The 72,089-nt window shown below is 36.4% G+C and overlaps 6 protein-coding genes and 2 long non-coding RNA genes across 9 annotated transcripts in view; 6 read left to right on the forward strand and 2 right to left on the reverse strand.

Annotated features, from left to right (window-relative positions):
* Nucleotides 1-15,571: 15,571 nt before the first annotated feature.
* Nucleotides 15,572-16,462, forward strand: LOC113351578. The gene has a single exon (XM_026595551.1). It carries the CDS (start codon nucleotides 15,572-15,574, stop codon nucleotides 16,460-16,462), a length of 891 nt encoding a protein of 296 aa, XP_026451336.1.
* A 9,216-nt stretch (nucleotides 16,463-25,678) lies between these two features.
* LOC113326214 lies at nucleotides 25,679-26,756 on the reverse strand. Its single transcript, XR_003348349.1, has 3 exons — nucleotides 26,492-26,756; nucleotides 26,046-26,100; nucleotides 25,679-25,938 (listed from the first exon to the last, which is right to left on the reverse strand). It is a non-coding gene; the product is annotated as an uncharacterized LOC113326214 (long non-coding RNA).
* A 1,350-nt stretch (nucleotides 26,757-28,106) lies between these two features.
* Nucleotides 28,107-30,763, forward strand: LOC113279661 (pentatricopeptide repeat-containing protein At3g29230-like). Of its 2 annotated transcripts, none has more exons than XM_026528342.1 (2): nucleotides 28,107-29,861; nucleotides 30,291-30,763. In XM_026528342.1, exon 1 carries the CDS (start codon nucleotides 28,228-28,230, stop codon nucleotides 29,746-29,748), a length of 1,521 nt encoding a protein of 506 aa, XP_026384127.1. In that variant the 5' UTR covers nucleotides 28,107-28,227; the 3' UTR covers nucleotides 29,749-29,861; nucleotides 30,291-30,763. The 2 variants fall into 2 exon arrangements, with proteins under 2 accessions (XP_026384127.1, XP_026384122.1); XM_026528337.1 differs by lacking the exon at nucleotides 30,291-30,763 and adding an exon at nucleotides 29,952-30,225.
* Nucleotides 30,764-30,932: 169 nt separating this feature from the next.
* Nucleotides 30,933-32,492, forward strand: LOC113279672 (1-aminocyclopropane-1-carboxylate oxidase homolog 1-like). The gene is made up of 3 exons (XM_026528347.1): nucleotides 30,933-31,613; nucleotides 31,685-32,009; nucleotides 32,125-32,492. The coding sequence occupies exons 1-3, from the start codon at nucleotides 31,042-31,044 to the stop codon at nucleotides 32,377-32,379; spliced, it is 1,152 nt and encodes a 383-aa protein (XP_026384132.1). The 5' UTR covers nucleotides 30,933-31,041; the 3' UTR covers nucleotides 32,380-32,492.
* Nucleotides 32,493-32,563: 71 nt separating this feature from the next.
* Nucleotides 32,564-33,716, forward strand: LOC113326218. The gene is made up of 2 exons (XR_003348350.1): nucleotides 32,564-33,034; nucleotides 33,420-33,716. It is a non-coding gene; the product is annotated as an uncharacterized LOC113326218 (long non-coding RNA).
* A 4,802-nt stretch (nucleotides 33,717-38,518) lies between these two features.
* On the reverse strand, nucleotides 38,519-39,040 carry LOC113351704. The gene has a single exon (XM_026595667.1). It carries the CDS (start codon nucleotides 39,038-39,040, stop codon nucleotides 38,519-38,521), a length of 522 nt encoding a protein of 173 aa, XP_026451452.1.
* A 4,865-nt stretch (nucleotides 39,041-43,905) lies between these two features.
* On the forward strand, nucleotides 43,906-46,104 carry LOC113351852 (putative transcription elongation factor SPT5 homolog 1). The gene has a single exon (XM_026595785.1). It carries the CDS (start codon nucleotides 43,906-43,908, stop codon nucleotides 46,102-46,104), a length of 2,199 nt encoding a protein of 732 aa, XP_026451570.1.
* A 23,663-nt stretch (nucleotides 46,105-69,767) lies between these two features.
* The window catches only part of LOC113279678 (tyrosine--tRNA ligase, cytoplasmic-like), a 2,338-nt gene continuing 16 nt past the window's right edge, over nucleotides 69,768-72,089 (forward strand). Inside the window, exons 1-3 of the mRNA XM_026528355.1 lie at nucleotides 69,768-70,332; nucleotides 70,953-71,156; nucleotides 71,596-72,089. The exon at nucleotides 71,596-72,089 is cut by the window's right edge and continues 16 nt beyond it. Of these exons, the coding sequence (XP_026384140.1) occupies nucleotides 69,829-70,332; nucleotides 70,953-71,156; nucleotides 71,596-71,739 (852 nt within the window). The 5' untranslated portion in view covers nucleotides 69,768-69,828 and the 3' untranslated portion in view covers nucleotides 71,740-72,089. The remainder of the gene's footprint in view (nucleotides 70,333-70,952; nucleotides 71,157-71,595) is intronic.

Consider the following 72,089-nt stretch of genomic DNA (forward strand, 5'->3'; position numbering starts at 1 on the left):
TGACTAACATATTATCTTGATGTGCCAAACTTAGCTTACTGCCTCCAGTTCCGATTTATATTTGCACTTGTTAGAGCACTGCTCGGTCAAACTCGCAAGTGTTGCTATCTCAAGCTTGTTTGTCAATGTTAGTGATCAAAATTATAAGTCTTGATTTCTAGTCGACTTATAGTGATGTCTCGGACTATGATAGATTGTGTAGTTGAGCATTAGACTTCACGACGTTCATCATTAGAAGACGAAGAACTACTAAGAAGAGATTGTGGAACTTCATCAACAAAATGTATGTGGATACTAAAACTCATCTATCACTTGGAAAGTCTATTTCTACTCTATCTCCTATATTGAGACAAAAGTCGTAGTACTATATAGTATTCGATTATACACATTTGAGATTTCGAGCTGAGTTCAACTCGCTTACATATTTCTCGAAATATGTGTTGGTAAGCTTTTGCTTCAACCAAGTTCATCTTATATTCTTGACGAAAGTCAAAAGATGATCATGTGAAAATCGCCGAGTAACATCTTACATTGTTTGTGTGATACAATCATTTGGTATAGACTTGGAATGTTTCATAATAATTATTTCAATAACTTGAAAATTTCTTTGATGCTAATAGTTCGTGAAAACAACTATTGTCATCCTCTAAGAATGTTTCAATGATTGAAATAAAGTTTTGAACACTTAACCATTATTGGATTATGAACATAGTATGCGTGCTTGCATATATGTGATCCATGACCGCAACTAAAGTATGCATACCTGTATGCGTACCTGTTAGTTGTAAAATTTTGAGAGCCTAAGTACACATACCCGTACGCGTACTGGCGAAGGGTTTGGGTCTGGGAATTTCTGTTGTGTTTGGAAGTATGCGTACTCGTTTGCATACTGGAGAACCCAAGCTCAGTCCGGCTACTTTAAGTATGTGTACCCGTTTGCATACTTGAGTGGTTAAAGTTCTAAAATCGGTTTTTTCATGAACTAATAATACTTTTAACAATAAGGAATCCTAATTTCAAAAAATTTATCAATAATCTTTGTCTAGAAAAACATCGATTGATAAGGAAAATTGATGGACTTCATTGCGAGATTTATATCAAAAAATCTGAGCTTCGAGAACGTTCTGAAGAGGTTGTTGATCTCCAGAAAAAGTTGGATGAACAAATCCGGATCAACTCTGATCTTGCTGCAGAAATTGCAAAACTAAAAGATTTGAAACCTGTAAAGACATCTTCATTGGATTTGAATAACTCCTCTAATTCTTCATTGAAGAATTTCCGTATGTCAGGTGATAAGCGAGGTTTCGGCTTTGTGAAACCTGAAGGTGCTCAGAATTCTTCGAACAAAGATAAAGATGTTGGTACATGTTTGTTTTGTGGTTCTCATGATCACTTACAACATGTATGTTTATCTTTTAGAAAAAGATTAAAAGTTGCACATGATCTTCACAAGAATGTTGTACAACTTTTGTCTGCTCTTAAAAGACATTCAATACTAACAAGAAAGCCTAATTTGGTTAGTAGTGCTAGTATGAGATCTTTTTCTCTAAAATTAATATCACCCTTTCAGTGGTTTCTTGATAGTGGATGTGGTAGGCATATGACTGGAGATCTATCGTGGTTTGTCTACACAAGCGACTTTGATGGTGGTCCAGTAACATTCGGTGATGGGATCTGCTACTACATAAGCAAGAAGGGGACGATCAAATTACCTGGTGTTCCTGAAATTCATGATGTAGTATACGTTAAAGGTACGACTGCTAATCTACTTTCTGTTAGTCAAATCTGTGACAAAGGCCATAAGGTTGTCTTCAATGCTAATGGATGTAACATTGTAGACAAATCTGGAAAAGTGATTTTTCAAGGATCACATGGAAAAAATAACTGTTATTTGTTGGATACTCAATTCAGTAATTATTGCAATTTGACTAAGGTGGAATCTACACATCTTTGGCATGAGCGTTTTGGTCACATCAATTATCGACTTCTAACTAAGATCATTAACAAAGAACTTATTAGAGGTGTTCCCAAAATCAATGCTAAGATTTAAGGTGTATGTGGTGCCTGTCAAAAGGGTAAACAAATGAAAGTTTCACATAAATCATCTCGAGATCTTCTCACTAAAGGTCCACTTGATTTAATTCATATGGATCTCTTCGGCCCAATACAACAACCTACAGTGGCTGGAAAGAAGTATGCTTTGGTTATGGTAGATGATTACACCAGATTCACTTGGGTGGCTTTTTTGGCTCACAAGAATGAAACCCTCAGTGAATTCAAGATTATTTTAAATAGAGTCCAGAATGAACAGGGTCGCAAACTAAAGAAAATTAGAAGTGATCGTGGCACTGAATTCAAGGACACCAAGGTGTTTGAATACTGTGATTTTTTGGGGATTATTCAACAATACTCTCTACCCATTACTCCACAAGCTAATGGAGTTGCAGAAAAGAAGAATAGAAACATTCAGGAAATGGCAAGGGTAATGCTCCATAACAAGAACTCACCGTTAAGGTTTTGAGGAGAGGCTGTCTTTACGGCTTTCTACTTGATCAATCGTGTTTACTTACAGTCGAAGACCTTAAACACTCCCTATGAGTTGTGGTACGGTAAGAAACCCAACTTACATTATCTCAGAGTGTTTGGCAGTAAGTGCTACATTCTAAAAGACCGTGAACAGAAAGGGAAATTTGACTCAAAAAGCGATGAAGGTATTTTTCTTGGCTATGCATTTGATAGTCGTGGTTTTCGAGTGTTTAATCTCAGAACCCAAATCATGATGGAATCTGCAAATGTTATCATTGCTGATCTAAGTAATTTTCGTCATGATGACTCTCTTGCTGAATTGCCTCCAACCGAGACAATTGATAAAGTCAAAGAAATTCCAGAATCAGTAGATGTTACTCCAACTGTTACTGGTCCTAATGTTTCTAGTGATGATGAGAAAAGCCTAGTCAGGCTATTGATGAGTGCTAAAAAGTGCATATTTCTATATATTTTTCTTGGCATTTAACTCATCTTTTGTGCATTAATTCTACATTTTATCCCATATTCTGTATTTTCCTTGTTTTCAAGAATAAATATTTTTATTAACTAATTTTGCATTTTTAGGTACCAAATAAAGTTTGGATGACTTGCGGAGCGGAAAAGAGCAGAAAAGTAGTGAAAAGCCGGAAGAAATTACGCAAGGAAGCCGCGAAGAATGGTGCGCATAAGCCCAAAAGACTAGAAATGGGCTCAAGAAGGAAGAATTGCTCTTAAAGAAGATATGGGCTTGGCATACCCAAGGCCCAAAACCCTTACCCAAACCCATTTTCTATAACCAAAACCGCCTCCATTCTCAGCCGTCAGATTGGATCCAACTCATCATCCTACGGTCGCTCATTCATAGAGCATCAAAATCTGAAGTCTCTGCCAAACACCACAGCGCTTAAATTCCAAGCCTTCAGATTAGATTGTATTTGAATCCAACGGTCGCTCCTATGCATGTGCATCAAATTAGATACTCCCGCTTTACACTACAGTACCTAACATCATCTAACACCGTTGACTTTGTTGTATTTCACAATCCAACGGTCGAAGTGATTCATCTCTCATACCACCGTTAGATATACCAACCATCTTCGTATCCAACGTCTTTCACACGCTGATCATCAGATTCTTCTGTTCCGCCTCACACCGAAAAGACCTAACCCTATACCCTAAAATCTATCGACTTCTCTTTCATTTCCTTCTTCTTCTTCTCTTTCTCTCCACCTCCTCTCTGTACAGACACCATGTCCGCCACCACCATTGCCGTACCACCAAACGCCACTCCTTCACACCGTACACCACCACCAACTCCACTATAATCATTCCCCCCATCTTCTAGCCATCTATCCTACCAATTTCTTTTCTTTTCTTTCTCAGAAAACCCTAGGAAAGAAATTGGTACAATAGCTAGGGCTAGAGAAGAAATCAGAGGCATGGAGAGGAGCAGGAGACTAAGGAGAAGAATGGGTCGAAGTCAGTAGCGTGTAATCGCATCAATTTGGGTAAGAATTTACCAAACCCTAGTTCTGTCAATTTGGGGGTTTTTACATAAATCCTAATTAGGTTGAGATAGAGCATGGAGAAGATAAAGTGGGTGATATAGGGTAGGTAATTGAACCTAACTGTGATTTTCTGTCACATTAGGTAGAACCCTAATGTCTACTGTTTTGGGAATTTTTAGGTGAAAAGGGTGTAAACCCTAATTATGTAATTGGGTATAAAAAGGGGACTGTGGGTGTGATGTAAAGGCTTATGCCTGGATTAGCCAGTGTGTCACCCAAGAGCACTGGAATAGCCAGTGTCTCAAGGGTTAGTGTTTAATTTGCAACTATCTTTATGTTTATTCCATTACCCTTGTTTAGTTTCAGTTCAGTTGCTCTTATTTAGTTTCAATTCAGTTCATGTTTTTGTTTTATGTCTTCTGTGTTTGTTTATGTTCAGTTCAATGCTCTGTTTAGTAATTGTTTTGTTTTTGTTGCTGTTATGTGAGCTCACATGTGTATGTGTATAGCTAGGCTGAGATGATGCCTTAAGTCACTGTTAGAGGTGGAATGTTAGGTTATAATTCTTTTAAATTGAGCTGATTGAGAAATGGAGGAATTTAGTGCTCAACTGTGCTTGTGATTGATTGTGCTGTCAAAAGACAGTCAATGCTAGGAGTAAACAGTTGAGCAAGCTTCTTCTCCTTCCATTCCATTTATGTATGCCCTGGAACATAGGCAGGCTTGAACCTTCACCTAGCTCCATTAGGGACAGGGATTTAACATAGAATTACACTATCTGGCTAGGTCACAAGGTGGATTCATAACCTAGTTGTGTTGTTTCTCTGTTTTGTATTTGTAATTTTTCTCCCATGCCATTGCCCTTGGCTTAGGCCTTGGTTTATTACACTGTCATTTTATTGTCTTTGCTTCACTGTTTATCTTCATTGCTGTTTTCTCAATTGTTCACTGTTAAACTTTCAATGTCACCTTCTCACTTTCACTTTGTTCCATTTTGTTTTGCTTTTGTTCTCTGTTTAGTTTCATTGTTCTGTCACCTTCTCATAATACTTTTGTTCATTGTTTTGCTTTTGATGTGTTCACTGTCACCTTCTCACACACTTTTGTTACTTCAGTTTCAAGATCTGTCACTTAAAAGCCCATTTGTTCTCTTGCTTGGCTAAAGCCTAGTTCATAGCTCAGAAGCCTAGCTAATCTAAAGGCCCAGCCAACTGAGCCCAAGGTTCAGTTCATTCCAAAAATCAAAGGTCCAGTCCACTGTGGATTTAATCAAAGCCTAAGGGAAAAGCTAAGGCCCAGTTCACTGTTACCAAGCCCAGTTCACATCAAAAGACATTGAGCCCAATTCACAGTCACTGTTATCCCAAGGCCCAGTGCAATTCAAAAGACCAAAAAGCCTATAAGTTCACAGTCAATCCAAAAGCCCACTGAGCCCAAAACCATTTCATTGTTACAAAAACCCACTAAGCCCAAAGCACAATTAGAAGCCCAATAGCAATTTAGAGCCCAAATAGCTAGAAACTCCAAACACCCCCAGTCTCTGTGGATCGACCCGTACTTGCACGAGCTACAACCGACGACCGTGCACTTGCGGTATTACTGTAGGCCCGCGTTTTCATTTCGATTCAATTTTATACACTTTTCCGGGCCCACCAGCTATTCCTACTGAACAAGAACGTGCCCCTCCACGGCATCTTTGGGTTCAAAGGAATCATGATACTAACAGTATTATTGGAGGAAGAGATTATACAGCTAATACAAGAGGACAACTTCAACATATTTGTAATTTTGGTTGTTATCTATCGCAAGTAGAGCCAAGAATCATTAATGAATCTCTTAGTGATACCTTTTGGGTGAATGCAATGCATAAAGAGTTAAATCAGTTCCAAAGACAAGACGTATGGAAGCTCGTACCTTGTCCCTCCAATATCAATATTGTTGGTACTAAATGGATATTCAATAACAAGTCTGATGAATTTGGCACCATTGTCAGAAACAAAGCTAGACTTGTCTCTCAGGGATATTCACAGATAGAAGGAATCGACTTTGACGAAACCTTTTCTCCTGTGGGATGCCTTGAGTCCATTCGGTTGTTATTAGCTCATGCTTGTTTTCTTAAGGTTAAGCTGTTTCAAATGGACATTAAATCCGCTTTCCTAAATGAAAATCTAAAGGAAGAGGTCTATGTCGCTCAACCTAAGGGATTTGAAAACCTAATTTCCTAGATCATGTTTTTAAGCTTAATAAGGCATTATATGGGTTAAAACAAGCACCCCGTGCCTGGTTCGAAAAACTAACTACTACCCTTTCGTAGGAAAGGTTTTTCGAGAGGTGGAGTTGATAAAACGTTGTTTACCAAATGGAGTGGAAAAGATGTTGTTATCGCTAAAGTTTATGTAGATGATATCATCTACATATCAACATCTGAGAAACTTGTAAAAGATTTTCAAGTCTCTCTTGGCAAGGCGTTTGAAATGAGTAATGTTGTTGAATTAAAATTCTTTATGGGTTTACAAATTCAACAACACAAGGATGAAATTTACTTATCTCAAGAAAAATATGCAAGAGATCTTGTCACAAGATTTGGTCTTGATAAATCAACTCCAAATCTAACTCCTATGCTTACTGTTAGAGCGCTGATCGGTCGAACTCACAAGCTCTTGCTCGGTTGAACCCACCAAGCGTTGGTATGTAAAGTTTGGTTATCATATTTTAATGAGCCAAAACTCATTTAAGAGTCGCTTGATTATGTAGTAGAGTCAACTTCGTATAGGTTAGCTTGAAAGTATTAGGATATGAGACACTACAAGTATTGTGAAGACTTGAAGAAGCGGAGAAGTAAGGAGATACAACGACAACATCATCCTTTCGCTTGAGGTTAGTGATATTTGACTTGAACTGTTTCATTCCCTAAACGTATCTTTCAAGTCGTGCATATTGAAAACAAAACTGTGAAGCATGAATGATTATACTCTAGTTAGACATAATATTAAGGAATATAATACGAGGTTTATTGCTTAACCATTAAACTTTGTAGATAAGACATCGACATAATCGTTTGAATGCTATTGTGATTATGTATGGGTGTAAGGTGAAGATTTCATCATAGGAAAATTTTTTTTACATTTGTTTTAATGAAGTAAATTCATGAACTTGTTTTGTGAATCAAAAGAGAATCGCCAGGCATTATTGGTGTTGTTATTCATTGCATATCTTTTAAACTACCAATATGTGTGATTAGTATAACCGCTCATGAATTGTTTATGTTCTTGGTAAACCTATTCACAAAGGCCTGACTTTTGTATTGGTATGACTTTTATTAGTGAAACCGATCATAAGTAATCACCTGAGATGGTATGATCGGTTTTGTGTTATTGGTATGACCGACTCTGGGTAAAGGGGAATCGATCCTTGTATGAGGTGCAACAAGTTTTTAGCAGAAAGGGGAACCGATACTATGGACATGTGCAGCAAGTACAAGTTAGATACCATATATATGTGGGGAACCGATCCTAATACCTAGTCAACCTAATTTTGGAAAGATAGTATGACTATGCACATGGAGGTAGAACCGAAACTTGTTTTGGTAGAACCGTGAAACGCATGATCTGTGATTGAATGTTCTTGATCAATCACATAGTTCTTGAAAGTTAGATGAACCAATTCTAAAATTGTTTGGAAGTGTGGCAAATCGGTTTCAAGATTGTAAGTATGAAAGAGGACTTACAAAGTAAAGATGTCGACATACTTTGAACATGTGCAGTAAACCTTATCTTTAATTGTTCAAAGTTATTCCTTAATAGCTAAAGGAAGAAAATCCCATATCGAATAAAATAAATTGAGAATCTTGTATTTAAGGTTGTTAATTTTGTTTTAGGAAAATAAAAGTTAGTAATGTGCATTTACTAGTTGGAGATTTTCTAAGAGAATTTCTGTCATTATTTTGGACAAAGCATTTCCAGGAATTATGGAAACCGAATCTGGAATATATTGCATATCTTGAGAATATTTTCGTTTTGGAAATTCCTTGGTATCCAAACTTCCTTGGTCTATAAATATCAAAGTTTGCATTTCGAGCAAACTATTCCTCGTACAGCAAGAACTATCTCAGTTGTGCTGGTACTGGTTCCGCCTATTCGGAGAGGAGAGTAACCTAATTAGGCGAAATCTCTTGCGACCGCTCAGTTTAAAGTCTTCTTTAAGATTGAGAATCTCTGTTAGTACCGTTGGTGGGAAACTAGATAATTGCGGTTTATCTTTGTTTTCGATTGATTTGATTGACTAACGATGGTTGAACTTTGATTGCACCTACTTTGTTTATGCTTGAGAATCTTCTATTCTGATATAAGATTCACTCAAACTAGATCGAATTTTCGAAGGGGATCTTTAGACTGTTTGTAGATCTAAAGACGTCTTGTGATAATCCATTATTAACAGACTCCGTTCTGTGCGTGATTGATCACAAGAGATTCAAGTTGATTGTGTTGCAGGTGTTTATTGAATATCTAAGAAGATTTGAAGACAAAGAAGACTTTGAAGATTTCTGATTTGGGATTCATAATCTTTGGTGTGCACAATACTTGTTTCGGTAAAAGAGGATCCAACTATAATCGGTTTATCCTTGTGGTAGATTATATTGATTAGTTGTGTAGATCAGCATCAATACAATTCTTTGTGATTAAAAGTATTGATTGCAAAATCTTAACAATTACTTCGGTAGTTGATAATAAGATAGATCTAAGAACCCGACGAAGGAGTTTATTCAGATAAACAGAAGAGCCTTTATCGAACTCAATCACTTGGTTGAAAAGAGTTGATACCAAACATATTTGTTGTTCCTTTACTGTTTGGAATGCGAACCAAAGGAATTGTTCCAAGTAAGTGACTTATTACAGGTCGGAGGCGTGGGAATACAGACGGAACTAGGTGAACTATAGGTTTAGTTGCTTGGTCTCAACTATACGAAGTTGGTTTGATTTTGTATAGCAGCTTAATCCTGAGAGTATTCAATTCTGGACAAGGTCACGAGGTTTTTATGTATCTGCGGTTTCCTCGTTAACAAAATCTTGCTGTGTCATTTACTTTTATTTTCCGTAATTATAATTGTTGTTATTATAATTTAAAGTAAATTACATAAACGTTAATCACTATTTACTTGAGAAGCAATCCTATTGTGTTTGGTTAAGTCCGAACCTTTTATCAAGTAAACATACTTCGTTGTTGTATTGTCTCGATCTCGTATCCATATACGATCACATGAAGTGTGAACCGATTTGTTGTATTGTCTCGACTCAGTCCATAGACAATCACTTTCGGAGAAAGGACTTATAGGTGGAATTTTTTTAGATTGAGGTATATTTGGGTACCCTCGTCTTTTCACCAAGGTAACTTATATTGCAAACCCTGATTTGAAATCTATATAAAGGAGAACTCTAGCAACTAGGAAACCTAATCCCCACACCTCCTGTGTGATACTAGTTGTATAAGCTAGAGTCGATTCTCCTTTAACCTTAGGTTTCTATTGAGACCCTATAGGTTAACGACTTCAAGACTTCATTGGGATTGTGAATCCAGACCCAACTATTTTCTCTGTAGTTGCGTGATCTGATCTTGATGTTTCTATCGTGATTGAGTACAATCATAATATTGGCTTGAGATTTATTTATCCGATAGGCAAGATTTAAAAGTAGTCACAAACATCTTCGTCTCATCGTTTGTGATTCCACAGTATCTTGTTTTGCTAGTCGATTAAGATTATTGTGAGGTGATTGATATTTCTAGGATGTTCTTCGGGAATATAAGTCTGGTATATCAATTGGTTCCTGTTCACCTTGATTTATCAAAAGACGGAACAAAACTCGTAGGTATATCTGTGGGAGACAGATTTATCTATTACTATAGACTTTTTGGTGTGATACAGATTTGTTTATTAAAGTCTTCGACTTTGGGTCGTAGCAACTCTTAGTTGTGGGTGAGATTAGCTAAGGGAATCAAGTGCGTAGTTTCCTGTTGGGATCAGAGAACGTAAGGAGCACAACTCTACCTTGGATCAATGTGAGATTTATTGGGTTTTAACTACAGTCCAGAACGAAGTTAGTTAGTAGTAGGATAGTGTCTGTAGCAGCTTAATAAAGTGTGTGTTCAATCTGGACTACGTCCCGGGGTTTTTCTGGATTTGCGGTTTCCTCATTAACAAAACTTCTGGTGTCTGTGTTATTTCTTTTCCGCATTATATTTTGTTATATAATTGAAATATCATAGGTTGTGCGTTCAATGATTAATTGGTAAATCCAACCCTTGGTTGTTGATTGAAATTGATAGATCCTTGAACATTGGTTTTTGGTACCGTTCAAGTTATTTCTCTTGTATTCAATCAGACTCGCATATTTCTATTTGCTTGAGTTGGGATTGAATTGATAAATTGAGATATAACTCTTTGGTATACTTTTTATTAAGATTAAGTCTGACTGTCTAGTTGATTCTCTTAAAAGTATATTGGAGTTAGTCCATACAGATTGCTTAGCGAAATATTGGGTGAGGTTGTTAGACCCCCACTTTTTCACATACCACGGGTAAACTACATCGAGATGAGAATGGTGTAAATGTGGATCAAAAACTCTATCGATCTATCATTGGAAGCCTTTTATACATTACAACCAATAAACCTGATATTTATTTTAGTGTTGGTTGTTGTTCTAGGTTTCAATCAAATCCGAAGGAATCTCATCTTGCAGCTGTAAAAAGGATCATACGATACGTCAATCACACTGTCGGGTATGGTCTATCTTACACTTTCGATACTAACAGTGATCTTTCTGCCTATTCAGATGCTGATTGGGCAGGATGTGTAGAAGACAGAAAAAGTACATCAGTGAGTTTCTACTATGTAAGATTGAATCTTGTGAGCTTCACAATCCCTGTCTACATGTGAAGCGGAATATATCGCTGCAGGCTCATGTTGTACTCAACTTCTTTGGATGAAACAGATGCTTGCTGATTATGGAATTGACACTGTGATAATGAAAATCTTTTGTGACAACTCAAGAGTGATTCGGATCACTGAGAATCCTGTTGATCACTCGAGAACTAAGCACATTTACATAAGGTATCATTTTATTCGAGATCTCTACGAAAATGGTATCATAAATATGGAATTTGTGCCTTCCGAACAACAATTGGATGATATTCTCACCAACATACTACTACATTTCAACACTTACGGCAGTCTATTGGTGTTGTTTTGGTTCATTAGTCTTTCCAAAAATATTTCCCCTGCACTTATCTCGATATGTTGGGTAATTCAGTTTGGAATTCCAGTTTAAGTGCTACTTCAATTCTGCATTTGTTTCCAGTAGTTGAATTTCTGTTAAATATCTTAGTGTTCTTCAAAAATCCTTCTTTTCTTGTAAAAGTAAGGTCGCTCTTGTTGTTCTTTTGGGAATGACATTTATGGGGGAAAGTTCTTAATTGAACTTGTGCTTAATTGCCAAATCTTTATGGGGAGTGCGGCCGTGGAATATTGTAGGAGTTTTCTTGTATCTTTATAAAATCCTTGATGAATACACTAAGTTTCGACTATGTGAAATCATCGAAACAAGTTGACATGTTGTTCTTTTTTGGTCATGAAGTATCTCTATGAAAATTTCATGAGGATCCCACTAGTTTTCATACATTTGCTAATTTATATTGACAAAAAAGGGGATAATTAATGTGTAGTTCACACTACAAATACATATGGTTTACGGATCATTATGTAAGGGGTAGTCTGTTAGATCATAGCTCGGTTGAACCCACCAAGCATTGGTATGTCAAGTTTGGTTGTCATATTTTAGTGAATCAAAACTCATTTAAAGAGTCGCTTGATTATTTACTAGAGTCAACTTTGTATATGTTAGCTAGAAAGTTAATGGGATATGAGACTTACAAGTATTACGTGAAAACTTGAAGAATGTGACGAAGTAAAGAGCTACATCGACGACATCATCCTTCCTCTTGAGGTTAGTAATATTTGACTTGAACTGTTTCATTCCTAACGTATCTTTCAAGTCGTGCGTATTGAAAACATAACTGCGAATCTGTGAATGATTATACTCCAGTTAGACATAGTATTAAGGAATGACAATACAAAGTATAACGTCTATCTTTTGAACTTCGTATATAAGACATCGACATAATCGTATGAACGCTATTGTGATTATGTATGGGTATAGGTGAAGATTTCATCCTAGGAAACAATGTTTTACATTTGTTTAAAGGAAGTACAATTCATAAACTTGTTTTGTGAATCGAAAGGGAAATCGCTAGGCTTATTGGTATTGTTATTTATTGCAAATCTTTGGATTACCAATATGTGTGTTTAGTATAACCACTCATAACTTGTTTATGTATCTTGGTAAAACTATTCACAATTCCTAACTTTTGTATTGATATGACTTTTATTAGTGAAACCGATCTTAAGTAATCACCCGATATGGTATGATCGATATATTGTAATTGGTATGACCAACTCTAAACATTGGGGAACCGATCCTAGTAAGAGGTGCAACCGATTACAAGTATGTGGAATCGATCTTTGTAAGAGGTGCAACAAGTCTTAGTAATTGGTAACCGATCCTATGACTTGTGCAACCAATCACAAGTAAAATACCATAAGTATGTGGTAACCGATCCTAGTAGTCAACCAATTTTTGGAAATCTAATGTGACCGATCCTAGTACCCACATGGAGGTAGAACCGAAGATTTGTTTTGGTGTAACCGTGAAACCCATTAATGGTGATTTGATAGGATAATCAATCACATAGTTCTTGGAAGTCAGATGAACCAATTCTAAACTCGTTTGGAAGTGTGGAAAATCGGTTCCAAGATTGTAAATATGAAAAATGATTTACAAAGTAAAGATGTCGACATACTTTGAACATGTGCAGTAACTCTTATCTTTTATTGTTCAAAGATATTCCTTAATAACTAAAGGAGAAACCCGGATTGAAATAAATTGAGAATCTTTTAATTAAGGTTTTTAGTTTTATGTGCTTTTAATTTCCAGCAATTAAATGCATATCTTTAGAAAATAATAATTGGTAATGTGCATTTACTAATTGGAGATTTTCTGTTGAGATTTCGGTCAATATTTGGACAGTGTATATCCAGGAATTATGAAAACCGTTTTTGGCTTTATTGCATATCTTTGAGAATAGTCGGTTTTGGAAATTCCTTGGTGTCCAAACTTCCTTGGTCTATAAATATTTAAGTGTGCATTTTGAGCAAACTAATCCTTAGAGCCAGCAAAACTACCTAGTTGTGTTGTTACTGGTGAAGCCGTCTATTCAGATAGGAAAGTACCCTAATCAGGCGAAATCTCTTACGACCGCTCGTTTTAAAGACTTCTTTTGGATTGGGAAGCTCTACGAGTACCATTGGTGGGAAACTAGATAATTGCAGTTTATTATTAGTTTTCGATTGATTTGATTGACTAACAGTTGTTGAACTTTGATTGCACCTAGTTTGTTTATGCTTGAGAATCTTCTCTTGTGATATAAGATTCACTCAAACTAGATCGAAGTATCGACGAGGATCTTTAGAACTGTTTGTAGATCTAAAGACGTCTTGTGATAATCCATCGCTAATTTTTCTTCGTTTTTTGTTCCAAAATTTGATCTCTTACTTCATTAATTCAGGTGAAACATTTTCAATGGTTGGTGTTAATTATATTTTGATCCTGGTCTGAATCTAGAAATCACCTGCAAATCTATTTTAATGACTATTTGAAAGAGTTTCTGTTGTTTTTTCATCATCGATGGGATCGATTTTGAAGAACCCTAATTTTAGTTTTTTCTCTGAACAAAGAGAGAAGAGAGTGGAGGGTGAAGATTCTAGTGTGGTTCCATCTCTTTACAAACCGTATGAAGATATTGATGAGAGTCTCAGTGAAGGGAATTTTAGTTTAATTGGGAGACTTGATTTTGTCAAACTAAAATTTGCTACTGCAGAAGAATCCTTGAGGAAACAGTGGAATACATCAGGTAACTATCAACTAATTCCTCTTGGGAAAGGTTTTTTCATCATTAAACTAGCAAATGAGTTGGATATGAAATATATTTGGAATGGATTTTGGAAAGTAGAGACTCAAATTCTTAAATTGAGACTTTAGGAACCAAATTTTAATCATGATGCTCAGAAAACTACTATAGCTTTTGTGTGGGAAAATTTTCCTGGTCTAGCAATTGAATATTGGAAATAAAAGATTCTTATGTCTCTAGGAGATGCCATTGGAAGGGCTATAAAAGTAGATGATACAAGTCTTAAAAGAGAAGTAGGTTATTATGCCAGTGTGTTAGTTGAAGTGGATTTAGAAAATAAGATTCATAATCAAGTCTTAGTTAAAACCAAATATGGAAGTTTTGATCAAGAAGTACAAATACCAAAAATTCCTAGCTTCTGCAATCACTGTAAAGTGGTGGGGCACTTAGTAACTAAATGTAGAGTGCAGAAAAAACTTAATGAGCAAACTGATACAATTGGTGAAGTGCATGCTGTAGCACCAAGGAAGGTTCGGAAACTCAAAGAGAAGAACCCTCAAAAGCATATTGGTTTTGATATTTGTTTCACTCCTAAAACTCAGAAAAAAATGGAATTGAGAATGAATTATTAACTGAAGACAAGATTGTGGATACTATATTTCCTTCACCAGAAAAAAGTCATGAGGTGGATTCAAGCTCTAGTATTAAAACTTCAGGTAAATACCATGTTTTACAAAATTTAGTATAAGATGATGTTTATCCATTGGACAATTTTCTAAATCATAAGGGAGATATTCATGATTCTGCTAACACCTTTTTGGAAGAAGGAGAAATAACTTTCACTAGTAATGTTGATTCTTTTGTGGAATTGGCTCAGCTATCTATGGAAAATGTCATTCAAATTTCTTCTGCAGTGCATTCAAATAGTCAAAATCCAGAAGATATGGGTTCTTGTGCTTCTGCAAGTAAATTTCAAACTTTAGTGGATGTTGTTGAAGAAGTTTCAGATATACCTGTTAAGGAAAAGACTGTCAATAAATCACAAACTGGTAAGGTGATTAATTCAAAGGATGCTGAAACCTCCAAAAATAAATTTGGTATATCTCTCATCACTACTAGAAAGAAAGCTCCTAGAATTTTAGCAAAGAACAAAGGAGGGAGAAGTCATGCATCTTCTCAATCATCTCTTTCTCAATGAGGGTCTTATATTGGAATATCAGAGGCTTGAAAAGATTACGAGCCAAACATAAACTATATAATTTAGTGAATCAATTTAATCCTTCTTTACTTTGGGTAGTTGAACCAGAAATAAGAGCTAATGGTAGTAATATTAAGAGCTTGAGAATGTTGATTCATAACTCTACACCTACTTGCAAGGGTAATATTTGGTTATTTTGGCAGTCATCCTTACTTCATCCTTCTGTTATTTCAACTATAAAACTGGCAATTACTGTGAAAGTGGGAGAGGTTTTAGTCACTGGAATTCATGCAGCATGTCTTGCAACTGATAGAAAATATTTATGGGAAGAATTAAAAAGAATCATTTTACTAAATTATCCCTGGCTAGTTCTTGGAGACTTAATGTTGTCTTAAGTTGTGATGAGAAAGTTGAAGGTAGAAGTCCCATAAAGCAAGCAATGACAGATTTTAGAAATTATTTGGAATCTTGTGAACTTATACAAGCAAATAGAACTGGCATTGAATTTTCATGGTGTAATAATAAAGTGGGGAAGAAAAGAATTCTATGTGATTTAGATAAAGCTTTTTTCAATCTAAAATGGTTAGAGGTATATGAAGGTTGGATCTATAGGGTGGGAGCAAGAGGAGTATCTGATCATGGTCCAATTCTGGGAAGTACAACTGCCATTCCAAAACCAGCAAATGTACCTTTCATATATCAAAATGTATGGACTACACATCCTGAATTTCTACAGTTAATAAAGGAGTCTTGGGAAGAAGAATGTGAAGGTAATCCATCATTTGTTTTTATATCTAAGTTAAAAAGATTTAAAAATTGTGTTAAAATTTGGAATTGGGAAGTGTTTGGTGACTTAAGAGTTAAAATCAAACAAACTGAAGAGGAAGTAATGACTGCTTCTTTATTATCTGATGCTCAACCTGAGAATATCACTCTGCTAAACAATCTTGTCACAGCTAGAGGGAAACATGAATTGGTTGCTCAACAGTATAATGAATTAATGAGAGATAAAGCTAGAGTACAATGGGTACAAGATGGTGGAGCTATTACTGCTTTTTTCTATGCTACAATGAAGATTAGAAAAACTCATAACAATATAGTTGAGCTGGAGGATAGTAGTGGAAATGTTATTACAGAACAAAAACAGATAGCTGATGTTTTGGTATCTCATTTTCAGAAGAAATTTGAAGCACATCCAGTGAGTGATTACTGAGGAGGATAATAAAATATTAGATGCTACTCCATCAGCAATGGAAATCAAGAATTTTGTCTTTAATATGAATGAAAATAGCTCACCTGGGCCAGATGGATTTCCTGGTAGCTTTTATAAACATGCCTGGGATATTATTTATCAAGATTTAGTGAATGCAATACAATATTGCTGGAACTGTAAATTCATACCTAGAGGAATGAACTCAAACTTCCTGTTTTTGTTACCAAAGATACAGGGTGCAAGAAGACCTGATCTTTTTAGACCAATTGGTCTTGCAAATTTTTGTTTCAAGAAAATCACTAGAATTATAACTACAAGAATGTAGGGTGTAGTGGAAAAAGTGGTATCTAAACAACAAGGAGATTTCATTAAAGGGAGAGGGATTCATGAAAAAAATACTTCTAGCTTCTGAGCTTATAAATGAATTGGAGATAAAAAGAAGAGGTGGAAATGTGGGTTTTAAGTTGGATATAACTCAAGCCTATGACTCTATAAGTTGGAAGTTTCTCTTTGAGACAATGGGACAATTTGGTTTTTCAGAAAGCACCATTCATTAGTTACACAAAATTTTCATGTCTGCTAAAATCTCAGTTTTGGTGAATGGAGGACCTTGTGGATTCTTTGAAGTGGGTAATGGACTTAGACAAGGAGATCCCTTATCTCCAATACTTTTTGTAATTGCTGAGGAAGTGCGGAGTAGAAACATTACTAAAATGGTCCAGGAGGGTGCTATTAAATCAATGGTAAATAGAAATAGTTGTCAACCATCCCATTTGCTCTTTGCAGATGACATTTTTGTCTTCTGTAATGGACAAAAAAAGTCACTGGAACATTTAATACAAATATTACTGTAGCACCAGCAAGCATCAGGGCAAGTGGTGAATAAAAGCAAGAGCAAATGTTTTGTTGGAGGTGTCACAGAAAGTAGAAGAAGAGAAATTGCTAGCTTTTTACAAATAGAATTATCTGAATTCCCAGATAAATATTTGGGAGTAATTATGAAACCAGGAAAAGTAAAGAAAAACCAAGTTTGGGGTATTATGGAAATGCTACAAAAATTACTAGCTAGTTGGATGGGGAGAATCCTAGCTTTCTCTGAAAGACTTACTCTAGTGAAAAGTGTATTGCGTAGTATCCCAATTTATAATATGTCTGTATACAGATGGCCTAGTGAAGTTCTCAAGGAGTGTAAAGGATAATAAGGAATTTCTTATGGTCAGGTGACCCAACATTTAAAAAAATTCATTACAATCAAGTGGGATGAAGTGTGTTCTCCAAAGGAGAAAGGAGGTCTTGGGATAAGAAGGTTGGAAATTATCAATAAAGCTCTTTTGCTGAAGCTACTATGGAGAATTGAAACAGAGGATGAGGAATAGACTAGATACATGAAAGAGAAGTATAAGAACAGGAAAGGGGAGTGGATTACAAATTATAAAAAATCTTCAATTTGGCCTGGTTTGAAGTGGGTGATAAATGATTTTGAAGAAGCAACTAGATGGATTGTGGGTAATGGGAAAATGATATATGTGTGGAAAGATAAATGGGTGAAGACACAAGCATTATGTGATATACACTCACAAGATGACTTTATGCTGCAACATAAGGATATGAAAGTGAGTGAACTAATTACAAATGGTGAATGTAAAATACCAGTGGAGATGCATGCTTATTTCACTGAAAATGAACTGCCATGTATTGGAAATGGAGATGATACAAAAATTTGGGAAACAAGTTTAACAGGGGATTTCTCTGTTGCAAATGCAGTGCAAGACTTAAGAACAAAATTCCCTAAATGTGCATGTGCAACAAAAATTTGGAGATCTTGTATACATCCAAATTTGGCTTGTAATATGTGGAAAATGGTGAGAGGTGCAGTAGCAATAGAAGACAATGTAAGGAAAAAAGGATTTTCTACTGTCTCCAAATGTTACATATGCTGTAATGGACAGGATACACTTACACATCTGCTCTGGGAATGCTCTTTTAGTAAGAAGATTTGGCACTGGCTGGGAGGTATTTTTAATTTCTTAAATCCTTCAAATTTTGATGAAGTCTTTCAATGGGTGCAATCTAAAAGTCCTGTGATAAAAGAAATCTGGTATATTGCTGCTTACACTCTGATGGTAGAAATATGGTTGACTAGAAATAGAAAATTGTATGAAAATGAAACTCCAAGTATAGAGAATGTTAAGCAGAAAATACTGTGGTTTACTAGAATATGTAATTTTAGAATTCAGGGGATGATGTATAACTGCAATTATGATTTGAATATCATTTTTTATTTTGGGATGAAGGGGATAAAAACCAAAACTACAAGAATTAAGGAGATTCATTTCAGTCTGCCAGAAAGAGATCAAATACTATTTTGTTGTGATGGTGCAACAAAAGTTAATCCTAGGGTGGCAGGTTTTGGATTTATTGGAAGAAATAATAACAATTAATGTGTGGGAGCAATGGTTGGTGGCCTGGGTATTGCTACAAATTTTGTAGCAGAGATGATGGATTTAGTAATGGCAGGTGAATGGGAAATATCTAAATCTTTCTTGAATGTAGTTTTCAGTTTAGATTCTCAGGCTGTTTTGAAGGCTTTTAACGGTAAAGCAATTCCTTGGATGATTCTTAATAGATGGAAAAAAGTAATGTCACAGCTGAGAAGTGTATCTTTCAGACATGCTTACAGAGAAGCAAATTTTTCAGCTGATAAGATTGCAAAAAAAGAGGCTACTTTGAGCAGAGGTGAAATAGTGAGATATGAGACTAAACTAAACCAAGCTTTATAGGAAATATGGAAGATATTAATACTACATACTTTAGATTCTAATGAAAGTTCAAAGATGTTTTGTATTTCTTTTTTGTTTTGAGTGTAATCAAACTAAGCCTTGGAATGTCTTGGCTAGTTTCTGTTTTGGAAAATTTTTAGTAATAAAATTATATGATTTAGAAAAAAAAAGGTGATAATCCATCGTTAACTGACTCTGTTCTATATGTGATTGATTACAAGAGATTCAATTTGTTTGTGTGCAGGTGTTTATCGAAGATCTAAGAAGATTTGAAGACAAATAAGATTTCTTATTTGAGTTCATAATCTTTGGTGTGCACAAAACTTGATCGTTTGTGGATCCAACTATAATCGGTTTATCTTTGTGACAATCTTGATTGATTAGTTGAGTAGATCGGCATCAATACATTTCTTTGTGATTAATAGTATTGATTGCATAATTTAGACAATTACTTTGGCAGTTGTTGAATAAATAGATCTAAGAGTCGAATAGATAGATCTAAGAACCTGACAAAGGAGTTTATTGGGATAAATGGAAGAGCCTTTTTTCAAACTCATATCACGATATTTGAAAAGAGTTATTACCGAACAGATTTGTTGTTCCTTTACTACAAACCAAAGGAATTGTTCCAAGTGCGTGACTTATTACAAGTTGGAGACGCAGAGATACTGAGTGAACTAGGTGAACTATAAGTTTAGTTGCTTGGTCTCAACTATACGAAGTTGGTTTAGATTTTGTATAATAGCTTAATTCTGAGAGTATTCAATTCTGGGCAAGGTCCCAGAGTTTTTCTGCGTTTGTGGTTTCCTCGTTAACAAAATCTTGCTGTGTCTTTTACTTTTCTATTTCCGCAATTATAATAGTTTTTATTATAATTAGAAGTAAAATACACAAACGTTAAATCCTAATTACTTGATAGCAATGCTATTGTGTTTGACTAAGTCCGAACCTATTATCAAGTAATCATACTTCGTTGTTGTATTGTCTAGATCTTGTATCCATAGTCAATCACGCAAGTTATCTTATTGTCGTATTGACTCGTTCTCGTATCCATAGACAATCACACGAAGTGTTTATCCTTATGATAAAGCTGGTCCTCTTATATTTAAAGAAAAACAAACATGAGAGAGGAGTGTCTCCAAATTTATAAAAAACGAGATATGATCCTTTGTGTACGTAAAATAGCAAAGTTACGGTACTTGAATTTTCATTTACGAATATTAGCCTATCATTTTGATACAGACTCATGAAATACTCCTCAGGGGTTAGCCCAGTTGGCCAGGAGCCTGACTCTCAAATAGGAGGTCAGCGGATCGAGTCTCCGCTCACGAGTTTTGAGATCTCATGAAATACTCCTCTTATGTGTAAATCTAGTTTAATTTAAGTTGTTAATGTATCTTCTTTCCTATTAATTTTTTTTTTTGATACGGAAATAAAAATGAAGGCTATTATTGGGGCGTCACATTCCAGTAGAGGGGCTTCACCTAATAAGAAAAATATGGGTCATCCATAAATAATTTCGAAAACCCCTTATATAAAATAATTTTATAATGACTAACAACCCTTATCTAGTTAATATTAATTTTATTTGATTAGCTAATGATTAAATTAATGCTTGTTATATACTTGGTGAATTTTGGGAGTAATTTCTTTTTATGGGAAGAAAAACCAGAGAGAAGAAAAAAAAGAAAAGAATTGGATATTTCTTTCAATACCTAGATTTTGATTTACTCAACCAAAATGAATGAAACCAATTTATCACTTTTCTAGTTTGCTTTTTAGACCGATTTATGGTCAGATTTTCCCTTCATAACCAACCGTAAGAGTAATTTACGGTTAGATGGTGATGAACTTCTAACCGTAACTGAGAAAATTGGGAAACCCGAACCATAAACAAGTTACAGTTGGGTTATTGGTATCTCGGATCCAACCGTAATTCATTATGTCAATTTAGAATGTTTTCAGAATATATGCGGCTAGATTTCATAATATATATGGCTAGATTTCTAAAATTCTTGAACACCATCCATTATCCTTATCCCTAACACCTGATTAAATATTTATTTATCCTCCCTAAACACCTAATTTGAGATCCACCGCCATTAGTAACAATTCTGAAAGAGAAAAAATAATAGACCGTTGGCCACTTTCGGAAGCACCATCTCTACTTTCTATGATCAGTTCTTGCTACTACTTCTTCTTTGCTCGTACTATTCCTCCTTTCCTCTCTCCTCATCACTAGTTTTAGGTCTCTTCCCCTAACAGAGAGAAAGAATGACGTGGGAATTAAAAAAAATAGCCCTTGTTTTGATGGGCTTCATAAATACCATTGTCATACAATAAATATACCCTCTCCATCCATAAGCTCATTTGGGTACACTAATGTTTTCTCTTCTTTTCATATTTACTCTTCCAGTTTAACTTTGGTCTCTTACTTTCACCTGCTCCCCTGACGGCAACAATCACCACCACCTTTTGTCGTTGCCTACAGATTCAAAAACCAATCGAAAACCTCAGAACTTTGATTTGTTGCGCGTCGAAAACATTATATTTTATTTCGATTTCAACTTGATCCATCTCGAAGAACCTAGTATGGATGATAACGATGTTTGTTCGTAAAGACTTGTATGTATTTATTGGGAAGAGACGATTAAAATCGTCATCAATAAGGGGATCTGATTATACAATCATCATAATCAAATTAAAAGATAAGTTCTTTCTCTTACTGTCATTGTAAGTAGTGGCCTAATTTTATCAGATCTGATTAAACTCCACATTAAATTTGATTTTAGTTTTGATTTTTGGTGTTGATTCGACTTGATTTCCTTGTTTGTTTCGATTTTCAATTGAGATTTATTTCTGAAACATGCAAATTATTCCACGTTCTTACCATTTCAGGCGACGGTGTTATTGACGGTGGATGTCGCAGCACTTGTATTGGTGTCTGTTGTGGCAGTGGATGTTTGGGGAAGGAGGTGGGATTTGATCATGGCAGTGATACAAGAGTTAGTGATGTAGAAGACGGTGAAAGTTTTGAGAGTGTGGAGATAATGGTGATGGAGCCAGTGGAGTACCAGGTGAGTGGAAATACAGGTTTAGAGACCATTCAACAACGTTGTGGGCTAGAGCTGGAAAACGGGCGGGCCGGGGTTGGCTTGTTACGGGTTACACAGGTACGGGTTTACACGGGCCAAAACCTGCGGGTTGATATTCTTCACGGGTGGTCATTTCTTCAACCCGCGCCCGTAACGGGTAAAGCTTGCGGGTTCACGGGTTAGCCCGGCTTGTTTAATTAAAACTTAATTAAGCTAATTTGTGACAAATTACAATTTACAAGGATAAAAATCGTAAACACCAACTCGCAATTTACAAGGATAAAATCGTAAACACAACTCAAAACTGATTTTTGATTCTTATAATCCCACAATTCCGTTTTCAAACTCCCCATCATCACTGCTCAGTTTCCAATTTCATCTTCCTCAAATTCCCATGCTGCTATTCAAACTAAAATCAGACGAAAACTCATTTCAGTTAACTACATCAACAGCAACATCAGCTACACTTCAGGAAGCAGCAATCAATGATACCAAAGCCCATTATTCCTTCTCCTACTCTCTTAGCAGCTCCCACCAACAACACCCAATGGAAGATAACAACAACATAAGATTTGGAGAGAAAGAACAGAGGTTCGATTTTAGTAACTATAATCCCAAGAGTATACAAACAAAACCAACATCTATAAGAACATGATGTTCCAAACATTATATATACAAGGGGAGAAAAAAAGGCTTTACCTCTCTGTATTTTTGATTGAATGAACAAAAAAGAACAAAAGTTATTTTAGGAATTCAATACATCTTAACCCAATAACTTAAATTGAATCAAAACCCTAGTATTCTTCTTCTATCATTAACTCAATTCTCTTCTCAATTTCATAAAACCCCAAATTCAATTGAAGCCCTAATTTCTTCTGGATTTTTCAATTCCAGTACTTCATTGAAATAAACCTTAACTATTAGTATGATAATGTTCTTCTTCATGTTCTACTTTTAAAATCCACCCTTAATCACTCACTTGCACTTCCAATATCCAACTCAGAACCCTTAGCCGACTAAAACTCCACCCAGAAACAGAAAGAAAAAGAAAAGTGAAGAAGCAAATCCTCACATCAGTTACTTGAGATTAAATCCATTATTTTTAAGTTTTAATTTACACATGCAAAGAAGAACATACGCAGAGAAGAAAGAAAAAAGAAGATGGAGGTGGTGCTACGAAGGCGCAGAGAGCAGAGTGGAGAAGGAATAAAACAAAATGAAATCTTTTAGGTTTTTTTTTGAGATTTATACCATAAATGAACGAACATGATTAAATGTAATAATCGTACGGTAGAAATTAATAGGACAACACGGGTTGACGGTTTAACCCGCGGGTTTACGGGCCGGGACGGGTAAACCCGTTTTCTCACAAGCCGCTATTTCTCCAACCCGCGCTCGGCTTGTTTAGGACCAAGCCAAGCCGGGCTCGGGTTTTCACGGGCCGGGTACGGGTTAATCCACGTGTTTCAGCTTGTTTGCCATCTCTATTGTGGGCATAAGATCGAAAAGCATGTTCGCCTTGCGTTCCTGATAAGGTTAGTTTCCTCACATTTCTTTGGTTACTATTTATTAGTGTCCGATTTGTTAGACACAATCTGATGTGTTGACTATCATTGAGACTGTAACTTATGAAGTTGGTAATTCACTCGCATTAATTTACCAAAATATAGCTTCATGATTACAATAAACACTAAGGAGCCAATGAAATTTATAAAGTTAGAAACTAATCAATTTTGTATCAACTTGAATTTTTTCTGGTCGGGCCCATCTCCATTTGCAACTAGTGGTTGTTGGATATTTAGCTTTAATTTGTTTTAAACAACGGAAGATTACTCGACCATCTCCTAGGTATATCTCCTTAATTAACTACTATTCGGTGAGTTTATGTAGGCCAATGAATTTTTTTTCATCAGTTTTAGTTATATTATCTTAGATTAGTTTTATTTCCTTTGAATTGGTTGGTTGGGGAGAGTGTCCGTGTATTCTAGTTAGATTAGCTTCGCAGCAACATTCTAGGGGTATTGTAATTTTGCGGAGATAGATAAAGGCTGCACGTTACTTATCAATCTATTCATTATAGTTCATTTAGAATGATATTAATTCTTGAACACATCCAACATTCAGTTTTTAACTGATTAATCAAGTATGTTAATGCCATAATACATAGCCAACAAGGTTTTAGCTCCGCGTATGATTATATGTCTTTTGAAGTTTCTCATTTTATAAGTAATAGACTACCTTTGTTTGTGACAACTTTTCGTTGTTGATGCCAGTTTATGGGATCAACTTTCGTTGTTGACGCCACAATATGGTAACAACAAGGTTCTGGATTTTCCCGTTGTGCGGTCAACTTCGGTTGTTGACACCACTTTTTTGATCTTTGTTGATACTTTAATCTGGACAACATAATTTGGAATCGACATATGTTTTTGGATGATTTGTTTCATATTTTTTCTTTTTAATTTTGGTACAAATATCTAGTCGCATTTGAACTTCTTCTTTGTGAAGATGGTGCGAGTTGGTGCTGGTTTTTAAGAATTTGAAGTTAAACATTAATGATGGTCGTGCAACGACCATTATATCATGCACCAACATTCCGAAAGAAGTGGCAGATGTCAAACTCCTTGCTTAGAATGTTTATTTGAAGCTTCTTATGTTTACAAGTTTGAGATGTTTCTTTTGGAAAACCCGTTGCATCCTTTTTAGGATACATTTATTTGTTGTTTACATTTTTTTTATCAGATATTTTTTCTGACTTGCTATGATTTAATGATGTACATTTATCTAAAATGCCTTTATTTTATTGTAAGTTTGTGTATGAATGTCTTTTGTGTTTTTGATTATATGTCAATTATTAGGCTCCAGGTTTGAGTATATCTTACTTTTGTTTCTGTTAATTTTCGTTGTTGATACAAGTATATGGGATCAACTTTCGTTGTTGACACAAGTTCATTGGATCAACTTCTATTGTTGACGGATCAACTTTCGTTGTTGACAGAAGTTTATTGGGTCAACTTTCGTTGTTGACACAAGTTCATTGGATCAACTTCTGTTGTTGACGGATCAACTTTCGTTTTATTGGATCAACTTTCGTTGTTGACACAAGTTCATTGGTATGGGATCAACTTTCATTTTTGATACAAGTTTATTGGGTCAACTTTCATTGTTGACACAAGTTCATTGGATCAACTTCCATTGTTGACAGTAACAACAAGACTGTGAATTCCAGTTATGGGTCAACTTTGGTTGTTGACACCAGTTTTGTAGTATCAACTTGGATTGTTAACACTATAATAGGGTAACAACGAGGTTCTAGATTCCGAATATGTTAATATGCAGTCATCTTTGCTATTGACACTAAAAAAGATAATTTATTTTACATGGTTCTATTTGTACCGTAAGGTATCCCCATGGGCTATAACAAACCTTTCAAATATCAACATTTGAATCATAAATTCACCCACTCATGCTAGAAAATAGTAATAACATGTCAATCATTTAACATGTTCCAGACCAAGTCGGTCACGAAATGCATTTTCTGAATATAACCGTTCTGGGAAATTACTTGGTCTTGTTGGTGTCCTCATCTATTCTTCTTAATCTGTTTTCAAACAAGAAATGTATTTAGCATTCCAAATCAAAGAGAGAATGTAATTTCCATTCACAAAATGCATTTTTTATTTGATACTCATTCATAAATTTACTCACCTATGTCCATTATCTCCGACCCTCCTCTTCATTAAATTGCTATAGCAGTACATGCCTGAAAGTTAATACTAATATTAATACATTTTCTTGATGATATACTAATTATGAACAGTTTCCAGATATATTTTTTCCCAGCAACGCAGTTCATTTTTATTTCAAACACATTCAACAGTAAAAAGTAACAAAATTAACATGGAATTGATCTAAAATTATTAACAGTATCAAAAAAATAAAATCGATTTCACAACAAAAAACAAAATCGGTGAATCTAATAAATTAGATACGAAATCAAGTTTTAATCTAACAGGAAACGATTATAAATTAAACATGCATCTTCTTTTCATTTTCATAAATGAAGGATTGATTTCAACATCGAACTCTAAGAAATCAAAATCAAACATGCATAATCTAATATGAAACAAAATTATTAGTAAATATGTGTTTACCTTGTTTAAAATCAATTTTTTTCAACTTCTTTAATATCACCATAGTTTGATTTTATGAACCCGAATTATTTGCTTCGTTTTTGATGTTTCTCGGTTAATTTTGGTCTTCTCAAACTTCTAATGATCAGTTTTAACAAGTGATAGCTTGATGAATTTGATTCAGTTTTTTTGGATCAATTTTTTGATTCAATTTCTTCGATGTGGTGAGATAGAAAGAAGAGAAGAAACAGAATGAGCGGCCAGAAAAATGAACACGTCTACAACAGTGAAGTTGTGTAAGGGTAATTTTATAATCTAATATTTCGAAAATTCTAGCTTCTGGGAGATGGGGGTGTATATATATTGTGTGGAAGGGTATTTTTGAAGGGTTGTATCTATAGGGGTATTTAATTAATCTACCCAAGAATGATTGAAAGTATCACAATCAAAACTCCAAAACTGTTTGGTCTATAAAAATTTTAAATCCCATCACTGACTTCCTACTTTGCTTAATCCCATCTTGAATGCAGTTGAGGTGATTAACTTTACTTTTGTTGCATTTTGTAATTTGATATTATCACTTGAATTCAATAAGTGCCGAAGGAATTTGAGGACTGTAACGGATTCTATAGAGGCTAGTTCAGTTTCATATTCACACGAAAGGATGGCTGGATGTTAATAAGTGTGGAAGGAAATTTACGGTTCGATTTGGGTCTTTGTCGAAACCGACTGTAAATGAGTTACGGTTGATTTATTTAAAATCAAAACCAAACGTAAAGTTAATTTGAAAATCTCAGAAAAATATTCTAATATTGAGATTTTTACGGCTAAGTTTCATGTGCGTCGAATCTGGACGCAAATCCAATACGGTCATGAGTTTTCTAGTTTCCTAACCGTAACAGTTCCAGAAAACAAGTATACGGTTAGGAAATTAACTTTTTCTTGATTTCAGCCAATTTAACCTACTAAAAACACAAAAAAGAGAAAAAGAAAGTCTGGGCTTTTAGAATCTAAAATAATTAGGTTGAAGAGAAGAAGAGAAAGAAGAAAGGAAGATGGGCAGTTTTTTTCTTTGAGTTAGAATAGAAAAAATTATGTTTTTATTTTACTTAAAGGATAATATAGATATTTTGTATTTGTATTAGGATATCCCATAATCACTTTTTTGGACATGAATAATCCAAATAAAGCCCCTCTATTAAATTGTGACGCCCTAATAATAGCCTTCACAAAAATACCGAGATTTTTTTTGTTTTTTAGTAACGGAAGGAGTAGAACATCAGGGTTTGACCATGGGGCTGTCAACAAAAAGGAAAATAACTTGTGGCTATTCTAAAAGAACTTTGGCAACTCAGTCCCCACCAGCCTTTATCCAGATAAAACTTAACAGATTTCTCTCACACTGCTAACAGTCCACGGTGATTTGGTTACAGCCAACCAGTGTTTAAAAAAAGTCTGCAAAGATTCTTCCAAACATAATAACCTTGAAATCACCCTACAGACTCTTAGAAGAGAAATTTATTTCACAGTTGCGGAAATGTAGAAACCTAAAACACCTCAAATTGATTCAAACCCAAATAATTGTCAATGGGTTTCAGAGAAATGAATACATTGCACCAAAATTGGTTGCAGCTTGTGTAGAGTTTAAGGTCGTTTGGTATGCACGTCGAGTGTTCGATCAAATTACTGAACGAAATGTTTTCCTATGTAACTCTATACTTAAAGGGTACTCAGAAAATGAATTCTACAAGGAAACAATGCTTGTTTTTAATCAGATGAAGAAGAGAGATATTAAACCGAATTGCTTTACTTTCCCATTTGTGATCAAATCTTGTAAGAAGCTTGGGGATTTGGTTGAAAGTAAGAAAGTTCATTGCTTTGTGATTAAAGCTGGGTTTCAAGATAACCCATTTATTAGCATTTCAATGATAGATTTGTATTCAACTCTTGGACAAGTAAAATCAGCACGTATTATGTTTGATGCAATGCCTGAAAGAAATATTGTAGCTTGGACTACGATGATATCTGGCTACATTTTATCCGGTGACATTGAAAATGCACGTGCCCTCTTTGATTTAACACCAGATCGTGATGTAATTATTTGGAACACCATGGTTTCTGGTTATATTGGCAAGGGAGACATGTGTACAGCAAAGCAGTTATTTGATGAGATGCCGAATCCAGATATAATGGCATACAATACTCTATTGATTGGGTATTTCAATAATGACGAATTCGAGAAAGGTGAGAGGTTCTTTAACGAAATGCCTGAGAAAAATGTGTTCTCATGGAATGGGTTAATCGGTGGATATGCGCGTAAAAGTCAGTTTTCCAAGGTTTTGGATGCTTTTGATAGGATGCTAAAGGAATCTTCGGATATTCCACCTAATGATGCAACACTTGTTAGTGTTTTGACGGCCTGTTCGAGATTAGGAGCTCTGGATATGGGGAAATCAGTTCATGTTTATGCGGAGAGTAATGGGTATAAACAGAATGTTTATGTGGGGAATGGATTGATCGACATGTATTCAAGATGTGGAAGCATAGAAGATGCACTTGATGTTTTCAATGGAATGAACTCAAAAGACCTGATTACTTGGAATTCATTGATTAGTGGGTTGGCTATGCATGGGCGTGGAACTGATGCTTTAACAATGTTTGATCAGATGATAAATGCCAATGTGAAGCCAGACAAGATAACCTTTGTTGGTGTTTTATGCGCTTGCACTCATATGGGCCTGATCGATGAAGGGTTTTCCTTGCTAAATTTGATGATTAAGGATTACTCTATCACGCCAGAAATTGAGCACCATGGGTGCATCGTCGATCTTCTAGCAAGAGCAGGGTATCTTGAAGAAGCTTTTGCTTACATAAAAGCGATTCCTATGCAAGCAGATGCTGTTATATGGAGTGCTTTACTTGGTGCATGTAGAACTTACAAGAATATTGAACTTGCAGAGTATTGTCTTGAACAGCTTATCAAGCTTGAGCCAAAAAACCCTGCAAATTACGTCATGCTTGCGAATATATGCAAGGATATGAACAGATGGGAAGATGTTTCAAGGTTAAAAGTTGCAATGAAAGACACAGGGGTTCGGAAACCTACTGGATGCAGCTTAATAGAAGTGAATGGTAGTCTTAACGGGTTCTACTCGTTAGATGAGAAGCACCCAAAAAGAGATGAGATTTACAGGGTTTCGAATCAACTGGTAGAGCTGTTAAAATTACCGACATACAGTTCAAAACTTGACAAACTTGAGGAGTACTATGTATTTTAAAGCACACACTTTCTTAAATATGAAGTTTTAAAATAAAGTGAAAGGAGATGGCTAGATATTTCGAAGGGTTCGATGATTTTAACAGCCACCACTTGATTCTGACTTGTCTTAAGGTAAGTTCCAAACCTCTGAAACTCTAAACGATTTTGGTGCCATGATAACTGATTATTAACCTGCTTCTTTATCATTGCATCACAATTCAGTTGATTTTGTTGCTTGCTGGCGTACAATATATGGGAACTTCCGAAAACATTTGAGCTGATACAGTCACTCTACAGCTTTTCTATTAATGTCTTGAAGTCTTCTTTTTCCACTTCCATTTTCCCTTTTGTTAAACTGTTTATTTATTATAATGTGGTGATTCCGGTGACTAAACTCTGAAGCAAAACTTGATGGGCTAGGATATCCCATCGTTTTGCGTCTGGAGAGAAATCGACTCTTTCGACATTATTGATGCCCAGACAAAACTTTGATGAATGGGTGATTCATTATCTTGTGGTAGGGTACAACACATTATCTGACAGTTCCGTGGTTCTTAACAGAATGTGTAAGAGGAGTAAAGACAGTCGAGCGGTTCTTCTCTTCTCGAAGAAGAAGAACATAAGAAAGCATCACACATGATAATTGCGTATGACACGATTACTTCTTCTTAGCCACAATTTCATCCCAATCCTCACCGACCATTTACCCATTTGTCAACAACAGTTGGTAATTGTATGTGTACCTTCTTCAATCCATACGCCTAGAATTTGTGTCTAGCTGATCTAATGCACGTCTATTGTATGCGTGGAGTTCACAATTGCTGCTCAAATCCATGTCCTATCTTTCAGAAATGCACATTGCTGGTTTTCCAAGTTAAGTATCTTCACTCGGAACAGGCAGTACTTCGTACCCTCGAGGGTCTGCTATTTATTGTTTCATGGGTCTTTTCATTTGGACATCTCGTTGGGAAAGTTAAGCCTTGGGATGTAAAACTAAAACAGATTGATCCGGACATATACTGGCCACGTACACACACAAGTGTTAATTATGGAACACACGATACCACATCCATGTATGGTGTCATTTAATTTCCTTCTAGAAACTGGTTATTAATTCCCACTAATTCTAGTGGTTGATATGAACTAAGAAAAGGACGTACTACCTTTCATTTCTCCGCTCCACTATGAGTGTGGTGCCATCACTTCTTTATATGGATGGAGCATGTAAGTAACAGAAGCAGCACTCTTCGTTCTTCATACCATTGATTTTATCTCCAAACTTATACCCAAGATAACAGAGAAAACCCGAAAAATGGTGGCCTCAAATGGTAATAATCATGGTATTTCGACTCAATCTGAATCGAACAACTATGATCGAATGAAGGAATTGAAGGCGTTCGATGAAACCAAAGCCGGGGTAAGAGGATTAGTTGATGCAGGAATCAAAGAGGTCCCAAGGATTTTCATTTCCCCACCAACGGTTGATGATGACATCAAGAAGAATTTGGATTCCAACACGGAATCGGCAAAAGAATTTAGCATCCCAGTTATAGACCTTGGAGACATTAAGAAACGGGATGCTCATCAGCGAAAATTAATCATTGATCAAGTCATAAACTCATGTGAGAACTTTGGTTTCTTTCAAGTAGTGAACCATGGTGTTCCCAAAAATCTTACTGATGGAATGCTTGAAAAAGTGCGCTTGTTTCATGAACAACCTGCTGAAGTTAGAGCAGCCTATTATTCACGTAATCTTAAGGTGAATTGTGGTTATGTAAGTAATTTTGATCTTTACCAAGCACCATCTGCTAACTGGAGGGACACTTACTACTGCTCCATGGCTCCCACGCCCCCAAAACCAGAAGAAATTCCGACGATTCTAAGGTAAATTATTGCAGAAAATTTTGAATTTTGTAACCTGTGGTAGAAAAATTATAAAGATGTTCATCTCTTAGGGATACTTTGATGGAGTACTCGGGTCACGTAGAGAAATTAGGATTGGAGTTGTTCGAGTTGATCTCGGAGGGTCTGGGATTGAAGCCTAACCATCTTATGGACATCGATTGTGCCAAAGGTTGGGCTCTTCTCTGTCACTACTATCCAGAGTGCCCTCAACCAGAACTCACTATTGGCACAGCCAAACACGCTGATTCAAGTTTTCTCACTATACTGCTACAAGATAACCACATTAGTGGTCTTCAAGTACTTCATCAAAATCAATGGGTTGATGTCCCTCCGGTACCTGGTGCTCTTATCGTGAACATCGGTGATCTTTTACAGGCAAGTGATTTATTCTAGGCCATTGATTGTTATTAAGAAATGCAGAATGCAGCTTATATCCTGCAACCACAATCTCTATATATTTATTTTAATGTTTTCATGTTTCCTGATGCAGCTTTTATCCAATGATCGTCTTAAGAGTGTGGAGCACCGAGTCCTAGCAAACCTTGAGAATCCTCGAGTATCAGTTGCGTGCTTTTTTCATGGTACCCGTCTTGAACAATCATCAAGGAAGTATGGACCGATCAAGGAGTTGTTGTCGGAATCTGATCGTCCTAAATATAGAGAAACAACAATACACGAGTATATTACACACTTTCAAGCAAAAGGGCTTGACGGAAAATCTGCCCTAGATGTATTCAAGATTTGAACAACATCTTAATGAATAAACTATATGTATTAATAACCTGCAATTTTAATTTCATTTCGATAAAATATTAGTGGTTGCACAGGTATTGGAAAATCATTATGCTCAGTTCATAGTCAGTTTTTTTTTTTTTTTTTTTTTTTTTTTTTTGGGATATTTTGGTCAAATAAAAGTGACCAGAGTTACGTTCGGGTCACCATGAAATTTTAATTAGAGTTTGGGTCACGAAACCATTGTTGACCGTCTTGACTGTTAGGAAAGTTTGTTAAATTCTGAAATGACCAAATATCTATTAAACTTCGAATTATTTACTAACCCTGCCATATTACTTTCCGTTAAATTGGTGTATGGTTGGGATTTCTTAAAGATTTGGTGTTATGTGTCTAAGGAAGTAAATAGATCTAGTTTTTCCACCACCACTCAATTAAAGTCGTCGTCTTACCCCAATTGAAACAACGAAGTTGCAGACGCGAGAAAGAAATGCTGAGAGAGATGATCCACAATTGAATCGCCCTTAGTTTTATTTGGATTTATGGTTGTTTTGGTTAGCCATAGTGGAAGAAAAAGAAGGGAAATTGAAGAAACTACACGATGGTTTTATTCTCCATCACAGCTGAAGATGAAGGTTAAATCGAGAAACTATGGTTCGTCAAAAACGGTTAGTGCATGAAACTCACTATAAATTATCTTCGTTTTGCAACATGCATATTAGGATTTATAGAAATTAGAGGTTATCAATATAATTTGGACTTTTGGGTTCATAAATTTTCGGGTTTTCACTATAGAAACTTATAATTTGTGTTTTGGATGGTTTGTGGTGGATGTATTAGCATGAGATTGAGACTTAAAAGGTTTAACAGTCAAAATTTTGCTTTGTTCATGTAATTTTAATGTTTGTTCTAGGGTTGATCAAAATTTGAGGTTGTTTTTATTGTTGAGGTCCTCTTTCCTTTTATAATTAAATTAGCTGAACTTGATTCCAATTTATTATGACTTCCGGTTCCTTCAATTTATGCTTTTGTCATGCACATATTTGATTAAAGGTGGACAAATCATCTGAGGAGGTGGATGTTGAGATTGCCGCACAAGGAGTTATCGGTGAAAGAGTTATTGACATATTTTCAATTGGTTCACTTGCTGTTAATTGAAAGATGCCAGAGAGTGTAGTAAGTCGGCATAATTGGCTGTAGTGAACATAATTTGCTGGTTGGTAACTTGCATCATCTTCACACTCTCATTGCATATATGACACATCCTTGCAATAAAAATAGAGAAATTCACTTGTATGGTTGTATGAATGTAAGTTGCAGATGTGCATAAATAGGTTTATAAATGTAAGTTATTTCAGTTTCTAGCGTGCCTTTTTTCTTCATTTTATCCATATGGAGATATGTTGATTTTTCCCAAATTGTGAGCTTTGAAACCGCCTGCAGGTGTGAAGTTATTGCCTGAAAAATGGCTTAATTTGGTGTTTACGGGGCTTCGAGGTTGGGTCCAAAGGTCTGGTAACTGACAAATAATCCAGACTGTTAGATTCTATCTATTCTTGACCATCGGATTGTTTTAGTCTCACGTGCTACTCATGTGCTCAATATTAACTAACAACGTTTCATAAATGAAAATTAATTATAGTAGAAGTTATTTCATTAACGGTCAAGACGGTCAACAACGGCCTCGTGACCCAAACTCTAATTAAAATTTCATGGTGACCCAAACGCAACTCTGGGCACTTTTATGTCACCTAAAGTCAAATATGAGAACATTTGCAAATCAAACAGAAGAAAGCTTGATTAATTAAACAATAAAGTCTTCCTATAAATTTAACAACTCCTTTTAACATTCATCCTTGGAATTAATAACTCATATACCATGTACATAATTATAATCTTAACCTTAACCAGCAGATACCCGGCACTCCTAATACTTTGATCGTATCTCTCTATCAAACACACACTTAAGATCAGCATGACTCTAAATTATTTTACTTGTACTAGTTGTATTTCTCTTCCGTTAATGGTCAATTTCTTAATTAAAGCATCATACTTCCAAACTCCTCCCCACCATCTCCACATCCACCTGCACCACAGTATGTCCTGCATGGTCACTGCTGCTTTGGTCTGGCTTTTTCTCCGTAATCTTCATAATTCTTTCAAAGATGCAGCACATACATTTAATGAGTATCAAGAATAAAATACCAAGGAGGAATCCAGCAAACGCATACAAGATGATGGAGAGAAAAATGACCAAAGCAACATTATCTGACGACAGATCCATATATGAATATCCTTCCAAGTACCCTGCTAACAGAAGATCGATCTGAAATTATTCAAAGGAAAAAAGAACTCAGTCTCTCAACCAGATGTGTCTCCTAACTAAGCTCTCTTCTTTTCCTTAATTTCTTCCTTGTTGCAGGAGCTACAAGTACTACCAAGTTGTACACCTTAAATAGTTAAGTTTAAGTTGCATTATTATTAATTGTAGTGTAGGTAGCTGAATTTCAGACTTACTCTGCAGACTCTCTGTTTTACTGTTTGTTATACGTCAAACTCCAGTGTTACATTTAGAGACAAAGAGGAAGTTTGGCTTGACCAACATCAAACTTCTAAAATGGAAAAAAAGGAGAGAAAGTGAGGTTTACACTTTCCAAGTAGTGCAGGAAGTTTAATGTTGCTTTCAGAAAATTAACTCTCTACCGCACCTAACCCTGATGCAGCAGCAAATAAGTTTCCATATATGCTTTTAGGTCTTTAACCTTCTGGTAGGACTCCTGCCAGAAAACAGTAAAAGACAGAATCCCCAGCCGAGTCAGCCAGAGATAGCGGTCCAAATAAAATAGAAATGCTATTCCCACTCTAAACAGCACACTACTCACTGCACTTGCTGACGTGGTTGTACGCATGGAAGTCCACGTCATATGTAAAGCTTTAACTTTCACGCGAATACTTTCTGGCTCTTCGTCCTCAGCAACAATAGCTAAAAAAGAACATCTCTCCACCTTTCTGTTCATCTTTGATCTCCATTGAAAGTTTTACAAAATAAAAAATTTAGATGAAGTTGCTCTCATAAATTAATGTCATGCAACTTGACTCACTTATTGCTAATATTTGACCTGATCATCTTCAATTGGATATTAAACCCAAAATATCATAAATTGGATCCAGGCCCGGTCCTCGGATTTTGGTGGCCTAAAGCAAAATAAAATTTGTGGCCTTCGGCTTGTAAAATAGAGACGCAGGATAATTCGTTTTTGGGTTTAGATCTGGAAAAGGGGGAATGAAAGATAAAATGGGCTAGGATAAGAGAAGATGACAGGATGGTGTGCCAAAATTAATTTCTCTACATGGAGTAATCAATTATTGCCGTGAAAAAGATTGAATTTAGGGATCTCTTTAACAATTATCCACCTGGTTTTGGGGGTAAATCTCCACTGGGCAAAACAAAAAAGGAAAAAAGAGTTGATATCAATACCTTAAATTTGTTCCCCTGGGCCAACATGCGCATCTACAAATGACCATAGAAAATTACTATCTACAACTAAGATTTTACAGTTCTATTGTAGTAAAGTTTGATGGTTAAATCGGTCAATAAAATCAACTCAGAGTCAGGAAGTTCTGAAACTACGATAATAGCCCGTTCAGTTTTCACATATTCACGATTTCACACTATTCAATCACAAAACAATTTCAAACTCAGAAATTCTGATCTTACTCCATTTCGATTCCCCAAAATTCGAAACCCTAAAATTATCTTGGTCATCTTCTAAGTTGTAACAGATATAGGATGCTAGAGTTGTCAAAGTGATGAAGAAGAAGGCTTTGTTAGTCCCAGCTGCGCAAGTAAATAATTTAACTCAGACTCTAGTTTCCGAACTTAATGAAGAACAACAATGGAGACCTTCTTTTTTTTGGTTGGGAATCTGGTGGAGAAGAAGAGTAATGTACCAAAATGGAGAAAGGGTAAGGAGATTGAGGATTTTATAAAGTTGAAGATTTGAAGATGAAAAATTGCAAGGAATTGGAGGTTCAACGAAGAAAATTGGAAGATTGTAGAAACGATGAGGGGGTTTTGGGTTTGAAAGAGGAGAACAAAAAAATGAAAATGGATCAGCAAAATTTTTACATTCCAATTTAATGTATTGTGTCTGATTTGAATATGGAAACCCATTTTAAATCGGTTTCCAATTCATACACCGACTCGGGGAATTCTGAAGATAGAAACCACCAACAACTATAAATATACCACCCCAGACGCTTCAATTCCTTGCAAACAATTTTACTGCTACAAAAATCTTTCTTAGAAGTTGCAGAGCGTATGAGAATGGCGAGAGACAACACCATTGTTCTGAATCGCGATGATGATGAATTTTCAGAAAAATAAGAGTATAACATTCACGGCAGACGCAGAGCAAGTAATGGTGGTCGTGGTGGTGGTAAAAGTAAGGGTGGTTCGAGTAGGAAACAAATGAGGTCAATATTTGTAGATGATGTTGCTGAAGAAGCTGATGATGATGATGAAGAGGAAGATGATTATTATGAAGATTTTTGTTTTTTGATCAACAAAACAATATAATTTTATACTCCCTCCGTTCTTTTTTAATAGGCCAGTTTATATAAATAAAAGTTTCAAAAAAATAGGCCAGTTTCCTAATTGGGAAAGTCTAATGTTATTTTAATTTTTTGGGACCACTTTTCTCTTAACTTCTTTTGATGACAAGTGTCATGTGGACCACTTCACTTTACTTCTTTTGCTAACAAGTGTCATGGGGACCATTTCACTTCACTTCTTTTATTGACAAGTGTCATGAGGACCACTTTCAATGATTAGTTCTCTTAATTTGCTTAAATTTCGCTAAAAACAAAACTGGCCTATTAAAAAAGAACAGAGGGAGTATATAGGAGAAAAGAATGAAAGAATTACAAACCCATAACTGTTTTATAGATAACAGTTGAAAACAATGTCTCAGGAAGAAATTATCTCCTAACTAATTCTTCCCATTTGAAGACTAATTCTTCGAATCTAACATTCTTAAGACTATGAGAGTAGTGAGACCAATACAAAATGATTGCTTTATGTTTAAGATAATACTATGCACCCCGTCCTCCCTAGCCCCTTCACAGAACATACGTTGATTTCGCTCTTTCCACAAGGTCCAGCAAACTGCAAACGACAGAACTTCCCATATGTAGTTACCATTATCAGAAAAGATTTTCTTGCTAAAACCCTTGTAAAGGTCCTTTATATCTTCACACTGTACCCAACTAACTCCAAAGTCATTGAACAATCTATTCCATATCTCAGACGCAACCTTGTAGTGAATGAACAAGTGGTCTATGGACTCTAAATCTATTTTACACATACAACAGCGATTAACCAAAGTTCTTCCCCTTTTAGCTAGATTGTCTTGAGTTAAGATGGAATTATGATGTACCTGCCATGTGAAGAAACACACTTTAGGTGGTACATTATTAGTCCACACAAATGTAGAAGGGAAATCAAAAGAATAATCATGGTTGACTAAAGCCGAGTACTAAGAGCTTACCGTGAAGATACCTTCTTTCGTCCATTTCCAATGCCTTGCGTCCTCTTCCAAAGTGGGAGTGAAAGAATGAAGCTGATTTGTAAGAGCTGACGCTTCTATAATCTCATTGTCTGTCAGCCTCCTCCTCAAGTCTAGGTTCCAATTAGCCCATTTGTATCTATGGAGTAAAATTGGCTCACTAGGTGTTGTTTTTTTCCTAGAGACCCTGTATAGATTTGGAAAAGTAGCTTGAAAGGTCCCCTCACCCATCCAATGGTCTTGCAAAAAAAGGGTTCTATTTCCTTTGTCCACTTTGTAGATGATCCCCTGTTTGAACTTTGACATCCTGTTGCACACACCCCGCCAAATGCTATTTCCATAGGAAGTCTTTGGGATCTTGGTATCCCACCCCAAAACAGCAGCACCATACTTCTCATATATTAGGATTCTCCAAAGCGCTCTTTGCTCCACAGAATATCTCCATAACCACTTACATAACAGAGAGTCATTCATGGTGATTAAGTCTCTAATACCAAGCCCTCCCTTGTCTTTGTCGGTGCACACCTTTCTCCAAGCCACAAAGGGGTACTTCTTAGCTTCTAAAGTTCCTTTCCACAGGAAGTTTCACATAATACCGTTTAGTCTTTTCGCCACAAATTTTGGCATTGAGTAAACCGTCATCATGAAGATTGCAATTGCACTAAGAACAAATTTGATTAATATTAATCTTCCTCCGTATGTCAAGCATCTGCCCATCCACCCTTGAAGTCTTGCCTCAAAGTTTTCAATGACAGCATCCCAAATTCTTCTACATCTGTATGAGGCCCCGACTGGCATTCCCAAGTAAGGTATAGGGAAATCTGTGATAGTGCACCCTAAACTCGAAACTACAGGCTGTTGACAATGAGTTTCGCCCATTCCAACAGCAGTGCTCTTGGCAGCATTGATACTTAAACCCGAGCACAGACGAAAGCAAATAAGGGAGGCACTAATGTAGTGAATTTGTTGAACAGAATCCGATGAAAATACTAGGGTATCATCCGCAAATAGTAAGTGAGACACTTGAGTTCCATTGTGGCGAACGCGAAAACCCTCATATAAACAATTTCCTTCCAGTTTGAAGATCATTTTGCTGAAAGCCTCCATGACCATAGTAAAGGTGACAAAGGGTCGCCTTGACGCAACCCTCTAGAGCATTTGAACATGTTTCCTGGACTCCCATTCAATAAAATTGAAAAACGCGGAGTTGATACACAAGTCTGAATCCATCTTCTTCACTTTATCCCAAAACCCATTCTTTGCATCACCTTGTCCAAAAAATCCTAGCTCACCTTATCGTAAGCTTTCTCAACATCTAGCTTGAAGACCCACCCTGGATTCTTAGACTTTCACCTTGAATCAATGCACTCATTTGCCATCAGAATACTGTCAAAAATCTGTAGTCCACCTTGATGATATCCCAGAAGTGAACATAGAACTCTACAGGAAAGCCATCTGGTCCCGGGGCTCCGTTCTTACCCATTTCGTTGATAGCCATCTTGACGTCTTCTTCGGTGATTGGACGTTCTAGACTTCGACAATCCTCCATATCGAGAGTAGTGAACTGCAATTCCTCCATGAAAGGTCTACTACGATCTTCTTCCTTGTACAACTCCTCATAGAAATGTTTCAAGTGATGTGATATTCTCCGCTTGTCCTCTGTTAACTCACCATCCACTTTTAAGCACCCTATGTTATTTAGTCTTCTTCTTCCATTTGCAAATTTATGAAAATAACTTGAATTTTTGTCTCCATCTTGAAGCCAATGATCTTTAGCTTTTTGCTTCTTTCTTTTATCTTCCAGTAAAGCCCACCCACAATAATCAGACTTCAAATTTACTCTCAAAATCCTATCCTCTGCTGTTGTTGTACCCTCCGCGTCCCTTTCATCCAAGTTTTTAATTTTTACTAACAACTCTTGCATAACCTGATCCACCCTCCCAAAACTTTCTTTGTTCCAAGTGTTCAAAAGATATTTAATAGCCATTAGTTTATTGCAAAATATGAACCCTGGATAACCCTAAAATTAAGATTTTCCCACCATTCCTTCATCAAATTTGGAAGTTCTTCATCCTCCAGCCACATTAGCTCGAACTTTTTCGGCCTTGGACCACTGTCGCCCATTTCAGTAGATAATAAGAGAGGAATATGATTTGACACAGGCCTCGGCTTTGCAATTTGAGTAGTACCTGGGAAGTAGTCGTCCCACTTTGAGTTCATCAAGAATATATCGATCCGAGTGCAAGTAGGAGGGTCCTGAAAATTAGACCAAGTGTACTTTTCCCCACATAACGGTAAATCAACAAGGTTAAAATCTGACATGAACTAGTTGAAATTCCGCATATCACGAGATAGAGTTCCCTGTCTATTCTTTTCTTCGAGAGTTGATATTACATTCCAGTCGCCACCAAGACACCCCGGAATATCCCAAATTCCCAACACTTCTCCTAGCTCCCTCCAAAGAATACACCTTTCTTTTCGATCATTAGGAGCGTAAACAAAAGATACAAAGAACTCAAAATTGTTTGCAGTACATCTAAACATACACGAGAGAGAGAAAATACCATGTAAACTGTCCACCATATCAAATTTATCTTCATCCCACATAATACATATCCCTCCTTTAGTGCCTTCAGATGGTTTGAAGCAAAATTTTGCGCTTTGCTTGTTCCAGATTTCCTTCCTTATCATTTCTGTTATATCTTCCAATTTTGTTTCTTGAAGCAACACTATGTCAGCATTCCATTTTGAGAGGACTGAGTTAACAATAATTCTCTTATTCACATCACCTAAACCCCTTAGATTCCAAGAAATAATTTTGTTCGTCATTTCAAACGACTTCCCTTAGCTTTCTCCCTCCGTTCCTCCATGGATCCCGATGGAGTAAGATAATTTAGCAGACTAGACAAACGGGATTTCTCCCTGGAAGCTCTAGGAGTTCAAACAATTTCGACTTCGCCATAACTCTCGTCTTGGGAGCCAAAATCTTCCTCTTCGTCACTCACTTCAGAATCTCCTTCTTTGTCCTGTAAAAGCAATTGAACTCCTTCTAAAGACTCATCTGATATTCCTCCTCCCACAAAATCCTTCTATTTTCTAGTGAAATTAGTTGAATTTTCATTGAGAAACGCTTCATTAAGAGCATTCATAATACTATCATGAATTACATCTTCTTTGCCCTTGACCGGTACCCCCATAAGACCTCCAACAACCTTAAAAGCCCTGCAAAGTTGCTCCTTTTCCCGTTTGAAATTTGCATCTCCCTCTATAAGCTGAAATTGTTTTCTTAAGGATTTTTCATTTGAAGATTGTTCACCTTTTGGGGCTTCTATTTCGAAAAAAACTTCATTTTCTTCTTCTTCTTCTTCCTCGGCAGCTGATGCCCAAAAATCATCGTCATTTGAGAAATTAGGGTGTCTCTGAGCAAGAGGGATAACATCTAGGGGTTCATGGAATTGATCTTGGTTTTCTACCCTAGCAACTAGCATCATCTGTTCATTGCAATCCCTAAAAACATCCCCCTATAATTCTGTATGTTCTTTATTTGCGAAAAAAGAATTATCAGCACCATATGAACTAAAATCAGAGAAAGGGAGTTGAGCTCTATCGAAATAAATTGAACCACCTTGCTCAAGATGGGCTTCAGAAAGCTATTGTACCGTGCCAAGATGGACTTGGTCTTCTTCTACCAAAGGGCCCTTGTTTTTGTTTTGTGTTATCTGATCTTGGAGTTTGTCTGTCGAACTTACTCTGTCGTCAGCTATAAGATTGTCTGTCGACGATGCTCTGCCGTCAGCTACAATTACCCAATGTTTCTTCGAACCCTTGGATGTAGTTACGACCCCAGAGGCTGCCTCATCCTCCCCCATTTGTGTGGTTCTAGTGGTGCCAACATCTCCATCTTCTGTGTTCTTCTTGTTTCCTTAATGTCGTTTCTCTTTCTCAATTTATTTCTCTTTTTCCTTGCCTTTTTCTTCTCATAATACGCATGTGACCGAGTTCTTTTATTTAGCTGATGGTCCTGCTGGCTCTTCCTCTTATCTATGTTTTCCTAAGTAATCACATCAGCGTCCCCTTTTTGGGCTACTAGTTGACTAGGCTGATGACTCTCATTCATGCCGTAAACCTTCTTTCCTCTGTCAAACTCTCTCTTCCCCACATGGGATGTACTATACGCCCTATCTTTATTCAGAACAACTTTATTGTCAATAACTTCTTTGCCCTTATCTTCCCCGTTACCAGAGTGGTATGCCGGCTTCAAATCAAGTACTACAATTCCCACCGTGAAAATCATACCCTCCTCATTCAATGTCACAATGTGTGGCAAATCATTGATACTGCTTTTGCAATTAAAAGAACCTTAATTCCTCCAAGCTCATTAAAGTCGATCTCAATGATTGAGACATGTTTTTTGAGAATTACTTCCATTGTATTTTTGGACCATAAGTGAAAAGGTACTCCAAGCAGAGATATCCATACCTTTTTGTCATTAATGGAAGAATTGATAGCATTTACTGATGGCCACCATCGGAAGAACTTGATTTCACCACTTAAGAAAGCAATGAATTTTTGGTTAATCAACATATCATGATCTTTAACCGATTTAATGAACAATACCCTCATATTCTCAGAAAAAGTACCGATCTTAAACTGTTCTTGAATATGGAAAGTCGCTTTAATACGATCTTCCACCATCCTCCACTCTAACGGTTTTGGCTCCACGGTACAAATGATAACTTCATCCCAATGATCAAAAGTTCTTTCTCTCCCTTCATACGAGATTTGTGGACCTTCTCTTGTTGCAACTGTTACATATGAAGTATTCCCACCTACTCCTTTGATTTTGACATTTCCTCCATGAGTATTCTGACTCCGCAACTCTGGCCATCCATTGTTAAGCTTCAAAGATTCAATTTTGTTTTTAGTCGCTCCCCGCCGGTGAAAATCCTCATATTTGTTAAAACCCATTTGCAGCAGACCTATAAAATTCCTCCATCCTTCCTGTCTATAACCTTCCGGGATCACCTGGTGATGAACCTTTTCACGACTATTACCGGTAAACCAATCAAGAGCAATATATTTCCCCCTGCTATTTCTTCTCTCAATCAATAATAGAGCAGATCCATGGCCTAAAGGAAATCTCCATTGATACGGCTTGTTTGTGCTTTGACCTCTAGATTTTGCTTCCCTGATTGTATTGAGAAGCCATAATGCTCCCTCGAATGAAATAACGCAAGAGTTTGTATATCCATTTGATCTCTCGATAATTGTAACTTTGTGTTTAATCTCTTTCCAGAACATACATACTTCAAAATTCTTATCCCCCACTTGAGCATAATATTTTGACATCCCTGAACCTTACCACAGATCGAACGCTCCAATAGAAAAGTGGAGATTTACCACCATGAATCCCACTGACCAAGTACTCTCGGACCTAAGGGGAAGGATCGATACCAGACCCGTCCTTAGTCGCCCGAAGGAGTCAATCAGCACACTCCAAAAAGACTCAGACCCAAGTGGAAAGAACAGCACCGCTGCCCCGTCCTTGGATGCCGGAGTTTCTAGGAGGCTGGATTCATGAAAAATTAAGTTTGTCCGTACTTTTTGTCACTTTCGGCTAGTTTTGGTACTACAGAGCATCTGAAGCTTCCGCTGACCTTGTATCTCTTTTTCTTTCTTTGCAGGTAGAGGTAGTGGCTTGCTGTAAATTAGAGAAGAGAATCCAATCCCTTGGACGCCATTTTTTCTTTTTCGACGATTTATACTTATTTCTCCCTGCAATTAACTTTAGATTCAGCACCGGTCAGAACCTGTAAATTCGTAAGTACGAACACCAAAAGAAAAAAGAAAAAAATCAAAATAATGATCGACAAATCTTCTTCTTCTTGTTACTAGTATTTGTAAGGGGAAATAATTCGGTTCTTTTAGATGATCCCAAGACCTTTTTTTTTTCTTTAGTGCAAATTTTATTCATGTTAGAAAATTCTGCTGCTGCGCCATTCATTGACGACCAAGCAATTGTTGCAAGTAGCGATGAAGAGGAGTCGACTAATGGGGAAGGAGAAGATCCCTTTATAGTTTCTAATGATGAACAAGAAGATGATGATGACAAGAGACATGGATACAGGCCTCATCCTTCGCTTTCTGATGGTGAAGAAGATATCGAAGAGATTGGGAGAAGAATTCAACAACGGTATCAAAGCTATGATGAAGAATTTGATGAGGCAGATATCAATGATGTCGAGCAGCAATCTCGTTTTCCATCAGTTAAGGATTCCAAGTTGTGGACTGTGAAATGTGCGATTGGTCGTGAGCGAGAGGCAGCTTTTTGCCTTAAGCAGAAATGTGCCATTGATCAACCTGGGATGCATATAAGGTCTGCCATCGCTCTTGATTATCTCCAGAACTACATCTACGTCGAAGCTGATAAGGAGGCACATGTCAGAGAGGCTTGCAAAGGTCTCAAAATGTTAGATACCAGAAAAATAGTGCTTGTGCCAATTAAAGAAATGACTGATGTGGTTTCAGCAAAAGGCAAAGCCCTTGACATTGTGAAGGATATGTGGGTGCGGATAAAGATTGGGATATATAAAGGGGATATTGCAAAAGTTGTTAGTGTGCCTGATATGCGACAAATGGTTATGCTTAAGCTAATCCCAAGGGTTGATTTACAAGCTGTTGCTGACAAATCAGATGGTAGAAAAGTTTCGAAGAAGGCGATCATTCCGCCTCAACGTCTTGTGAATTCAGGTGAAGCAAGGAGCCTTAACATACCAGTAGACTCTAGGAGGGAACGAAGCACTGCAATTTCTTTCGATGTGATTGATGGGAAGACGTTTAAAGATGGTTTCCTATATAAAACAGTATCGAAGAAATCAATTGAGTATCAAAATATTCAACCATCTTTCGATGAGCTTGAAAGATTTTGTGAGTCTGGTATGTCCACTTCAGTGGAAAACAGGAGAAAATTCCATTTTATGAAGGGTGATGCTGTTATTATTGTCAAAGGAGATCTCATAAATCTGATGGGATGCGTCGAGAAAGTGGAAGACGGTAACCTCCATATCAAACCAAATCGGAAGGACCTGCATACAACAATTGTGGTGAATGAAAATTATATTTCCAAATACTTCAAGCTTGGGGATCATGTGAAGGTCGTCTCTGGTGCTCATGAAGGTGCAACCGGTACTGTCATTAAGGTTAACAGTAATGTGCTCATTTTAGTATCTGATGCGACTAGGGAGGATATCAGTGTTTTTGCTGACAACGTTGTGGATAGCTCTGAAGTAGCTCCTGGAGCTACTACCAGAATTGGAGATTATGAATCACATGACCTTGTCATGCTTGCTGACATGAGCTTTGGGATGATTATACGATTAGAGAGTGAATCACTTCAAGTGCTGAAGGGAGATCCTGATAGACCTGTGGTTGCAGTAGTGAAGTTGAGGGAGATCAAATATAAGATAGATGATAGGAGGAATACTGCCAAAGATCGTTCCAGAAATGACGTGTCTGTGAAAGATGTTGTGAAGATTCTCATGGGTCCTTGCCAAGGGAAACAAGGTTCTGTCGAACATATACGTGGAGGTATATTGTTCATAAATGACCGCCATCACATGGAGCATTCTGGTTTTATTTGTGTGCAAGCACAGTCTTGTATAGCAATCGGAGGCTCAAATGCCAAGGTTTCCCTGCCCTCAAGATGTGCAACTTCAAGACAGACAGCTTATATCCCCCCTTCACCAAGAAGATATTCTACAGGACCTCCATTAGATTCTGGGGTGAGAGATAGGGGAGCTGCTGCTGGGCGAGGAGGGCGTGATAAGTTTGTTGGTAGCATTGTGAAAATCCGTCTTGGAAACTACAAGGGATGCAGTGGTCGTGTTGTGAGCCGCAATGGTCAATTAGTTCGGGTTGAATTGGAGTCTCAGATGAAAACTGTTGCAGTTAAACGTGAGGATATATCTGTAGACGCGGGTGTTTTCACTTCATCCAGTGAAGCACCTCAACAGGGTATTGGAAGTCAGACACCCATGCATCGAACACAAACTCCACTACACCCATATATGACTCCTATGAGAGATCAAGGAGGAGAAACACCAGTTCACAGTGGTATGCGGACGCCTATGCGCCATCAAGCTTGGAATCCTTATGCTATTTCAACTTGCTAGATTTGTACCAGTAGTATTCAGTAAAAAATAATTTAGTTTCGAAATTCTGCTGTAATCTAATATTGTGATCTGTAACCTTGCAAACATTGAATTACAATTTTAATTAGTCTGTTGCAGAATCTTCAAAACTGGGCAATTCAAGTCCTGCTATTCTGTTTACTTGTTTTTCTGTTCATACTACTTGTGTCTATTGCGAAAATTCTAGAGAGCCGATTTCAGTTTTTTTTTTTTGTTTCAGATTTGGTTGGTTCCTAATTTTCCTGTAACTAACCTTTTAACGGGGTCGCTAAGATATCCAATGCAAAGGATTGTGTTTTTTTCACTTACCCTTTGTGAATTACAGTCATGACATCATCACAGCACTCGACCGTAAAGCCTGGATCTTCTTGCGGTCGTTGGGTTCCTGACATCTGCATATATTATTTATAGTTCAGCAATGAGTGTTTAGTCTGAAATGTATGTTTTCAGTTGTTTTTTCCTTCTAAATATGCAGCAGGTATGTGTCAAGATATCGTATTAAACTTCATTGTTAGGCCCTGTCAAGTCAATGTTACAGTTCAGGTGTGTATTGAAAGCATGGTGCAAGTTATTGAAAGACCCTGATTTTGTGACAAGGCACCTAAACTATGCAACTAAAATGAATAGATTCAGTGCAATGATGCTCTCAGGTTTGATGGAACCAGGTTTTGATTATGATCATCATTGTCTACATTGAGCAACCGTGTTCCTTTTTGGGACAAAGTTTTGGGAATACTAATTTGGGGAACCTGTAATGGCTTAAATTGGTGGTGAAAATTGTACTTTGAAATTTGAACTTCATACATGGCATTGTTATATTTAGCTGAATTCAAACCTAACTAGACTTGTCAGATGATATTCACAAAAGCTTAGCCAGTCAAGAATCTGAAGTGCTTAATTTGACCTGGGCAGAAAAAATGTTCTTGTTGGTGTGGTTCGGAATCTGTTGTTAATCCAAGTTGAAAGCTACAAGGCAAAGACCAGCTATTGGCCTTGACGATTACCACATTTAGCTTACGATGTAGATTGGATTCGATCATCATATCATAGTTATAAAAAGGTATGAGGTTTGCGTCCATGATAGCCAGGGCTATCAGACGGACATCGTTTAATGGGTAGAAGGATTTGAGAAGCATGGCAATAAGATTTCCTCCATATCTTTATATTCTTCAGGTTAATGGGTATTGCCGTTTTACACGGTAATTACATTAATTCATTAGGTCTACTAATTCTCACTGAGCTCACAATCACTTTATCTTTTTAATTGCATGTGTCTCTTGCTTATATATAACCAAATAAGGTACTCCAGCATAAATTCATGACGTAGAGTCTGCTGACGCCTTTATAGTTTGGACTGAAATCCTTTTCTTCTGTAAGGATGGTCAACAAATGTTATTAGCAAGAGTAATGACTATCATTTGCACCATTGCAGGAACCAAACCTCAAGCAATGATATGAGAAGTACTGGCGAATTGCTTAGAAGAACTGATCTACAGCATTAGTAATGGACACTGTCCTAAATTACTATACATATACGTGAACCGGTGAAATGCTGGCTGTGGCGCTTCTCCATTGCGCAGTCTAACATCCAAATCAAGCAGTATATCCTACTGACGGGTAAGTAATGTATCTAGCTTGGAATCCATCTACGTCAAGGATATATATAAAGGTCCAGTAGTGTGTTCATCGATCTCTTAATCCATGTATTTGTCTTATTTAGCCTATTATATCTATTGCAAATAATTTTCCTAAGGTTGTATCCAGTGAAGCTATCTTTGTTTTAGATAGCCTAACTGAAATTAGGCTATCTAAAATAAAGATATATACGTACGTATTAGCTGCAAAACATTATTGAAAAGTAGTGTTTATGTAGTTTCATCTCCCAGCACCAGCAATATGCCACGTAAAAGCTTCACAAACACCACACTCTAACAGTTCATCAACTAGAAAAAACTTCTCTGAACGTTTGTTACCAACTTAGAACCCAAACTTGGTGTGCATTCCGTGGCCAACTTGGTTGTTTTTCCATTCTTTGATTGCCCATTTCTACAACCTTCTAAACTAATTTGTTTTGACAATTTTTTTCGGTTGGTCCACGATATAGTTTGTCGAGAATCTGCTACAAAAATCATTCATGAGAGTGGATGGGAATATGAATGGTTCCAATGTCTGCCTTACGAAAGTCGTGGAGAAGAGTGTTATCTTTGCTAAAATAGATGTAGAGCTAAAGTCCCCAACCCAGTACCCAGGTAACAAATGATGTACTACGACTATAATTCGCAAAACCCTGTCTAATCCTCAGTTTAAAATGTTTCCACCTCCGTTCTAAATAATGCATGTACTAGGTGGTGCCTGATTCGCTGGGAAGTCATAGACCATACCTGCAGTACTGTTGTATTCGGTGCCTCAAAATCCATGGTTGAAACGATTGTCGGGCGCCCATCAAGGGACATGGTTTTCCTATCAGAAGTACACCATCGGTATTGCTGTCTTTTTGCTTTATCACTAACCTGTGTGTACTCAGTTTAGTTAATATGTAGCCAGTTAGCTTACTGCGTCTATTCCATCTTATTCCATGCATCCACCAATGCCGTCTTTTTTACACATATTTCTGAGACCATCTGCCAGGTGAATCATACATGCATTGCTAGCATAACTTCACCCTGTCCGAATGGCGACCATCTCTCAACTGATGCGAAGCTAATTTTGTATTCAAATGAACTCATCATAAGGTTTGATTATTTGTCTGCAGTTTGGGTAGGAGCGGACAAACAGACATGGATTACGAAAGTCACGAGTTATTAATTTTTAAAAACAGTAAACGCATTAGTAATGATCCCAATTTAGTGGAAGTAATCATTCAACTGATTAGAATGACTGGGTTTTACACTTGGATCAATAAGTGACTAGATTAGCTATTTTAAACGATCAGCTCAGAATAGTAATCATTAATTCTAAATTATGACCGGTGAGCAATTTCATTTTTACATGCTGATACAGCTTTTTAGGGCACTTGCGTTTCATTGTGAGCACTCATTGGTGACATCAGATTGGGTTATGTTTTCATTCTACAAGCTAAGGAAGAAAAGCTGACAAGGTTAGCTTTAGATGAGGTTTATTTAATAAATATTTGGTAATGTGAACTGATGACTTTAACGCTGCAATATAGAACTCAGACCTGCTATATATTAGTGTACATGGAGCAGGGTGTCAGGTACAATCTCTTTCTGCTATTAATGTGAGCAGACCTGCTATTCAGTAGTAATCCAATTTCCGCATAAGCATCAACAGGGAGAGATACTCACCTAACTGGCCACTGATACTGATGAAATGGATACGAATTTGAATGATCCTTTATAATGGAAAAGTCTATTATGGTACGTGTAGTTAATAATGTTTTTATGATATGGCCACTGTAGTGTGTGGACAACTGGCATTCAACTGAATAAGTTTTAGGTAGCGTGAAATTACCACAAGAATAATTTTTTTTATTAGTCTTATTAATGAAATAACTGATCTTCACTGTGATAAGAAACTTCTTATGGCTTGCTATCTCTAGATGGTGAAAATGACGTGGATAGTTTGGGAAATAACAAGGATGAAGAATCTATTGACCAGTCATAACCTTCCAGCTAATAATAGTATCTACAACGACGTTACAGTATATACACGAAGACGTAGGCGAAACTTTAAATTTGCTAGAACAATTTTGTATATCGAAAGCCAATATTTTTATAAAGATTTTCAGATTTTATAAATTATTTTTTGGTTTGCAAACATATTAAAAATGATAATGGTAAAATCTTTTAGATTTACGTATATAAAAATAATAAGAGATAATATTCTTTTACATTTCCGATAACTATGGGGCATTTTAAGATTTTCAAATGCATAAAAATAATTAAAATTAGCTCCACCCATAAAAATCTATTTAGTTTGGAAAAAAACAACAACCTCCGTCAGGACAAATACGTAGTGGAGAAATGCGTTCCCGCTCTTCTCGCAACTGTAAACTATAATGTACCGTTAGATCAATTAGGTTATACAACCTGCACATATATTATATGTCGCTTGATCTTCTTCCAGATTCATCGATTTAGTTTGCTTCCTTCTTACAAGAATGGGCTATCCAAATATCTACTTGGGCTTTTCGTTTTTGTCTATGAAATTTCCATGGTGTTTAACCAGGTTTTACTGGATTCGGGGGTTGGGGGTTGGGGGTGGAACCCAGATTTTGGGCATATCTAAATCTTTTCAGGCATACAAAATAATAGTCCTATCTTGGGTGACCTTATAAGGGGCACCCTATGGGTAGTTCAATTACCTATATACCATTAATACAAAAATCTAAAATCAGTTTCCCTTAACATCTCTTCTTCCTCCTCCTCCTCTAGCCGAACTCTTCCCCCTCCTGCAAAAAAAAAAATTCATCATCGTGATTAATTGTCGATTCGCAAAATTTGATCGTCGATTAAACTCAACCACATAATGACTCGTACAAAGAAAAGCAGGGACTAGGCAAACCAAATCGTTTTTTAATCCATCAATTGAAGAAGAATAACCAATTGAAGATGAAGGTGTAGAAACTGAAAATCAACCACCAATTGAACCAGAAAATGAACCAACTGCATCTCCAACTCCGGAAATAAGGATAAGAAAGTAAGTTTTGCAAAACCAATCTCCTATTTGTTGTTTTTCATTGATTAAATGACGGTTACAGTGTTGGGTTCGGCTAAAAATTGAGTTGTGTTTTTAACCGAACTGTTCTTCACAAAAGCTTCCTGTAAGTGTATATGAACAGTGCGGCATGAAATTTCATGAAATTTCAAGCCGAACCTAGTCACAGATAGAGATGCATAGGGGTTCGGCGTATTCGATAATCATAATATATGCCGAACCTAACACAAAAATGACAAATTGATGTTCGGCTCATACGATTTTCGTAATATAAGCCGAACCAGTAAAAAAAAAATTCCGGGCTATTCAGGATGTTGTTCGGCTTACTATGAAACTTTCATATAAGCCGAGCTAGTGTCTAGCAAAAGGGTTGGAATTGAAAATTATAGGTTCGGTGCATGCAGTAAACAGATTCATTGAGCCGAACCGTTCATCAATTGGTAGATTCGGCTCATAGATGTGAGCTGAACCTCAACTTGTTTCGCCGAACCATGATCCAAAAAATCATCTAAACAACCTTTATAATTCTGAAAATTATCTTAATCACTAAATAAAATATTTAATCACTAATCAATATTACTAACACTAATACGTAAAGGGCAGATTTTCCATTAAAAAGAATTTGGGTTAAGGGGTATTCTGATTTTGCTATTTCACAACCTTTTTTGTCTTTATACAGTATGCCTAGTAAGATTTCAGTATGCCCAAAATCATAGTTCGTGGGGTAGGGGGTTGGCTACAACCTAGGTAAGACACCCCCACTTTCGCCGTTGAGATGCATACCACTGAATACGAAGATGAAACTGAAAATTTCATAATCTTGATTGCCATCTTCATCAACTTCACCATCATCAAGCTCTTTCAATGGTGTAAATCAAATTTCATCATCCCCAATAATCTACTTTGTAAAAGTGGAAGGATGGCTATTCAAGACTTTCTTAAGATGATTTCTTATGTGTTACAAAGTAAGCTTAAAGTAACTCCTCTGCTAAGTATTATTCTCTATGCCTGTGAACCATTTGCGCTCAAGTATCATTATTTCAAACACATCATATTATTAAATCCCACTAGTAGAATTAAAAAGAAAATTACGATATCTTGCTATGTTAGATGGCATAGCGCATGGTTCCTATTCCCAAGTAGTTGTGGGTTCGACTCTCCGAGATGGCACAATTAGTTGAATAGGCTAAATCCTTACATGCTTCTGATGGATACATCAGCTATATATATGCAATACACATGCATGCATTTAAAAAGCATGTCATGTATAAGTAATACTTCAGTCAGGTTTGAGTCCGCACACGGCGCGATTTTATGGCATAAGTTCTGTCTAACACTGTACTTTTCTTACTTAATTGAATTTTTTATTGTTAAGTAGCTACTTGGAGTAGTTTGTGGACCATATCATCGCATAAAACATCTGTTGGCATTTCCATGAGAATGGGGCTTCTCATTTTGTAAGGAGACCGGCCATTCTTAGTCGCCATTTTTTATTTGCAATTGTTGTTTCGGATCGAGCAGTTCTATATTGACTGATGGATTCACTTAGGAAAATCCCGAAGCACTAATAGAGGATGTGTCCTACCATCCCAAAAAATTAGCACACGTCCATCTCTATTAGTGCTTCGAGGTTTTCGGAAGTAAGTTCTTCGATCAATCTATCATTTTTGTTTCAGATCCATTTGGAATATGCGAAGATATTAAGTACCGATGTCACTGCAGAGAGAAAACGAGCCGATTGTACTCCTGTAATAGATGAATGATGCTATTGATATTTTCATTGAAACGTGGCTTCGAGATGATTTATAGTATATTGGTAAAATATAAGTAGCTCTTTTCTTGAGTTTTACCTGCACTTAGGAGACTAAATGCGAAATAATGTTGTAATATAAAAATGATCGTACGCTTACATAATTATGAGTATTGGTAACTCTTAAATTGAACTTCCTCGGTCGTCAACTATGGTGGTATCTATATTCAGCCAGAAAACATAACACCAATCCACCTTTTGAAAATAGGTCGAGAACGGTAGTGACCGAGACAAATCAGAGCGTCCAAACTTTATTACGTTTTATGTGACTGGGATTTTATTATTTTTGGATGAATATTGTGGCCCGGGCCAAAGCTAGACTAACTTTAGCTTAGCAGTGATTAAGTTTCCTAATATAATTAGGTTTCTCCTCTAACTTATTTTCATAATTAAAAACGACTAACCTTGATGGTAAACAAATATTAATTTCAAAAAGAATTGAATGCGCAACAACGACTAATTTGACCCGATCAATAGAACATCGGGACCACAAGCCCCGGCCAACTTATACGCTTAGGCTCTAGCTGTCAGCCATATCACAACTGATTTTAATATGGACTACATTAGATCCTAGAATTTCTATCCACGACAGGGATCAAAGGCCTCGACTAATTTGACCCGACCGAAAAAACACCATGATTGCAGTCACTAGTTAAGCAGTCGGTCGTAAGTCCCGACTCTTATGACCTGGCTAACTAAACAAGACATCATAACTTGGTTGTTTAATAAATAGCGATAATTTCACGACTTTCAGGCAATGGCTTGATATATGCAGGTATTTGTTTTTCAAATCTATTTTCTTCGATTCATGTTTTACAACTATTCTTTTGAATTCTCTTTTTTGTTGTTTATTTATTCATTTTCTTTAGAAAACCCATGTTTGGATCTCTATTCTCTTAATTAGGATCTTGGTAATGGCCATGGCTAAATAATATGGTATCCTAAAAAATATAAGTGTTGTTATAAAAGAAAAACAAGAACTTAACTAATTACCATCCAACTTACTACTTTCTTTTTATTCTGTTTTCTTTGTCTATATTATTCAACCATTTCATTTTTACTGAGTTCAACATTAACCAGATTAATGAACATTTGTTTATCAAATACTAAAAGAAAAAAAAAATCAATTTCAATAAAGTTTCTTTCTATGATTGTTCTCTTTGAATCATCAATTACGTAATCTCTATGATTGTTCTCTTTGACTTTTATTCCTTCTAAACATAATAGAGCTGGGAATGATAAATTAAGAGTCTATCAGAACAGAAATATATGACAGTGTATATTTCAAGTGGTCGCTATTATTTTTTGAAGTTGTGCGCATGAATGTAATCTGATTTTATTGTTACTAATGTTATAGAAGTACGAGACCCTAGAACGGTATAAGTTATCTACTGTATAACCGACTAAGTTATAGTATTTTGAAAGTATTTGGATATGTGGACAAAGTTGTAGCCTTTTATATGAATTGTTATAAAGGAATAACGTATGTAACTTAAGACTAAAGTAGAGGTTGAGCCGGGGCCTTATGGCCCCGGTGATACCTAGTCAAGTTTAAAAACTCACTAAGCATCCTAAGAAATAACGCAAGCACATGAGTTGAAACGTTCAAACACAAATACAATGTGAGACTCCCAAACTCACTTGCACATGCTTACTGCTCACTTAGCAACAGAATAGGGATAAGATATTACACTGGGATTACATGCAATTGACTACTGCACTGCCAAGATGCTTCCTTTGTCAGACGAATGCACAGAGGTATTGCGTTCCAGGGCATCATTTCAGTCTCCAGGGTACAGTTCTCACTAAAATCAAGTATCACAAACTTCCACTGACAAAATACCAAAACAGAATACAGATGATGTACCACTAGAAAAAAAAGTCTATAATGACCCTATAATTTATTCCCATAGCATGATCAGAAGTCCATAATAAAAAGTGAAGATAAGATAATGAAACGCCTAGTATAATAGTTTCAACTTTGGTGGTCTAGCTTGGACCTAGCTCGCCGTTGATGAGCCACCTGCACATGCACAAAGATCGTCGTATCCCATCTGCGCTCACTCAGAAGTGGGTTCTTCGGTACCGGGGAGGCGGGGACCACACAAACATAATACTCACAGAAGAAAATACGTACACACAATGGTGATGCCAAACAAATTGGCGAGTGACCAACTACCATAGTTGCTCAAAGTAACAAACTGCCAATGTAACAACAAACTACTACTCGAGTAAATTTAGTGGTGGAAGAGTTTGTGTATAATGCATTTGTCCAAGAAAAAGCCAGGACAACATATATATAATCTTGTGAAGAAAGCGAATTTTGGGGCAACTATCTGTGATTCTCTTGTCCGAGATTCTGGGTCATTGTAGAAGTTGCAACCATTAGACTGTAGCTTCTATTTTTTGAAAAAAAATCTAACATGTTCTTGCCCTCGTATATGTGGGATGTGTTATTATTAGAGCATGTTCTTGAACCATTGCCAATTAATTTTATTTAAACCTCAACATAATGCTCAATTTTTGTGTGCTGAATTGAAAAGCTGATGTACATAAAGTGGATTCATTGTTGAACATTTTTTTTTTGAAAGATCCATTGTTGAACATGAATATTAGATTTAACACTAACTTCATCATATAGCTTGACCGGCTCGGTTTCATAGCAATGATATGTAAATTTTGTTGAGGTTAGTAAGATTAATAGCTTGTCACTTAAGAAACTACTTATCAACTTGTAGAAGCAAAATTGTTAAAAATCAGTTTAGGAGCACTGTTTGACTTATAAAAGCAAATAAATTTTCAGCAAAATGCATTTTAAGTCTACAAAATATTTGTGGTTGCAAACTTGCAATATTTTGAGTGTGACTGTATTTATTTTATTGTAAAGGGGAAGGATTCAATGACATGGTTAGAACGCCACTATGTCAATATCTTGGCACCATTTTTTTTATACAACCTAAACGAAAATAATTTTGATGCTAAACTTTTGACGAGATGATCTTCTTATAAATATCTAGATTCCTACAAAAAATGAGAGCACTCTGAGATACAAAACCTCACCGTCTATAAAATGTAATGTCAACTGTTAATCTTCAACAGTTGATTCTCGAAGGAGTAGATGGCGGTCTTACAAATTGGAAAATCACTTTTGTTGTAACTATGAACCAGTTTGTGAATTTAAGGACCTAGGATACGCGTACACTCACCTGTCCGCCACTGAAAACATCACTTATCGTCCAATTTACATGTGTTAAGCATGCCACCAACATTCATCCCGAGAAAATATCCAACTCTCCATGAGATTCATAGTTGCATTATCTAGTATGTCCAACAAGGCGGATACCATAGCTCTAGATCTACATACACTAAGATATCCACAAACTCATCCACTTGGGGTATGCATACCTCCCCCATTCACGAATTCAAAACCTCAGGGTACGCATACTGGGTATGTGTACCTACCCATGTTTAAGAACTCAGTTGACTAGGGTATGCGTACCTACCCTGTGTCCGAAACCTCAGTAGTTCTGAAAAACTCTCTTTTGTGATTTGAAACATTCTCAATTGCCGCATATATGAAATATCATTGCTCTTGAACAATAGATTTTTCCTAATTTACAAGACAAACTATGACTCGAAACTCTTATTTGCAATATGAAATCTACTAAAATCATATGACATAGTCTCATAAATATTATATAAAAAAATTCTCATAAAGATATAATGGTAATGCTGTGAGTAAACATGATGGTTCAGTTTTCACATACCTCTTTGTTGATTAAATTCTCCATATGTCTTCGTTCAATCTCCGGTCTTCAATTTTCGAGGGTTATCCAGTGATGTATGATACTCAACTACCATACTATAATCCTAGTCCGAGACTTGAATTTAGTCGACTGGAAACCAAGATATAGTTTTGTGCATCTACCATTGATAACAAGCTTGAGAAGCAAGTTCGACCGAGCAGTGCTCTAACACATATCTTGAAAGATAGGTTTCGTACTTGTCAGAATCCGAATATTGATAATTTAGATACAATTAGATTGATTTTGGATGTTGGTTTTTTAGGTCGTCCAAAAACTCTTCTACACAATCAGGTATGTAGACTTTTGGGCTATATATATATATTGATTGTGGAAGAGAAAGAAAAAGACTGTATATACAATATTATTCAAGGGTATTTACTTTGACCTACTTGTGATTATATTAGGTTTTATTCATACAGGTTTCCGATCGAAAAAGTTGGTGGTGTTTTTGGTACCTTCTCATTTTAAATGTACGAGAACCCAAACCTATGTGTTTGATCATCACTCGTTCAAGCTCACAAGTTTTAGCATGTTATGATTGTTTTCGAATTTAGTTGATCAAAACTATATCTTGATTTATAGTCTACCAAAGTCAGTCTCAGACAAGGAATATAGCATGGTAGTTGAGTATCACAATTCGGTGATTGACCTTTAAGATTGAATACTGAAGAATTAACGAAGACATATACGAAGATTTCATCAACAAAGGTGTGTAACGACTGACTATCCGGTTTACTCATTTTTTTTATCATTCTATCAACCGAGACAATGTTGTATAACTTAATTAAGTATTAAGATAAAAATTGCAAAGAAGAAATTTCAAGTTCAAGCTACTTGACAAATCTAGAAATATTAATTCAAGTAATGCAAGTTTTAAAGGGCTTGCGCATGATAGGTTGAGAAACATTTATTATTCCATATGCGAAAGAAGTTCATAGGAGATATCAAGTGACATTCACATTCACAAACTAATTTGGTCAGTTGTATATGATGAACTTTCAACTTATTGAAAATGTATTTTATTGAAACTCACGTACACGAACTATTTTGGTTAGTCCGTAAACTAGTTGATTAATTTAGAGATGTTCTTGGACACTTTTGAATCCTCAAGCACATAAACTAATATGGTCAGTACGTGAAATGGTTTATTTTAAGTAGTTTCCAGACGCTTTTTATAACTCAAGTACACTAACTGAGATGGACAGTTCACGAACTCGTAGATATGAAAATTTTCTGAACTCCGAGACGACAATTTGTTCACAAACTGTTTTGACAAGTTTACGAAATGATTTTGTTTTTGAGAGTTATAGAACTCCATTATTTCTTGATGGTTTAGGATAACTTAACCATTGCACTTAGGATAACCTTTTGGTGCACAAAGATTATATCGATAAATAAACGAGTTCGCACTCTTCTTTATAATTCAAGGAAAACTTCTTACATCCTTTCATGAAAACAATCTATACTTATAAGTTGAGATTACTTGGTATCAAAGTAATCAGTAAAACATGGAAACTGTTCACGAACCTAGTTTTGGTTGTAAGCTACCTTGTTAGAGCACTGCTCGGTTGAACCCACCAAGCATTGGTATGTCAAGATTTGTTGTCATATTTAGTTCCAAAACTCGAGTCGCTATTATGTAAACTACAGTTAACTTCGATAGGTTAGGTTATAAATGATAGAAGTATTGTGCTCCAGTTACTCACAAAGATCTGAAGATGGATTGAAGACAAAAGACATTATCCTTCAGCTTGAGGTTAGTAACAACGACTTGACTTGTTTCATTTCTACCTTGTGTCTTTCAAATCTTTTGTATTGAAAACATAACTACGAAGCATATATAAACTCTAGATAGACATAGTATTAAGGAATACAATACGAGGTTTATTGCTTAACCATTAAACTTTGTAGATAAGACATCGTCATAATCATTTGAATGCTATTGTGATTATGTATGGGTATGAGGTGAGGATTTCATCCTAGGGAACAATGTTTACATGTGTTCTAAGGAAGTAAGTTCATAAACTTGCTTGTGAACCGAAAAGGAAATTGTCAGGAGTTATTGGTTTTGTTATTCATTGCATATCTTATGAACAACCAATATGTGTGATAGAGCATAACCGCTCACAACTTGTTGCGTTCTTAGTAGAACTATTCACAAAGTCCTGACTTATGTATTGGTATAACTTTTATTAGTAAAACCAATCTTAAGTAATCACCTATGGTATGATCGTATTATGTCCGACCTTGGGCAAAGGGAATCGATCCTAGTAAGGGAAATGGAACCGATCCTTGTAAGAGAAAGGGAACCGATCCTAGTAAGGGAAAGGGAACCAATCCTTGTAAGGTGTGCAGTACATCAAGGGAAACCGATCCTTGTATGGGGTGCAACAAGGTTTATAGCAGAAAGGGGAACCGATCCTATGGACATGTGCAACACATATAAGTTATATACCATATATATGTGGGGAACCGATCCTAGTACCTAGTCAACCGAATCTTCGGGAAGCTAGTGTGACTATGCGTAGTACTCACATGGAGGTAGAACCGAAACTTGTTTTGGTAGAACCGTTAAACCCATGATTGTGATTGAATGTTGGTTTGATCAATCACATAGTTCTTGAAAGTCGGATGAACCAATTTTAAACTTGTTTGGAAGTGTGGCAAATCGGTTTCAAGGTTGTAAGTGTGAAAGAGAACTTACAAAGTAAAGATGTCGACAAACTTTGAACACGTGCTGTGAATGTTTATTTCTATAATTGTTCAAAGATATTCCTTAACGGCTAAGGGAAGAGAATCCCAGGATCGAAAAATAAGTAAGTTAAGAATCTTTTAATTAAGGCTATTAATTTCATTTTGTAGGGAAATTATAGAATTAGTAATGTGCGTTTACTAATTAGATTTTCCGAGAGATTTCGATCATTAATTTTGGACAGAGCATTTCCAGGAATTATGGAAACCGAATTTGTGCTTTAATGAATATCTTGAGAATATTTTCGGTTTTGGAAATTCCTTGGTGTCCAAACTTCCTTTTCTATAAATACATGAAGTTTGCCTTTCTAGCAAACTAATCCTTCGTAACAACATTTTTACTCTTTTGTTGTTGTTACTGGTGTAGCCGCCTATTCGGAAAGGAGAGTAACCTAATTAGGCGAAATCTCTTACAGCCGCTCAGTTTAAAGTGTTCTTTGGGATTGATAATCTCTAGCGCGACCCGTTGTTGGGAAACTAGATGATTGCATTGTTATTTTAGTTTTTGATTATTTATTTGATTGACTATCGGTTGTTGAATCTTTGATTGCACCTAGTTTGTTTATTCTTGAGAACCTTCTCTTCTGATATAAGACTCACTCAAACTAGATCAAGGATTTAACGTTTCTAAGGATCTAAGTTTTTCTAGATACGTAAGATAGATTCATTGATTTTCCATTGTTAACAGACTCCGTTCTGTGTGACAAATCAATAAGGAATCAAGTCGACTTTTGCAGGTTGTTACTTTGAAGATTAAATTGAAGATTGAAGATTTTGAAGATTTGAAGAAGAAGTTGTTGTGAATCATTAAGAAGATATACTATATCTACTCATAAAGAGAACGTCTGTTCTGCTAGGATATTGGGTATTAAATATCTATTGAGAACTTCGGTTCTACTAGATATTATCAAATCAAGAATACTGTTGAATCTGAGTAAATAGGATTTTAGTTTACTTAGTAGTGTTTACACGAAGTTGCAGGTTTACTTTTTGTAGCGTCTTAATTCATTGAGTATTCAAATCTGGACTAGGTCCCGGGGTTTTTCTACAAGATTATAGTTTTCCTCGTAACAAAATTCTAGTGTGTGCTTTATTTTATTTCCGCATTATAATTATTTTTGTATTATAATTAAAGTAATTACACTTGTACGTTAACTAGGCACTTGATATTTATCTTATAAGGTTTCGGTTATCAAGTGAACACTTTACTGTAGTTTTGTCTCGATTTCATCCATAAACGATCACACAAAGTGTATTGGATTTCTCCACTTGTATGATATAATTATTCACGTGTTAGGCATGTTCGGACTAACCCTATTTCAAGTGGACATTGTGTTGAAATATTCCTTGAGTGATTGTTGCTCCAAGAGATTTATACACATTGGGTCTTGTATAGGTTGTGATCAAAATAAAAGATTGTGGTGTATTTGGGTACCCTCGTCTTTTCATACCTATCCTTGTTCATCATTCTAAATAGATGACTCTTTTGCATACTAGAATCTCAATTCTAGCACTTATGTGTCCTAGTTGTGGCTAGAATCTTCATCTAAAGACCTAGGTTTATTCGAGAAACAGTTAGGTTAAGACTTTTGAAGTCTTCGCTAAGGGACTCGTGAATCCCGATCAGACTATATTTTACCTGATAGTACTTGATATCCAGAATCTTATCTTGATTATTGTAGTTCTTGTCTAGTCAAAGTACATCTTTTATGTTATATGATCATTCGAGAATTATCGATCAGGAAATAAGAGTGATAGAAATTACGAATTTCTCCCTGTCTCATACTTCGTAATCCCACGATTTTTATATATTTTCTTAGATTTATCTTGTGAGGTATAATCGATTAGGCATCTCTATAACCTTTTGAAGAAAGTAAGCTATCCTAATTAAGGTAATATTACTCATCATAACTTGGTTTAGTTTATTAAGAGAGTTTTGTTCTTTATGGAGATAAAACTCAACATCAAAAGATAAACCCTCAAGCTTCAATTCCTGAAAACGCTTCAAGGGATTTTAGACCTGGAGAAGGTCGAGAGAAAATATCTTCTACATATTTAACAAAATAAGTCGTGGAAGAAAATTGTGAGTCACATGGATCTTGTGGTGCGTTTAATAGAGCATTACTGTCCATAGAATCAAATTTCTACAAACACAGACTTATGAGGTCTTAAACGTGCTTGCATGCTCTGATACCAATTGAAAAAGCAGGGGTATAATAATCACACCCAATATTTCGTTCGACAATCTTTATGGAATAACTCCAATATAATTTCAAGAGAATCAACTAGACAGTCAGACTCAATCAAGGAAATATATCAAAGAGTTATATCTATGTTTCTCAATGTAATCAAGGAATCAAACAGATAAAATCCGTGAGCCTGATTATTATGAGAAACAACTTTAACGGCACCAAAGACCAATGTTCAAGTGTCAATCAATTTCAATCAACAACCAAAGGTTGGATTTACCAATTGATTGAACTACGCACAACCTGTGATATTTCAATTATATAAGCAAATAAAATGCAGAAAAAAAATAACACAGACACCAGAAGTTTTGTTAACGAGGGAACCGCAAATGCATAAAAACCCCGGACCTTGTCCATATTTGAACACCACATTGTATGTAAGGCGCTACAGACTCAATCCTACTACAAGTTAACTTCGAACTGGAATGTAGTTGATCCCTAACCAAGTCTTACACTGATTAAGGTACAATCGCGTTCCTTACGCCTCTGAATCCCATCAGGATTTTGCGCACTTGATTCCCTTAGCTGATCTCACGCATAACTAAGAGTTGCTACGACGCAAAGTCGAAGACATGATAAACAAATCTGTCTCCCACAGAAAAGTCTATTCTGATAGATAAATCTGTCTCCCATAGAAATACCTACGAAGTTTTGTTCCGTCCATTGATAAATCAAGGTGAATAGGAACCAATTGGTAATCCGGTCTTCTATTCCCGAAGAATATCCTAGAAATATTAATGTCGCCCTAATTTTTTTTTACATAAATATCTCACAGTAACTTAACTATATGGTAGTAGAACAAGTTATTGTGGAATCACAAAGAATGAGACGGAGAGCTTTGTGATTATGTTTTATATCTTACCTATCGGAGATAAATCTCGAGCAAATCTTAGAGAAGATAGTACTCAATATGATAGAACAAGTAAGATCAGAGCACACAAATACAGAGAAAATAGTTGGGTCTGGCTTCAGAATCCCAATGAAGTTTTCAAGTCGTTAATCTACAATGGTTTTAGGAAAAACCTAGGTTAAAGGAGAATCGACTCTAGTACGCAACTAGTATCACCCAGGAGGTGTGGGGATTAGGTTTTTCCAGTTGCTAGAGTTCTCCTTTATATTGTCTTCAAATCAGGGTTTGATAGTTTTGAAACAAAGCAACCAATATTCACCGTTAGATGAAATCCTGATTTAAGATTCAAGCTAAGTTTTCTTAAACCCAAAGCAATATATCTCTACTATTATATGGTCTTAGCTTGTTACACACAAATGAAATATACATTCATTTAGATGTGGATAATCGTACCGAAACGTGTATATTGAGTTGGCTCAATAACAGTTAATCGAAGTTAGCCATATGAACACTTTTGTATTAACCACATTCATCTAACACTTATAGATCAAATGATAATCAAATGAATCTAATTGTTTTACCAATAGAGTTATACAATTTTTTATATTCTCATAGAAGTATACAAGACACAATTAAAGAAAAATCGGATTTGATTCAAGAGAATCAATTCATGAACATTTAGCCACGGTTTGCAAAGATTGTATTCCTTAATATGTAAATGTATTTGTTCATGAGTATGAAATCATACTTAACCGGTTTTATAACATAAACCAACTTAGTTTACAAACGGATACACAAACTTAAGTTCTGGACTTTGGTCATGTCCGACAGTTCGCAAACGGGTATGCATACTTTCGTACCGAACCTAACTCAGGTGAAACCGTTCGCATACCGGTATGCAAAATTGGTTCCTGGACTTTGACAGCTAAAACCGTTCGCATACTGGTACACAACCTTGGTTCCCGGACCCGAATCATACTACAACTGTTTGCATACTGGTATGCATACTGTGTTATATCCAGACAGTGGTTATTTGTTCCAAAATCTCATTTTAATCATTGAAACATCCTTAGGAGACGACGATAGATGTCTCACACAAAAAATTAGCTGATAAGTAATTTTCAAGTGATCGAATGATCAAAATGAAACATGCCGAGTCTACATCAAATGACTGTCTCACACAAATCATGTAAGATGTTTCAAGGCAATTTTCACATGATCATATTTTGACTCATTATTTAGTTTCCAACAAATAAATTGTTTTCCAGCTAAACTCGTCAAGAATAATGATGCATGTAGCTAAAGAAAAAAGCTTTCCAACACATATTTCGATAAAGCTATAAGCGAGTTAAACTCAGCTCGAAATATCAAATGTGTATAATGTAAAAGTCTATATAGCTATACGACTTAGTGTCATTAGGAGATTGAATAAAATAGATTTATGAGTGATATATAAGTTTTAGTCTCCACATACCTTTTATTGATGAAGTTGCTCCAAGATCTCCTTAGTAGAACTTCGTCTTCAATCAATGAAAGTTGTGAAGTCTAAAGCTCAACTACACATTCTATCATAATCCGAGACATGACTATAAGTAGACTAGAAATCAATACTTATAGTTTTGATCACCTAAACTTCACAAACAAGCTTGAAATAGCAATGCTTGCGAGTTCGACCGAGTAGTGCTCTAACAAGATTTAGAAACGATTAGCGCAAGAGTCTCAAAAGATCGGGACACATCAAGACCATTCAACTCCCCAAACCCACAACATAACATGTTATTACTTGGGATTAGGTGACTAGAGACCATTTTTGAAAATCATGAAGGGGACTTATTCGTGACTCGAGAAATCTCGCATCTCTCTTTCGTATCGTCGAATTCTCCTTCATCAGCATCTTCTAAGTACTCAACAATTACAATTATATCCCAGATCCTGACTGAAGATAAGATGTTTTAGGGTTTTATACGCGTGTAACATGACTATATAAAGTAGAAGAAGCATTCAAATTATTCCTCAACAATAAACGAACGTATAGGAGACAAACTAGGGTTCTAAATCGGTTTGAGGAGGAGTCTATAGTTTCCACTCTACTCAGACGCGACTCATACTTTAGTCACATAACTCTTCGAACTGATACAAATGGGTAGAGAATTCGATAACACGCCCTTGATGAAAAATATTCGTCTATGTCTCTCCTACCACGTGTTAAAAGGGAATGATGTTTCGAAAACTGGTCCAAGAGATATCATCAAAATACTTGAATGAATAGCTGTTGTAAAACAATATATTTCCGAGCTCAACTTTGCGTGCACTTATCACCTGAAAAAAATCTCCAGATATTAATTTTTCTCTCTATAATATATGAAAGGCATGTCTTTTATGTTCGATAGTTGGGGTCAACCACTGAAATCAGACGTCAAACGATTTTTTACAACCTCTGGAGTGAAGATCGCGCAAGGAAGGACTTCCTATTACGAATTTTTCTTGGGGTTTTCACCTACTCGCATATGCAACAGAGATATATAGGGTTTGCACAAATTAAGTACTCGTGAGGGTCTTTTTCCTTTACCAGATGCATACGGAAAAGGTCCAGAAAAGGAAAATATCAAACCTAAATAACAGAGGCCCCTAAAGAAAATCTCTTGCTTCATGTTCAGCTGCTTTACTTTGACCTCTGCATCTCGAGACATCTACTTAGAATGTTCCATCTCTTCATCTACCATGCTTCATTCCATAATAAGAAACTCTCTAAAATACGAGTACCCGAACTCATCAACTCACGCCGGCAAATCTTGGCAGAATTGACACCCTCGCAACCACCTCATATTGAAAGCAAAGATTCTCATGGGTTGTCACCAAGTTTCCCAGGTTTACAAGATCATCATAAGAAAGACCGTTCGGAGTTATCATTCTCATGATATAATTCGTCGCCCTCCTCATTCGCATTCTACCAAGGTCGAACTCGTTCTCACCATGAAGAGTACTCTACAAATAAAGAGAAGATTAGATAAGGCTGCACAGTTCAAACTACATAAGTTAGAATAAAGGGAGCAACAACACAGGACAATGGTTTGATTTACATGAAGAACGGTCTTTTCCTCTAAAACATTGTCTTCATACAGTCCCTTCAAGCTTTGTCACATCCAATCCCTTCAAGCCTTAACCTCTCCTAATCTCTTCAAGCCGTGTCTTCTCCTAATCCCTTCAAGCATACCCTCATGCCTAGAGTCATATACTTATCAAGAAATCCATCTCACATCTCAATAGATATTCGTGGATTTATTTTGGTCCACACTTTAACAAAGGATCAAGGAAAATACGTTTTCTTCGCGACAAAGGGTATAAACATAAAATCAAATGACGAGCATGTCTCAGACCAAGGGAAGAAAAAATCACAACCTATTTTAATATAAGGAAGCCTAATGAAGTAATAATACTCCAAGGGTCATGCTTTAGGATTCGTGACATGCTAAGAGTTCAAGGATTGCAAAGATTCCACTTACAATTAGGATTGATGTACACGACAGTGTGAAGATGTGCTAACTGGTAATAATACGTAAGGAATTTTAAAGTACTCTCTTAAGAAAATATGTTCCCCTATGTCTATGATAAAACATATCAAAGGGTGCATAAAACGGGCAAGCGATCTAGGACACGTGGTCCCAACACCAAAGTAAGTGCAATCTAAAAAATCCTGAAATTTTTATACGGGATTTCTGAAGTCAAAAGTATACACAGATTTGATTAGCAAAACGAACTCAGAATCAAGTGATTCCTTTTAAATTATAAATAGTATCCTCTTACCTTTCAAATTTGGTGCCACGGACTCAAATCAGATTCTATATGAAGAGTTTACAGTCATTCTACGGAAGTTTCTCAAAACTGAAGATTTCCGACGAACACCCAAACGAAGAGTCATAATACAAACATAACGTGTTAATAAAGGATGGAACGACCTCCATACCTAGTGCACGCCCGAAAGAGTTAGAAAATAGTTCTATTTTCAATCCTAGCTCAAAAGTGAAGCCATCAAGAAAAAGGAAAAGGAATTAGAGCCAAAAGAGATTATTAAAGGAATTTGGCATAAATAAGGAAACCTAAGTTTCCCTTCTTCCAAAACCTCTCTAGACTGTGTCCAAGCCTCTCCCATGCGTATGAATGCTCTCCCGGGAAAGTGTGACATCACTTATTCTCTCGGATTTTTTTCAGAGGGACCAAAGTCGAAGAGAATTAGGGTTTTGACGAAATTAGTCGTAATTTCAAGAATTTGACGAAAAAAGGATTTATTCTAAAAGAGAGGAGTTGAGCCTATCCTCATTATCTTGGAAAGTTCTATACACCTATTTAAACCCCCTTTACCTCATCACTATTCAATAGAAACAAATTCATAAGGGATTTTAACCAAAATACCCTTATTTCACAATTTTGAATATTTTGAAAGAGAAAGGCCTAATGCAATCATAGACCGAACAAGCTCTCATATACGCATTCCAAAGTCCTTATACACATGAATATTGAGTTCTCTAAGTGTTCGAAGAACAGCGGGATTGAAACAGAATATAGAAAAGCAGAATTTCAGAGAAAATAAAAGGAATCTAACTCAAACAAGGAAGTTCGAGTTCATAATTTCCAAAAGCAAGACCATACACGTTCCTCTCTCCCTATCTCAAGACGTGACTATGCCTAAGGTATCTCACGAAGTCTCTCATGACATAAAATCGGGTTTATATTATTTTTTGACGAAAATACCCTTGGTTTCAAAAGTAGGTATTTTCACTAAGAAAGAGGTATCTGATTGGTACAAGAAATTAAAAATGTTCTCATCATACAAGGTTCCGACTCCACAATATATATGCACACCTTATAAGCCTCGCCAAGCCTCTTCCGAGTGTCTGAAGGAGTCAAACGCGAACAAAAGAGAAATTAGGATTTAGGTACAATACAAGCCTGAATTCAGTATTTACATGGATAGGGACTCCGTAACTTCAAAATTAAGTGAATATATTTTCCCATGGATATTCACCAACATCAAGGTCAGCCATGAAGCCGTTCAAAAATTCTCTCTTCCCCACATACTCGCCTATACAAACTCGGAAGCTCGGGGATGCACAAAGAGAGAAAATTAGGGTTTGGGCCAAGTAAACCCTAATTAACAAATTCCATTCTCTCAAGATAGAAACTTTGTATCATCAAGACTTCATTATCATGTCATTAACCCTAACACAAAATACCAGGAAGTTCCAAAGTCCAGAATCGATTCCAAGATCGAGAGTCAAAGCAATCGAAGACTAAACATCAATTCGGGGACTCCGCAACTCTAGAATACCAAGTGGATGAATGATTTGTCACCATCTATATACTCATCATAGAACAATCAAGTTTCTACTTTGAGTAGGGGATCTAATGTAGATGGTGAAATTTGGATAAGGGGCAAAATCGTCATTTCAAGACCATATAAAAAACTCAACTCTCACGGAGAGATTAATCCATTGGTCCTCAAGGCACTCATAGCCACGATTTCTAGTATATGTCCCCACAAGACACTACTGGTCGTGATGCGGTGATTCCTAGCACACATCCCCGCGAGATATTGCTGATCACGTAGGTTCTGTAGAACGTAAAACGTCCCCGACAGACTTATGAACCAGAACAACCACAATTCCAGCATGTCTTCGCGAGACACATCTGATTGTGATACCATGGTTCCTAGTATACATCCTCGACCAGATACTGCTGGTCATGTAGGCTCTGTAGATGCGTAAAAACGTCCACGACGGACTTATCACCCAGAGCGGAGATATGCATGTCTCTTGTAAGCACGAGTAACCCTATTTGATATCAAGGAATGATTCCTAGTACATCATCGCGAGATACACTAGTTATGTCTGCTCTAAGCTCTGACTCGACTTACTGAGGTTTCCGAATAATTCCTAGGACATCCCTGCGAGATACGCTGGTTATTATGCCTCCGGGCCCTTTCTACAGACTCCTAGAACGTCATTTCGAGATACACTGGTCTTGTTGGCCCCATCATATGGACACACAGTTGATTCCTTGCACATCTCTGTAAGATACGCTGGTCAAAGACAAGTGAGCCAAAGTCTCGCAGAGACATTAATCGGAAGTACAAAGCCTTTTCTCTCTTTTCATGACGAGTCTCAGCTGACCAAAGAGAGATTCAGATCCGTTAAGAAAATCTTCGTTGATATTTACATCTCTCTGCAAAATCTCGGAGAGATACAAATCTCTCTTTAAAATCTTGGAGAGATTCAAATCTCTCTGCAAAATCTCGGAGAGATTCAAATCTCTGGGGAAATCTCAGACAAGGATGAATATTCCCCATGATAGGTACGAGCCTCATGTAGGAATCGAGTCTCTTTTTAAGACTCTCCACACGAATTCCGAGGAATCTCATGCCTTTTCACGTGACTCATCCTAGTTATTCTTACAGATCGGAAAATATATCTCTATCTTGGCCAACTCGGCTAAAGAGGATATTTCTGTCTCTACATATCATCACAAAGGCTGACTCATTTTCACACAAATGGGGGATAACAATTAGGGTTTTGGTCTGGAGGTCTATGGTACGTGTGAGAAATACCCAGCTTATTTCTCACCGCAGAAGAGAGTAAAGATGGTGGAATAATGAGATAAACTCAATCTAGTTATCACTATTCCTGAAAAGACGAGAGAATTGCTTTGCACGACACGAAAAGCAATCCTTATCTTCACTGACTTGAGATCAGAGAATTCAGATTTCTCCAAGCTACGATCAACTTTCTCATAACCTCTCAGAGCAATTCTTCTTCAAACCATAGAATTCTCTGATCTCTCTGTTCATCTGCTTCCCTCCCTAAGACTCTTCCTTGTTACTGAAGTAGCCTTTGAACGGACGATGTGCGTGGTTTAGGCGAAGACTGTTCGTGCTCAATCTTATGTCACTCACTTTCAGAATCCCTAGAATCCCACTTTAGCCTCTCACCTATTTTAGGTAACTACAGGTGTTCAAACTAGACGAGGTCCCACAATTTCCTAAAAAATTTATAGTTTCCTCGTTAACAAAATTTCGGATGTCTTGCTTTTTTTGAAATATCAAAAATAGTACGTTAATCAACCTAGGAAACTCAAAATATCACGACATAATAGGATACAAAGATCTTTTCTATTGATGAAATTATCCATACAACTCCACGAAAAAGTTGGTGGTATGTACCCTCTCATTTTCAAGTGTTTTCACTATAGTTAAAGAGTGACTGCATGCTCGACTATTGGAAAGTCATGCGATACATCTTCGACCGCCATAGAAACATCCATCCTATTTTTCCATCTGCACCATAAATAGCAAATTTGCCATTTGCCGATCCATAAGAATAGCCTTAACGGGCTTTAAAATGGTAAGCTTTGGAAACCCATAAGTAAAATGGGTATTGTATATCATTCTCCCTAGTCAAAATTTAGATGACCCCTTAACTGACAGAGGTTCTTTCTTTAACAGAATCCACCCTCATCATCTACTCCCAGATTTCCTCTCTGAATTTCACTTTGAGATTTTCTTTAAGCGGTATGGCTGCCACTGTATCCTTTTCTGCTGCTGCAGTTCTAGCCAGAAATGGGAAACCCTTATGCCGTTCTGTCAAGACTTTTTGTTTCCGTCGCACCATTTTCAACTACTTTTCTTCTTCTTGCACCAGAAACGTTAAACCTTTATCAGCAATTGTAAATTCTTCTTCTTCCTCCTCTTCGTTTTCCCCCTTATTGGAATCTACACAAAGAAGATTCTGTCGTTCTGCACCATCTGAAACAGCAGCAGGTATCAATACAGCTGCTGAAGATGTAACCCTTGATTCTACTGTGTCATCTCCTACTGAAGTGGAGGAAGAAAAGGAAGAGGAGGACCCAATTAAAAAATCAGCAGCAGCATTGGATATTAGGGTTGGAAAAATTCTTAAAGCTTGGCTACATCCTGAGGCAGATTCTCTTTATATTGAAGAAGTTGATTGTGGGGAACCAGAACCAAGAACAATTTGCAGTGGACTTGTTAAGTATGTCCCTTTAGATCAACTTCAGGTAATAATCAAATCATCTCAATTTTTATTTTATTTTTGGTCTGATATTACCATTGCAAGTGCTTGGAAATTGAAATTTGTTAATTTCACTGGGTGCCAAATGCATATGTTTTTATGCAACATTGTGGGTGCAAAAACTCTTGAATTATGAAGTTGAACTTGATTATGTGTTTTGGTATGGAGTCAGAAAGTTGTATCAACTGCAATTTCATTAACAGAATGAATCGCCTGAAATTACACGAAAACGAGGTAGTGTCATTGGTACTTTTCTGGTCAAAGTGTATCTTATCTTATCTTTTGATATCGGCTTTTAGCAGTTTGACATAATGCATTTTCAGTTATAGGTAGGCATGCATTTGATTTTAGAGTGGCAAAGATTTGGAATGTTCTATTTGTCATGAATTCGTGTGATCTATTACAACTGATGATTCCATGCGGTTTGTGTTCACGGCTTTCTTATAGTCATAGATCCATAAAAGTTTCACATATAGCGATAGACGACTCTGACGAGGAACTCTGGTTTCAAGATTACTGCAATGTTTGCTTCTCGTTTATGGTATCTCTTGTACTCTATTAGAGTTGAAACTGATGGTTTCAATTGGCCGACTCATGTGTCTGCAGGATGCACAAGTGATTGTCCTTGCTAATCTTAAGTCTCGGAACATGTGTGGTGTCAAGTCAAATGGAATGCTTCTGTGTGCTTCCGATGCTTCTCATGAGAATGTCGAGCTTCTTCAGGCTCCAGAAGGTTCAATTCCTGGGGAGAGAATATGGTTCGGCACAGAAGATGAAAAAAATAGCTCTGAACCTGCCTCTCCTAATCAGGTATATTGCAACCAACATTTCAAAGTTTTATCTTATTTCGTTTTTTTTTTTCTTCTCTTCTTCAATTGGAATCCACAAGTTTTTACTTTTATTTTTCCCTTGTTTATAGACTTTTTTGCTCATTAATGCAATCTGACCCTTGGACCTTCTAAGTACTGCACAGAAATTATTAGTATTTTGTTGGCAAAGGCCAAAAGTCAGCGGTTGAGGGGGTTTTCTCTGTTAAGCTAATTATTAGATACCCTGAGAACAGCTATATAATCTGCGGAGAAGTGTTCATGTTCGCAGTTAGCTTGGGACTGTGACTGTAATATTGGGAGTGCATGTATTCGAAATTTATCCATGATAACATTCTTGGTTGTAGTTGTCTGTTTATTTTTTCTGTTGCTCAACTTACTCTTGTATTTTGTTAGTAATTCTTCTCTTTTATGACCTGCAGATTCAAAAGAAAAAGATTTGGGAAGCAGTGAAGCCTCATATGAAGACTGATAGTAGTTGTGTTGCTGCCGTTGGGGTGCATCCTATGAGGACATCTGCTGGCTTAGTTGTATGCAAATCTTTGCGCGACGGGAATGTATCTTGATAAACTAAGGTTGGACTCCAAAATGCACGGTTTCTTTATTTGACGCTATCGAGGGTGTTTTATACGTGGCACCATGGTGGTAAGTGTTCTACATTGTGAAAGGTTAATAATGTTTTCAAATATTTTACGACAGATAGACAAGTTCTATCTAATTTTGCTTTTGGGTAGTCTATTGCTTACTTGCTGTACGTGGTGCAAGTGCCCAAAGTTGTTCAATGCCACACTTGCATCTCATACTGATTGGAAGGTGACTTGTGTTCATGTCACATTCGAGACAGTTCATGTACATTTGATTCAAATTATTAGCTATGTTATCTGCACATCAATTGAATTATAAATGGAAGATCATA

The sequence above is a fragment of the Papaver somniferum genome, chromosome 1, assembly GCF_003573695.1.
Source record: "Papaver somniferum cultivar HN1 chromosome 1, ASM357369v1, whole genome shotgun sequence".
Classification (NCBI taxonomy): Eukaryota; Viridiplantae; Streptophyta; class Magnoliopsida; order Ranunculales; family Papaveraceae; genus Papaver; species Papaver somniferum.

Excerpts from the sequence above, each read along its gene's own strand:
- LOC113351578 (XM_026595551.1), top strand. The coding sequence starts at position 15,572 with ATGGGAAGAATTAAAAAGAATCATTTTACTAAATTATCCCTGGCTAGT.
- LOC113279661 (XM_026528342.1), top strand. The coding sequence starts at position 28,228 with ATGCTTGTTTTTAATCAGATGAAGAAGAGAGATATTAAACCGAATTGC.
- LOC113351704 (XM_026595667.1), bottom strand. The coding sequence starts at position 39,040 with ATGGAGGCTTTCAGCAAAATGATCTTCAAACTGGAAGGAAATTGTTTA.
- LOC113351852 (XM_026595785.1), top strand. The coding sequence starts at position 43,906 with ATGTTAGAAAATTCTGCTGCTGCGCCATTCATTGACGACCAAGCAATT.
- LOC113279672 (XM_026528347.1), top strand. The coding sequence starts at position 31,042 with ATGGTGGCCTCAAATGGTAATAATCATGGTATTTCGACTCAATCTGAA. Across the intron at positions 31,614-31,684 it reads GAAATTCCGACGATTCTAAG|GGATACTTTGATGGAGTACT; the intron begins GTAAATTATTGC and ends TTCATCTCTTAG. Across the intron at positions 32,010-32,124 it reads ACATCGGTGATCTTTTACAG|CTTTTATCCAATGATCGTCT; the intron begins GCAAGTGATTTA and ends TTCCTGATGCAG.